Source organism: Salvelinus sp. IW2-2015, linkage group LG32 (genome assembly GCF_002910315.2).
Source record: "Salvelinus sp. IW2-2015 linkage group LG32, ASM291031v2, whole genome shotgun sequence".
NCBI lineage: Eukaryota > Metazoa > Chordata > Actinopteri > Salmoniformes > Salmonidae > Salvelinus > Salvelinus sp. IW2-2015.
The window spans coordinates 14172786-14228592 of record NC_036871.1 but is presented as its reverse complement, the minus strand read 5'-3'; the positions used below and the strand labels follow the sequence as shown (position 1 = coordinate 14228592).

General features: G+C 44.2%; 2 protein-coding genes and 1 long non-coding RNA gene across 10 annotated transcripts; 2 read left to right on the top strand and 1 right to left on the bottom strand.

The window, feature by feature from the left end:
• Positions 1–6759: 6759 nt before the first annotated feature.
• On the top strand, positions 6760–17341 carry LOC111957299 (uncharacterized). Of its 4 annotated transcripts, none has more exons than XM_023978095.2 (6): positions 6760–7083; positions 7224–7421; positions 12301–12573; positions 12782–12871; positions 14694–14720; positions 15893–17341. In XM_023978095.2, exons 1-6 carry the CDS (start codon positions 7026–7028, stop codon positions 15979–15981), a joined length of 735 nt encoding a protein of 244 aa, XP_023833863.1. In that variant the 5' UTR covers positions 6760–7025; the 3' UTR covers positions 15982–17341. The 4 variants fall into 4 exon arrangements, with proteins under 4 accessions (XP_023833863.1, XP_023833865.1, XP_023833862.1 ...); XM_023978097.2 differs by having other exon boundaries at positions 6761–7083; positions 7244–7421; positions 12779–12871; XM_023978094.2 differs by having other exon boundaries at positions 6761–7083; positions 12779–12871.
• A 2377-nt stretch (positions 17342–19718) lies between these two features.
• On the top strand, positions 19719–45983 carry xrn1 (5'-3' exoribonuclease 1). 5 transcript variants are annotated; one of them, XM_070436770.1, is made up of 41 exons: positions 19719–19890; positions 20810–21042; positions 21173–21270; positions 21424–21533; positions 21651–21761; positions 22185–22270; positions 22353–22440; positions 22631–22799; positions 22939–23006; positions 23179–23316; positions 23407–23564; positions 23774–23863; positions 23997–24153; positions 24296–24415; positions 24507–24676; positions 24766–24883; positions 25974–26066; positions 26171–26274; positions 26483–26614; positions 26881–27043; positions 27189–27302; positions 27641–27739; positions 27842–27957; positions 28065–28211; positions 28347–28436; positions 28867–29002; positions 29262–29318; positions 29468–29600; positions 36029–36098; positions 36292–36484; positions 36681–36761; positions 37367–37456; positions 37564–37671; positions 38459–38539; positions 38618–38743; positions 38920–39034; positions 44133–44299; positions 44382–44495; positions 44623–44728; positions 44896–45056; positions 45256–45983. In XM_070436770.1, the coding sequence occupies exons 1-41, from the start codon at positions 19816–19818 to the stop codon at positions 45541–45543; spliced, it is 5073 nt and encodes a 1690-aa protein (XP_070292871.1). In that variant the 5' UTR covers positions 19719–19815; the 3' UTR covers positions 45544–45983. The 5 variants fall into 5 exon arrangements, with proteins under 5 accessions (XP_070292871.1, XP_023832736.1, XP_023832737.1 ...); XM_023976968.2 differs by having other exon boundaries at positions 38615–38743; XM_023976969.2 differs by having other exon boundaries at positions 36678–36761.
• A 7537-nt stretch (positions 45984–53520) lies between these two features.
• On the bottom strand, positions 53521–55807 carry LOC111956744 (uncharacterized). Its single transcript, XR_002876311.2, has 2 exons — positions 55699–55807; positions 53521–55205 (listed from the first exon to the last, which is right to left on the bottom strand). It is a non-coding gene; the product is annotated as an uncharacterized lncRNA (long non-coding RNA).

The following is a 55807-nucleotide window of genomic DNA, read 5'->3' as shown; positions in this document are numbered from 1 at the left end:
TGTAACGGGCGGTCCTCCTCCTCTCTACCGAAAAGGAGGAGTATTGATCGAACAAGGCGCAGTGGAGTTTGAACACATATTTATTAAACGAAAAACACGAACTTAACTAAACTAACAAAACAACAAACGGTTGTAGACAGACCTATACGACGAACTTACATAAACAAGAAGAACCACACGAATAGGAACAAATGACTACACAAACCGAACAAACCGTAACAGTCCGTATGGTGCAAACAATTACACAGACACGGAAGACAATCACCCACAACGAACACTGTGACAACGCCTACCTAAATATGACTCCTAATTAGAGGAACGCCAAACACCTGCCTCTAATTAAGAGCCATACCAGGCAACCCAAAAACCAACACAGAAACAGAAAACATAGAATGCCCACCAACCTCACGTCCTGACCAATAACACACATAACAAACTAACATAAATGGTCAGGAACGTGACATAACCCCCCCCATAAGGTGCGAACTCCGGGCGCACCAGGCACAAAGTCTAGGGGAGGGTCTGGGTGGGCATCTAACCACGGTGGTGGCTCAGGCTCCGGGCGAGGTCCCCACCCCACCATAACCATCCTAGCCTCATCTCCCCCTAAGAATGTCCACCCTCCTTTTACCCCACAAAATCTTCTTAGTAACATCACTGATAGGGACAAGCACCGGGACAGAGAGATTGATCAAGACAGAGGGATAGCACCAGACAGAGGGATAGATAAGAATAAAGAGTAGATCAAATAGAGAGGGAGATCATGATAGGGGGGCAACTCCGGACTGAAAGGCAGCTCCGGACAGAGAGACAGCTCTGGACTGAGGGGCAGTTCTGGGTATATAGCCTTTTCTGGCTGAAGGGCAGCTCATGGCTGACTGACGAATCTGGACGCTCATGGCAGGCTGACGGCTCTCGACGCTCATTGGCTGGCTGACGGCTCTCGACGCTCATGGCTGGCTGACGGCTCTCGACGCTCATGTGGCTGACGGCTCTCGACGCTCATGGCTGGCTGACGGCTCTCGACGCTCATGGCTGGCTGACGGCTCTCGACGCTCATGGCTGGCTGACGGCTCTCGACGCTCATGGCTGGCTGAGGCTCTCGACGCTCATGGCTGGCTGACGGCTCTCGACGCTCATGGCTGGCTGACGGCTCTCGACGCTCATGGCTGGCTGACGGCTCTCGACGCTCATGGCTGGCTGACGGCTCTCAGACGCTCATGGCTGGCTGACGGCTCTCGACGCTCATGGCTGGCTGACGGCTCTCGACGCTCCATGGCTTGCTGACGGCTCTGGCAGATCCTGTCTGGTTGGCGGCTCTGGCAGATCCTGTCCGGTTGGCGGCTCTGGCAGATCCTGTCTGTGTTGGCGGCTCTGGCAGATCCTGTCTGGTTGGCGGCTCTGGCAGATCCTGTCTGACGGACGGCTCTAGCGGCTCCTGTCTGGCGGGCGGCTCTAGCGGCTCCTGTCTGGCGGACGGCTCTGTAGGCTCATGGCAGACGGGCGGCTTTGCAGGCTCATGGCAGACGGGCGGCTTTGCAGGCTCATTGCAGACGGATGGCTCAGACGGCGCTGGGGAGACGGTTGGCTCAGATGGCGCTGGTGAGACGGATGGCTCAGATGGCGCTGGTGAGACGGATGGCTCAGATGGCGCTGGTGAGACGGATGCTCTGGCCGGATAATGCGCACTGTAGACTGGTGCGTGGTGCCGGAACTGGAGGCACCGGGCTAAGGACACGCACCTTCATACTAGTGCGGGGAGCAGGGACAGGGCACACTGTACTCTCAAAGCCCACTCTATACCTGGTGCGTGGTACCGGCACTGGTGACACCGGGCTGAGGACAAGCACATCAGGATTAGTAGGGGGAGAAGAAACAGTGTGTACAGGGCTCTGGAGACGCACAGGAGGCTTAGTGCGTGGTGCCGGAACTGGAGGCACCGAACTGGATAACAGCACTACAGGGAGAGTGCGTAGAGGAGGAACAGGGCTCAGGAGACGCACTGGTAGCCTAGTGCGTAATGTAGGCACTGTAGGTACTAGGCTGGGGCGGGGAGGTGGCGCCGAAATACCGACCGTGCAGGCGTACTGGCTCTCTTGAGCATTGAGCCTGCCCACCCTTACCTGGTTGAATGCTCCCGGTTGCCGACCAGTGCGGGAGGTGGAATAACCCGCACCTGGCTATGTGGGCGAACCGGGGAAACCATGCGTAAGGCAGGTGCCATGTATGCGCGGCCCGAGGAGACGCACTGGAGACCAGACGCGTTGAGCGGCCTCATGACACCTGGCTCAATACCCAATCTAGCCCTACCAGTGCGGGGAGGTGGAATACCCGCACTGGGCTATGCATCGTACAGGAGACACCTGCGCTCTACTGCGTAACACGGCGCCTGCCCGTACTCCCGCTCTCCACGGTAAGCCTGGGAAGTGGGCGCAGGTCTCCTACCTGCCCTTGGCCCACTACCTCTTAGCCCCCCCCAATAAATTTTTGGGTGTTACTCACGGGCTTTTTGGGCTTCCGTGCCAGACGCGTTCCCTCATAACTCCGTTTCCTCTCTCCGGTAGCCTCTGCTCTCCTCAGTGCCTCCAGCTGTTCCCATGGGAGGCGATCCTACCAGCCAGGATTCTCCTCCCTGTGTAGCAACCTTTTCCGTCCAATATATCGTCCCAAGTCCATTCCTCCTTCTTTTCCTGTCCCTTACTCCGTTTACTCCGCTGCTTGGCTCTGGAATGGTGGGTGATTCTGTAACGGGCGGTCCTCCTCCTCTTCTAACCGAAAAGGAGGAGTATTGATCGAACCAGGCGCAGTGGAGTTTGAACACATATTTATTAAACAGAACACCACCATACTAGGACCCGAATACCGCACGGGTGCACATGACCAATCACAGCAACACGAACTTAACTAAACTAAACAACAAAACGGTGTAGACAGACCTATACGACGAACTTACATAAAACAAGAAGAACACACGATAGGACAAAATGACTACACAAACCGAACAAACCGTAACAGTCCCGTATGGTGCAAACAATTACACAGACACGGAAGACAATCACCCACAACGAACACTGTGACAAACGCCTACCTAAATATGACTCCTAATTAGAGAACGCCAAACACCTGCCTCTAATTAAGAGCATACCAGGCAACCCAAAAACCACAACAGAAACAGAAAACAATAGAATGCCCACCCAACCTCACGTCTGACAACTAACACACATAACAAACTAACATAAATAGGTCAGGAACGTGACAAATACGCTAACTTTTCCCATTATGTAGGATACATCAACGTGTGTGTCAAACAATTTGTTCCTCCACTACCTCTGTCTTCATCCTCCTCTCTTCATCCTAGTCCTCTCCTCCTCTTCCTCTTCCTCCTTTCCAGGGTGGTCATGGTATTGGTGACTCTGAAGATATTAAGGAGCGCTCCCTTCAGCCAGACTCAGGTCCGGCGACCACCATCTACGCTCTGACTCTCTTCACTACGCCAGTGTCACTTCCAGAAGAACCCGTCAGCCCCACCGAAGCCATCGCAAAAGAGGACACTTCTTTTGCTGACTACGCCACTGTGAACTTTGGTCAAAGCCCCGCTAAATCTATAGTAAAATCATCCAAACAGTGCTTCGAAGGCTGTACTTCACAGTCAACAAACCCTGAGACACTGAGTCACTGGTGACCAATCACAACGGATTGCTCTAATGTTGTTCGTATTCATAGAGTCTCTGCTCTGATGTTGTTCGTACTCATAGAGCCTCTGCTCTAGTGTGTTTCGTACTCATAGAGCCTCTGCTCTAGTGTTGTTCGTACTCATAGAGCCTCTGCTCTAATGTTGTTTCGTACTCATAGAGCCTCTGCTCTAATGTTGTTCGTACTCATGAGAGCCTCTGCTCTAGTGTTGTTCGTACTCATAGAGCCTCTGCTCTAGTGTTGTTCGTACTCATGAGCCTCTGCTCTATGTTGTTCGTACTCATAGAGCCTCTGCTCTAATGTTGTTCGTACTCATAGAGCCTCTGCTCTAGTGTTGATTGTACTCATAGATTCCGGATGTTTGAAAACATCCACCTCTGTAACAGAGAAAGATACATATATGGACATAGCATTCATAGTCCTTTGCTGTCATATGTCTAATACTTGTAACAATGACAAGAACATCCAGGAACAAACTATTCTGTACTGTTAGTAGCCTAAGAGAAGCTATGGTTATAGCTTCTCTTATAGCTATAGCCAGCAGCATACCACCCTGCATACCACTGTTGGCTTGCTTCTGAAGCTAAGCAGGGTCGGTCCTGGTCAGTCCCTGGATGGGAGACCAGATGCTGCTGGAAGTGGTGTTGGAGGCCAGTAGGAGGCACTCTTTCCTCTGGTCTAAAAAGTATCCCAATGCCCAGGGCAGTGATTGGGGACACTGCCCTGTGTAGGGTGCGTCTTTCGGATGGGACGTTAAACGGGTGTCCTGACTCTCTGAGGTCTTAAAGATCCCATGGCACTTATCGTAAGAGTAGGGGTGTTAACCCCGGTGTCCTGGCTAAATTCCCAATCTGGCCCTCAAACCATCATGGTCACCTAATAATCCCCAGTTTTATATTGGCTCATTCATCCCCTCCTCTCCCTGTAACTATTCCCCAGGTCGTTGCTGCAAATGAGAACGTGTTCTCAGTCAACTTACCTGGTAAAATAACGGTAAAAAATAAATAAATAAAAAACTGGTTAATACGCTAACTTTTCCCATTATGTAGGATACATCCAACGTGTGTGTCAAACAATTTGTTCCTCCCACTACCTCTGTCTTCATCCTCCCTCTCTTCATCCTAGTCTCTCCTCCTCTTCCTCTTCCTCCTTTCCAGGGTGGTCATGGTATTGGTGACTCTGAAGATATTAAGGAGCGCTCCCTTCAGCCAGACTCAGGTCCGGCGACCACCATCTACGCCTCTGACTCTCTTCACTACGCCAGTGTCAACTTCCAGAAGAACCCCGTCAGCCCCACCGAAGCCATCGCTAAAGAGGACACTTCTTTTGCTGACTACGCCACTGTGAACTTTGGTCAAAGCCCCGCCTAATCTATAGTAAAATCATCCAAACAGTGCTTCGAAGGCTGTACTTCACAGTCAACAAACCCTGAGACACATGAGTCACTGGTGACCAATCACAACGGATTGCTCTAATGTTGTTCGTATTCATAGAGTCTCTGCTCTGATGTTGTTCGTACTCATAGAGCCTCTGCTCTAGTGTTGTTCGTACTCATAGAGCCTCTGCTCTAGTGTTGTTCGTACTCATAGAGCCTCTGCTCTGTGCTAGTAGGAACGTTGTAGTCGTTAACTGTTTACATAGAGCTACTGTCTTATGTTGTTCGTACTCAAGTAGAGCTCTGCTCTAGTGTTGTTACTCTCATAGAGCCTCTGCTCTAATGTTGTTCGTAACTCATAGAGCCTCTGCTCTAGTGTTGTTCGTACTCATAGAGCTCTGCTCTAGTGTTGTTTCGTACTCATAGAGCCTCTGCTCTAATGTTGTTCGTACTCATAGAGCCTCTGCTCTAATGTTGTTTCGTACTCATAGAGCCTCTGCTCTAGTGTTGATGTACTCATAGATTCCGGATGTTTGAAAACATCCACCTCTTGTAACAGAAAGATACATAGTCATGCGACAGTAGCAATTGCATCGTCTGTTGCTGTCATATGTCTAATATCTTGTAACAATGACAAGAACATCCAGGAACAAACTATTCTGTACTGTTAGTAGCCTAAGAGAAGCTATGGTTACTTAATAAATATGCACATTTCTCATCATTCAAATTAGAGACATTTGTTAGAAAATGTTCCACTATTCCACTTTTAGACACCAACTGGATGTCAAAATGTACTTTCTATAACCTACAGTATCTAGATGATCTCAAAACTATTTAAAAACAAGTTACAAGAGGAAAACAATTCAGGGTTATTTATAACTGTAATTGGAATATGTATGTCTGTTTGTCTATCTGATTGTCCCTATGCCCTCACTCCTATGAGGTAGCCGTCCTTTTAATCTGATAGGATTGTGTTATGTAGCCTACACTGCCCTACCAAGCAAAAGAACAGTAACTGCTCATAAAGTGAAACTGAGAAAAATGACTTCAAAGTTTTTTTTATTGTCCAGACAAATGAATTGTAGGCAGATCATTGGAGRTATGGTTATCTGTTGTCTTACTATGAGATCATTTTTTATTCATATTGACCCTGACCTCTGACATGACCTTTGTCCCTMGACAGCAGTTACTGCCTTCTGCTTGGTACACCCACTGGAATACGTTTCCATGGCGATTGTTTTTGAAACAAACTTGTGTTAATATATTTGTTTGTATGTGGCTGTCCGTGTCATATAGTTTGACACTTGTATCAGCGAAGAACAATAAATAATACCAAGGTCAACCATAGACACTGCAGCACAAAGCTCAGTGAAACCAAGGTAAAAGGCAGTAACTCACGTGTGATGGCAGTTACTGCCATTTTCCTTGGTTTCACCTTAACTTTTTGCAGTTACTGAAAACATGACCCCAAATGTTMTCCATACCACAACACAATGGAGGCGGGATATTTGTCCACATGATGAAGCATGTATTTAATGTATGAAAAAAAGTAAATAACAATTTTTTGGACCAAATGCACAGTTACTGCTCTTTTGCTTGGTAGGGCAGGACAGGTTGTTGCAGTTGCAAGCTCCTCCCCTAACGGAGCCACCTCCCACCAGCCAATCACATCAACACTACTGAAAATCTTAGTAGGCTAGCTACGCATTTAAAAGACAACATAAGGACCGACTACATATAGCAACAAATCCAGAGGCTACGCACTTAGCTATGGACGTTTGATTGATAACCGCTCTGCCCTTCATCTATTCTTTATCATTCTACCTGTTTGATATTGGAGAGAACACGAGCGAGTCCTTTCTATTGATATATAATCTATTACAATTGGTTTACGTCTAGGAGGTTGTTTTAGACTACAGTACATCATTTCCAAAGCCAGTTCTCGCATAGTGCAAGGATGCGAATTCCACTTACATTCATTCTGTTTTTCAAGTTAAGTTGGGGTCTTCCAATTGGTAAGTTTTTCCATTGCTTACTTTTTTCATTGCCATGTACAATTTGTTCATTTTACGCACAACATTCTACACCATTGTGTTATGAATATTATGCTATTAATAACAAACAAAATTAGATTTGTTGATGTGATTTGTTACAGACACGGTCATTCTGTTCCAGCGGTCGGGAGTGGTCGGCGAGATGGAGACCGTCGAGCAGGTCTTGGTCAACGGAGCACCTCTCTCCAACTGCGGGAAATACGTCAGTGGCATTCTCCGTGCTGTATTGCTGGGCAACTACAGCGAGTCTTTTCAACAGGCGTTCGAGATAGAAGAAAATGTCACCAACACCATGACAAGTAGGCCTAATGCATGCCTGAACCTACTGCAACACACTAATAAGTACACAAACAGACAGCAAACATTTTGAGAGCACAGTTGCCACCGTAAAATGTGTTGTATATTGGATATTCGGTGGATATCTTTTTTTAATATATATATATATATATTTCTTTTAATTAACAAATATCAACAAACAAAAGAGGAATTTTCACATGCAAACAGGCATGCATACAAACAAATCATGTTCATTAATAATACAACAAGTCTTAATTGCCTTTGTGTTTCATTTTAGTTAAAGTAGTGCCATATTGTTTAAATTAATTTATAAAGTGAAAAAAGTTTTTGCATTTGTGAATATGAAATTTACCTAGTATTATTAGCAGTTATATTAAATATACTACATCTTTATCTGTCAGAATTTCTGAAATAAATCATATCAAAACCATTAATTCTTTGCAATTTTCCATGCTTTACCCCATTGTATATCACCATAGATATTTGACAAAAATAATATTGCTGAGGGAATTGTAGTATCACAAACAATATTCCTACTCTGTTTATTACTACATTTATCTTTAATGTTAATATTGCCAATGAATATGTTTTAATGTAAAGCTATGTTACTTACATCAACCACAGAGGAATTTAAAAGAGATATACACCCCCCCCCCCCCTCCCCTTGGAATCGCATCAAAAACAATTGCATATTCTTTCTGGGTTATTGGAATTTCAAACTTATCAAGAAATTCCCCATATCGAGAGTAGATATCCTTCATTCAGTAACTGACCAACCAAAATAATTTTCTTCTCAAACCAGTTAAGAAAAAAAAGAGAGACTTATTTTTAAATCATATCTTTGTTTATACGCTAACATCCAAGCTAAATTTGCCTCCTTATGAAATTTGGCCAATTTTACTGTGATTTTATCAACATCAAAATTACATTGAAGCAAAAATTCTAAACCACCAACAGAGTCAAATAAATACTTAGGGAAGACATTCCAAATACTGTTTTGGTTCTTAAAATACTTCAGAATCCAATTTATTTTCAAAGTATTATTTAGAGTATTGAAATCTAAAACCTCAAGACCTCCTTGTTCTTGGGTATTAGTGAGCATATCTTTCCGTAGATAGTGAGGCTTGTTCCTCCAAATAAAATTATAAAGATTCTTATCTAAGTCCTTTACAATTTTAGGGGATAATTCAAGTGATGACATAAACYGATCTGGATAACCYTTCAGCTTAATTCACTCCTTTGTTTTTCATCCTTGCATATAACAATTCCAAGATAAGTAGCCTTATCTTTAATTGGAATACCATATACTTCCTGTAAAACACAATCCTTGAATGGAAATAAGACTGACTTATTGATATTAATGTTCAAACCTGAAATGAAGGAAAAGTCTTCAATGCAAGAAACTGCTTTAGAAACCTCATTCCTGTCTCTTAAAAATATGGTGGTATCATCAGCCAGATGACATAGTTTAAATTCATTGCCAAGTGCTGAAACACCTTAAATTCCCTTACTTGATATGAAGAGCCATCATTTGAGTAACCAATAAAAATGGACTAATTGGGCAGCCCTGCCTAATGCCACGGCCAATATCAAATCTTTGGGATGTCCCGTGAGCTAATTTTACAGAGCTAGTACAACCACAATATAAAGTTTAGACTGCTTTWAAAAAAAAGTCGCCAAACCCAAAAAACGTATTGCTTTGAACATAAACTCATGTTCTACAGTGTCAAAAGCTTTATAAAAATCAACAAACATGAAAAAAACTCATCAGTGATGAGGTCATTATAGTCAATCATATCTAAGATCAACCTGATGTTATTACTAATGTGTCGACCATGCATAAAACCAGATTGTTCTTCATCAATTATATGATGCAAGCCTTGTTTCAACCTCTTAGCAAATACAAGGGCAAATAATTTCCCATTATTCAACAGGCTAATGGGTCTCCAGTTGTCTATATAAAGACTATCCGTATTAGGTTTGGGAATCAAAGTAATTACACCTTGCTTTAACGAAGACGGTAACTCCCCATTTTCTATTGATTCTTGGGGGACATAGCAAGAATGAAAGGAATCAATTTATCATTGAATGCTTTATAAAACTCGCTTATTAAACCATCATTTCCAGGGGACCTATTGTCCTTAAGGCTTTTAATACAGTCTTTTATCTCAATTTCAGATAACTCATCACAAAAATTCCTGAAATCATTATCTATCTATCGTAGCAATGTTTGCTATATTGTCTAAGAAAATATCTATATTGGAAGTTGACTGGGCTGATGTATACAGATTCTGATAAAACTGGGCAACATGCTGAGAGATTTMTTTTGGATTTTCATTGGGAGTATTATTAATCATTAATTTACATATGGAAGTCTTTTCGCCTGCCCTYTTTTCTAAATTAAAGAAATATTTTGTATTTCTCTCCCATCCATTTTCGTCTTTATCTTACAAACGCTCCCCGGGCCTTTTCCTCTGAGATACAGTCTAACTGCATTTGCAATGATGATAGCTCCAGTAATTCCTGATTAGTTAGTTCAGTATTTTTTAGTATAGCATTATTCCCTTTATGATGTCATATTCTTTCTCGTTGGCACAAGCAATTTCTTTCCCCATTGAAATAGCCAAAAGCCTTAAATAMATTTCATTAGCTCCCAGTAACTTCCAAACGTATTCATAACACAGGCACAATTGCAGTATTTATCAATAATTCCTGCTACTTCCTTCTTAAATAATTAATTCTCTAGTAAAGTCTTGTTCATTTTCCAGTAACCTTTACTAACTTTTTTTTGTTGACAAACCATGCATATTTATCTTTATTGAGATCCCTTTGTGGTCTGTTAGTCTCGATTGAACCATCAATTTTTATCAACCTTTACAGCCAAATCTTCAGATATCAGCCAGAAATCAATACAGGATTGTATAGATAAATCTTTGGTACTCCATGTAAACATAATCTTATCTGGGTTTCTTATGTCTCCAACTATCTAGAACACCTAACCTTAGACATATATTCCTTATCTCACAAACAGAATTGCTATCCTTAGGAGGCCATCTATCTAGATTATCATGTAATACTGTATTAAAATCTTCACCCCAATGGAAATGTAGACATAATTTTACTAAATAAAATACAGTTACTTGACTTGTTATTGGAAGCACAAGTATTTACAACAATCAGTTGAATGTGGTTGACATCTACCAATAGTATAATCCATGTATTATCTGCTTCATGACTCAATATATGACCCTTAAAGTTGCCTTTTAAAATATACGCAGGTTGTTYTTCATTCAATTGTCATTTTCCTTTGCACTTTTCCATGTCATATCCCTCGCTGTCCTGGAGATGAATCTCATGATCACTGGTCGTGGTGGCTGGTTGTTTTCCCCATCTCTCAGCCTACCCAGGCGGTGCACTCCATCCAGAGAACCTGCAACAACATTTCGCTCCTCCTCTGGGACTATTGGCTCTGAAAATGTCCTTCACTCTTGCTTTTGATGTTCTTGTCAGATTTTTCTGCTATTCCATAAATTCGAAGATTCCATCTCCGACTATACCGGTCATTCTCGTTTACCTTTGACTCCATTTCAGGGGGTTTCTTCTCCTGCTTTGCAACCTGAATTTTCAATGTTGCGTTCTGCTGCTTCAGAGTTTTTACTTCCTCAGCATTGAAATCAATCGCTTTCTTCAGGTTAACGATACTGACAGTGTTCTTTTTCACCAAATCCATGACGTCATCTGCGCTCTCTTTGATTTTTAGCCGTGAGGATGCGGACGCTGTTGTCCTGTAGCTGGCTCATTGATGGTCCACTTCTCAGCTTCTTTGGAAGTTGCTCTTTGGTTGGGGTATTCGGGTATGCATCACATTCACCCCCTTTTTTACACTGCAAGCATATGAGTGAGTTTCAACAATGCCTCTTTTCTCCTTGGAAGTTTCAACATCCATTATCTCAGGAACAGTTTGGTCGTGTCCTGATTCCATGCTACTAGCTATGAAGACATTAGCAGACTAACTAAACTACACACGCTGAAACTTTTCGATAGCTAGCTTGTTCGTTAGAAATCGTCAAATATAATTCAATGGTTTGATCAATTACAAAATATTCTGATATTCTCGCGTCAATATTGAACAAAAGCATGCCATGACTATGAACATGGTATATTCTGAATCAGGGGTGGATGGAGAACAATCCACACTTGAAGAATAAATATTTGATTTTGGATTTCTATCTTCATTTGTTCATACACAAAATGTGCCATAACTATGAAAATTATATATTCTGAATTGAGGGAGGATGGACAAATACACAGCTTTTTTGTTGTCAAAATGTAGTGTTTTTTTGGTGGAGGGGGTTTCAGTCTTAAATAGCTCTTACACAAAGCGTGCCATGACTATAAAAGTTATATAGTTTGAATCGGGGAAGGGTGGACAAAAGAGCTGCTAAGAGCTATTGAAGATTGAAAGGAAGAAATATTTCAATAAAAAATAAATCCATCAACAGTGGCTTTTTGTCCGTCCTCCCCTGACTCAGAATATATAATTGTTATAGTCATGTAAGAGCAACTTTGAAATCCTAAATCTATTTTTAAGTGTGGATTGTTCTCATCCACCCCTGATTTAAGAAAATACCATCTTCATAGTCATGGCTCGCTTGGTTCAATAGCTATTGACGAGGTTACTGAATATTCACTGAATATCCAGTATAAAACAAAATTTCCCTCTGTACAGGTGGCTTGCTCAAGGGCACAATAGCAGTTACCTGAGATAGGGCAGGACAAATCTACCTCCTTGACGGACAAGGAATACAATCAGATATATATTCTGTATAAAGGATACATTAATTCTTAACCATTCCTTTCCCTTTTTCCTTCAATGTCCAGAAAATCCTACTTACCAGTACCTGCGTGTGCGTGAATGCAAACTGAATGGATTTCGAGTGGTGCATTTGACCGACCAGCTCCTTGTAAACGGGAATGACTTCCTGACTCTGGACCAATCCACAGACACCTGGACAGCTGAGGTACCACAGGCCCTCTCACTCAAACAGCTTTGGGACTGGGACACTGAGCGCACGAGGAGGGAGAGGATGCAACTCCATGAGAGCTGTACCGAGCTGATGGAGCTCACACAATCTGAGCCCACCACCAATGGAGGTAAGGGTACAGGAGTATCTGTTTTATGTACAGCGTGTGTGTATGTCAAGCTTGTGTCGGGTTTAATAAAAGGTGTAACAACACCGTCAGCCTACACGCCACAAGAGCAACAGAATGTTCCCTTTCTTTAGTCACTTGTTTAACTAGTTATGAAGTACAGTAGGTCATGCAGGTGAATCCAGTGAATTCCTGTTGTATGTTTCAGCAGGGACGTCCCTGCTGACTGTCCTGGCTCCACTGTTTGCAGGCCTGGCCTTTGTTGCCGTGGTTATTGCAAGCTTCCTCATCTCTCAACAAGGTGAGTGACATTATAAAGCATATTTTGTATGCAGCAGTACTGTATGTCGAAGACAATTTCCCCCTCCGGGATATTAAAGTTCATCCTATTCTAAACTCAGCAAAAAAAGAAACTTCCCTTTTTCAGGACCCTGTCTTTCAAAGATAATTAGTAAAAATCCAAATAACTTCACAGATCTTCATTGTAAACGGTTTAAACACTGTTTCCCATGCTTGTTCAATGAACCATAAACAATTAATGGACATGCCCCCTGTGGAACGGTCGTTAAGACACTAACAGCTTACAGACGGTAGGCAATTAAGGTCACAGTTATGAAAACTTAGGACACTAAAGAGGCCTTTCTACTGACCCACCAAAAGAAAGATGCCCAGGATCCCTGCTCATCTGTGTGAACGTGCCTTAGGCATGCTGCAAAGAGGCATGAGGACTGCAGATGTGACCAGGGCAATAAATTGCAATGTCCGTACTGTGAGATCCCTAAGACAGCGCTACAGGGAGACAGCACGGACAGCTGATCGTCCTCGCAGTGGTAGACCATGTGTAACAACACCTGCACAGGATCGGTACATCCGAACATCACACCTGCGGGACAGGTACAGGATGGCAACAACAACTGCCCGAGTTACACCAGGAACGCACAATCCCTCCATCAGTGCTCAGACTGTCCGCAATAGGCTGAGAGAGGCTGGACTGTAGGCTTGTAGGCCTGTTGTAAGGCAGATCCTCACCAGACATCACTGGCAACGATGTTGCCTATGGGCACAAACCCACCGTAGCTGGACCAGACAGGACTAGCAAAAAGTGCTCTTCACTGACGAGTCGCTGTTTTGGCTCACCAGGGGTGATGGTCTGATTTGCGTTTATCGTCGAAGGATGAGTGTTACACCGAGGCCTGTACTCGATTTGGAGGGTCCGTCTTGGTCTGGGGCGGTGTGTCACAGCGTCATTGGACTGAGTTTGTTGTCATTGCAGGCAATCTCAACGCTGTGCGTTACAGGGAAGACATCCTCCTCCCTCATGTGGTACCCTTCCTGCAGGCTCACCCTGACAGGACCCTCCAGCATGACAATGCCATACTGCTCGTTCTGTGCGTGATTTCCTGCAAGACAGGAATGTCAGTGTTCTGCCATGGCCAGCAAAGAGCCCGGATCTCAATCACATTGAGCACATCTGGGACCTGTTGGATTGACGGGTGAGGGCTGGGGCCATTCCCCCCCAGAAATGTCTGGGAACTTGCAGGTGCCTTGGTGGAAGAGTGGGGTAACATCTCACAGCAAGAACTGGCAAATCTGGTGCAGTCCATGAGGAGGAGATGCACTGCAGTACTTTATGCAGCTGGTGGCCACACCAGATACTGACTGTTACTTTTGATTTTGACCCTCCCCTTTGTTCAGGGACACATTATTCCATTTATGTTAGTCACATGCCTGTGGAACTTGTTCAGTTTATGTCTCAGTAAATATTTGTATGAACATATGTTAAGTTTGCTGAAAATAAACGCAGTTGACAGTGAGGGGACGTTTCTTTTTTTGCTGAGTTTATATCATACTGGTTGTTCTCTTGCTGCCCAGTCTGGGATATTTACTGAATCGCTTTCATGATCTCTATTTAAATGACAGATTTAGATCAGTGTGTCAGCTATGTAGAACGTTTACTGCATGCAATGACATTTTTAGAAGCTCTATATACAATTCTATATTTTCCTTTTGCGTCTCGATTCGTAACGTTATTGTACAATTCTGAACGTTATATTCCCAATGACAATATGTAGCTAGTCTACAACAGAGCCAACAGAAAATATGTTTTGTTTCTCTTTCTTCAGATCCCAAAGTTTCCGGACACCCTGGAGGTAAAATATTTTCACTTCCATCTCATTGTCCCCCATCGGTTTCTTGGTTAACAGGAGTATAGAACATTCAATATTAACAGATGGTTTAGTATGTTGACTGGGAACGGCTGTCTCCTAAACCACACCTTGTAAACAGGACTGTGCACATTGTCCTTATCTTCTGATGCTACTGGCTTTCTGTGTGCTTCTCTCAGTGGTGTGTATGTTTGTCTTTCACAGGTAGTTCCCTTTTTGTCAAATGTGTGACTCCTAGGGCCGAGTAGTATTCATGACCACAGGGTTTGGTGTCCATGCTTATGTTGACAGTGATTTATGTAGATTCTATGCTTCCTGGACATTCCTACATTTAGAAAGCTGCTGTTCAAACATGTTGAGCAACATTGTGAACAACTGTTTTGGTAAATACTGATTGTGTCCCAGTTGTAGGTCTGTCACTTGTGCCTTTAGCACGAGTGATGTATATTTGCATGTGCTCTATGTACATTGCACAACAGACTTAGTCTGGTTGACACCAAACTCTAAGTCCTCCTGACTTGAGAGGCTGTTTGATGTTTTCGGGACAATGCGCCGATAATGAAGTGGGCTGTGCTTTTCCCTGGTTGGCTCGCCTCTCTTTCTCACTCAAATACTCACATGTACAGCCCCCGGCCGCCACAAATCCAAACACCAAGAGATCTTAATCCCCCCACTAGGGGGAAAAAAAATGTTTGAGAGAGCCAATGATCTGGGTGAAAATTGCACCAGCAAATGGAGTCCTGTCCAGACCAGTAGGTCATAGCTCTCCCTCGATTGTGTACCACATGAGTGGCGTCAGCCAGGCTACAACAGACTTGCAATTGTTGCCTAAAGCAGTGACCTCATGGGAATGGCCAAATAGTCCGCTTTAGAAGAACCGTAATGCAGAATAATCGACACTCTACCAACAGGGAGGAAATGAAGGACTCTTGAACCCCACACTGCAATAGCGCTGTGTGGTTAAAACTCATCTGCATGTCTCCTACCACATGTCTGGTGTTTGTGTTCTTGTCTTACTGTTTTCTCATCTCTCAAGTGTGTACAGTGTTTGGCGTAGTGTCTGCTGAGGTAAACATCAGGAGTTAGCTGTGTGTGTATGTCTCAGGTGTGTTTTACATCTTCCTAAATTGTGTGTTTTTTCTTTTTCCTCCCTGCAGGTGTACTTGGCTCCATTGTCCACTACCCTCAGAATGTCACAGAAACACCTCAGGCCCCTCAATCAGGAAAAGASAACCAGGTCCTCTAAAACTCAACCCACCTCCTCTCATCCACCTCTGATGACCCCTGTTCCTTTCTATTCTAGTTAGAGACAGCTAGCGCTGTTCTGTGGCGGGAGTAGTACACAGCGTTTTGTACGAGATCTTCAGTTTCTTGGCAATTTCTCGCATGCAATAGCCTTCATTTCTCAGAACAAGAATAGACTGACAAGTCAGAAGAAAGGTGTTTGTTTCTGGCCATTTTGAGCCTGTGATCGAACCCAAAAATGCTGACGCTCCAGATACTCAACTAGTCTAAAGAATGCCCGTTCTATTGCTTCTTTAATCAGAACAACAGTTTTCAGCTGTGCTAACATAATTGCAAAAGGGTTTTCTAATGATAAATTAGCCTTTTTAAAATGAAAAACTTGGATTAGCTAACACAGCGTGCCATTGGAACACAGGAGTGATGGTTGCTGATAATGGGCCTCTGTACCCCTATGTAGATATACCATTCAAAATCAKCCATTTCAAGCTCCAATGGTCATTTACAACATTAACAATGTCTACACTGCATCAATTTGATGTTATTTTAATGGACAAAAGAAAAATCTAATTTATGAAAAACAAGGATATTTCTTAAGTGACACCAAACTTTTTTGAACGGTAGTGTATGTACCCTGGTCCGTCCAACTCTCTGGTCCCCCTTTCTCCCTGGGCCTTCTTCCAACAGGCCCCATTCCTATAGACCCAGGAGGATTGTAGCCTACCAAATATTTAGAATATGACAGGAACTGTGACATTCCAATTTGTATAACTTACTCTGTTGTGTGTGTGATTTGAACTCTTGAAGTAGTTCCTAGGTAACCACAAGAAAAGAATATGAAGACAGTTTTATGCACTTTATAATTGTGTATTTCCTCACCTTTGCTCACCTTTGTATTTCCTCACGTATCTACCGGTGCCTACGCTCTTCAGCCTTTGCTTTTCAGCTTATGTCTATACAGACAGAGTAACACTGTGTTCACGCTCGATAGCTCAAAACTACTGTCACTGGAACTAGATTTGTGTAGAGCTGTCAGTTGCATTTAGTCAACAGCTATCAATACCTTTCCTTGTCCAAAAAAACAGATATGAAAAGTTTTCAATTTGGTCCATCTGTTTTGAATAAACGTTGTTTTGATCCAGTTACACATTCTGGGTGCAATATGGTAATATTGTGTACAGGGAGGAAATATGTTCACTTTGTGCCTTWTGTGTATATAAAGCTACTGTATTATAATTTGAGGGGACAGAATTTTATATTGAACCGGAGATATATGAATGATTTTTATCACTTGTTTATTTACATGTTTATCACTTTACTTTGTATAATGATGTTTGTCACTTTATTAAAGATATTTAAATGTTTGCAACTTTTGTATTGGAGTACACAGCTACAGTAACATCAAATGCAAAATTGACCTGGATGCCATATAGATGGATAGTACACTCCGATCAACTCAAAAGAACAAGAATTGCAATGAGCGCAGGAGGCTAGCTAGTAGAGTAAACCTACAAAAAATGCTGAGGTATCATTATTACTTGACTAGAGGCATTCTACATAGCATCCCATTAATACCTTTTCTGAAATACAATGGATTTTAAAACATCCTTTTTTTTAACAGTGGAAGAGATAGCCAGGGCCTTATTGTTTGCATTGTTCCTCAGTCATGTCAGCAAGCTTTGTAGGTTGGCTTGCTTTGTGAAAATGGCGTAACTTCAATGGGTGAGATAGGGAAGTGTGAGCTAGATGGTCACTTTACAAGTAAAGTTGTGGGGCTTGCTAAAGCTCTTTAAAAGTTTTTTGTTGTTGTAATGGAAGAAGTTTAAAAAGTTGCACTTCTGATTTATTCAAATTGTGAAATGATTTTAAATTCCCATCGACAGTCAGATTTGGTCAGAAGTTGTGGTCAGTAGTTATGTGGTTCAATAGTTGTGTGGATATGGTCATAAGTTTGATGTTTGGTCAGACATTGTGGTTGTGGTCCCTAGATGTCGGAAGTGTGGTTGTTGTCAGTAGTTGTGTGGTTGTGGTCCCTAGATATGGTCAGAAGTTGTGTGGTTGTGGTCAATAGTTGTGTGGTTGTCAGAAGCTGTGTGGTTGTGGTCACTAGATGTGGTAAGCAGTTGTGTGGTTGTGGTCACTAGATGTAGTAAGCAGTTGTGGTTAGAAGTTATGTGGTTGAGGTCAGGAGTTGTGTGGTTGCGGTCCCTAGATGTGGTCAGAAGTTATGTGGTTCAGTAGTTGTGCAGATATGGTCAATAGTTAAATGTGTGATCAGAAGTTGTGTGGTTGTGGAATGTAATTGTATGGTTGTGGATACTAGATGTGGTCAGAAGTTGTGTGGTTGTGGTCACTTCTCTCTCATCATTTTGGCCCTCTGTGTCGGTGTGTCCTAGCAACGGTTCCATTTTGGAATCTCAATAACAACACAGAGAGCTGTTAGAAAAGAGCAGGCGATGAGTTACTAAAATTGCTCTACAAAGAGATTAGTACACACGATTTCTACACCGTTTTTAGGATTTGACAAGCAGAGAAGTAGAGGATTTCATTCCAAAATATTTTTGTCTGATTGTTGGGTTAGTGGTCAAAACGGTAGTTGTCTGGGAAATAATAAATCTGCTAGCTTCTGACATGATTAACAGCAGTTAGAGACAGGCGATGGGTTACTAAAACGGCTCTAGTTACACATTGGCACGCACGACTCCGATTGCGGATTTGACAAGCGGAGAAGTAGAGGAAGATTTCATACCTTAGAAAATGTTAGTTGGAACTGATGATGATGCAATGGGGAGCCTTAGAATCGTGAGAAATAACACGTTAGCGTATTTGGCCAAACAAAATTACGAAAAGTTTAATAACGTAAAAAGTATAACATATCAAAAAGTTGTATACTCGAACGAGACCATTCTGCACGTTTTGACCTTTGAACGGCGTTTCTAGCTTAAACGGTGTAAAATGAGTAGAGTGCGGAAGAAGAAATATGTCGAATATCTAAACTGGGGCTCTTGCTGCTCAAGCCCCACAATAATATTCAGAGAGAGCACTATCCAATAATGTATATAAACCCTGGATTGCTAATGTTATGTATTGGTCAATGAGAGGCTTTGAAGCAACCGCTCAGCCATATTCGCACTCCCTAGAAGAAGTGTTCCATAGGAATGAATGGAATTCTACAGTTTTCAATTAAATGTTTATGGGACAAAATTATATGCATTTAAGTATGTTTTTGATGTAGTGGGGAAAGTAACATGAGTACTTTCAAAAGTGTATGAAATAGAATAAACGTAGACATTAACAAATGTAGATCAAAATAAATGCATTTCTATAACTCCCACAACATTACATTGGTGGGCGAGTGCCATGATGGAGGCGCGAAGACTTCAAAACAGCACCCCCTTATAGTCATCTAGTGTATATTTAAATAGTTGGCGATGGGTTCTTTCCTTGTGCTGACGTGGAACCGATAAATACTAACTGCCAGTCTCGTCGGAATTTTTAAATGATTGCACAGGAATGAAAGCGCCAAACGACAAGAAAAACAAAGGCCATATTTGTTAGACTTTTTTTTATACAGGGTGTTTTATTAATAGTTGTTAAAATACTAGCTAATCAGTCACAGAGTAGGTCTACATGGGATAATGTTACTATTTTCTGTTTGAGAGCTGGCATTTAGGTTATTACGTCATTGATTCCACCCGGACTGCTTTACTGGCTGTACAGTTACATTCTACCGAACGGAACCCCCAGTAGCAAAAGCAACTTCTCATGTTACTTTACGCATCTCTTATACCCTTGCATTTGTATTAATTTAACCCAAAATAAACAGTTTGTGGTCAAGATGGGAGTGCCGAAATTCTACCGATGGATTTCTGAAAGATACCCATGCCTGAGTGAAGTTGTCAAGGAACATCAGGTATGATATCCATAGCCTACTTTTTTGCTACCTAGCAAGCGAATATTACTGTTGCAGGTAACTAGTCAAGCTATCAAGCTAAATATAGCAGGCCCATAACAGTTTCACCTTCACGTATCGATGTTTCCACTCTGCCTGTACGCGCTACTCATAGCTATGATTATTATGGTCATAGCTAAATAAAACAACGTGTTATTGTAGTTACAAATACACATACAGTTAGCTAACTGACGGTACAGTAATATTTACCAACTAATTTAGTGTTTGAGTCAATTTACCTTCTAGGTAGCTAACTAGTTAGCTAGTTTGCGTGCTACTACTACTTGCTATCAGCTTCAGTTAGATATCATAACAAATAGCCTAGTGAATAAGGCAGGCCTATATTAGTTTAGCTGAGGAACGCTCAATTATGTTCTCTTTATCGAGGCGGAGTTGAGTTTATGCTTTGTTTGGTTTGTCAAGTAAATAGAACGTTATTCTGAAAAACAAATATTGTAGTCGTTGACCAGATGTAACAGTTTTACTACCGAGATCACTATTGCCAGATTAGCTCACATTTATTGGCAGGTGTACAATATGCATTAGTGGAATATTGACCACAGAGTCCAAAGTCGAACTCTGTCGGGAGTCTGTATCGGTTGGACTCCCTGAGTTGTGCACGTTCTGATGGGTGGATGTGGGTTAGCTACACGACTACGTGTTGCTTTCCAAAATAACCCTGAATTTTAACTCTGCAACTTTCTGAAACGAGTCCATATCTGTTTCCAATCAATCCCACTAGATCATTTTGTTTAAATCCTCAACTCATGAACACACTCCCTCCATTATTAAAGTATTGATGCTATTGCCTTCTTATATGGATAGTAGACAGACAGATGGGCYGACTGCTCTGACACCCCCTTTTACCTCTCTCCTAAAGATCCCAGAGTTTGACAACCTCTACCTGGATATGAATGGCATCATCCACCAGTGCTCCCACCCCAACGACGAGGACGTCCACTTCCGTATCTCGGAGGAGAAGATCTTTGCGGACATCTTCCACTACCTGGAGGTGCTGTTCAGGATCATCAAGCCCAGGAAGGTGTTCTTCATGGCCGTGGACGGAGTGGCTCCTCGGGCCAAGATGAACCAGCAGAGAGGCAGGAGATTCAGGTAAAGATCATGATGATAACAACTGCCTTTGTACTTTATGTGCTGTGTCTGTGACCGAGTGGCATAGCGATGGATCACGCAATGTCGTAACTCAATCAACCAATCAATCACGTATATGTTTCTCGTGAAGGTCGGCCAAAGAAGCAGAGGACAAGATAAAGAAAGCCCTTGAGAAAGGAGAGGTCTTACCTTCTGAGGCCCGCTTTGACTCCAACTGCATCACACCTGGTATGTAGCCTCCTACACAATCCATCACTTCTCCACCAATCTGTCCACTCATACCTCTCATCCAATTCCTAGGGGTTCAGGTAGTCCCTCCTGTTTTAGTCTGTTCTTCAGTTTGGTGCCTACTGAATACGACCCATCATGTCTCTCCTGTAGGGACGGACTTCATGGCCAGGCTACAGGAGCAGCTCAAGTACTTTGTCAACAGCAAACTATCCACAGATAATGCCTGGAAAGGAGTCAACGTCTACCTTTCCGGACACGAGGTGAGGGCTGGGGACACGGCGTGTGTGTCAGTGTGCACATTTTGTTTGATTAGATTTGATATGTGAATGAGTGACGTTGTAACTGTCTGTGACTGTGACCCTCTGTTTCCCTCCCAGACTCCAGGAGAAGGAGAACACAAGATCATGGAGTTTATCCGCAGGGAAAACTCTGAGCCAGGCCATGACCCAAACACACGCCACTGTCTCTATGGCCTGGATGCTGACCTGGTGTGTGTGTGTGTGTGTGTGTGTGTGTGTGTGTGTGACATCAAGGAGATGTGTATATGGTGGCAGATGTGAATGTCTATGTATGTCTCTAATCCAGGGGTGTCCAACATACGGCTAGCAAATCAGATCTGGCCCGCAAGGGGGTCCAATCCGGCCTGCAGATGTTTTGAGTTCAAAAATACTAATATATTTTTATTATATTTTGGGGAGGGAGATAAACTTAATATACTTTAAGTGACTAAAACCAAATCGAAATTGTATAGAAATGAAGACCAAATTGAAGTCAGAATGCGGCCACCGGGGCAAAATGAGTTTGACACCCCTTGCTGTAATCAGTCAATTACCGTGACAGAATTCTACTGTTGTTTCATTAGTATTAATGAAGGTGTGTTGTGTTAACTACAGTCTCTTTTTCTACTACAGATGATGTTAGGTCTGACCAGCCACGAGCCACACTTCTCCCTACTCAGAGAAGAGGTCCGCTTTGGAGGGAAGAAAAACCAGAAGAGGTGTGTCTAGTGTGCAAGAGAGAGCGGAGTGTGTGTGTGTGTGTGAGAGACCGAGTTATATGTATGTATTCCCCTCCTGCAGAATAACAGCTCCAGAGGAGACAACCTTCCATCTACTGCACCTGTCACTATTTAGGGAGTACATAGACTACGAGTTCTCTGAAGTTAAGGTAAGACAAACCCATACTCCCACAGAATACATTTCTGCTTCAGTGTGACCAGTACAGTAGATGCATATCTACTTGCTTACCGATAAGTGACTAACACACAGTAGCAATTCTCTATGAATGGTTTGAATAACAATGTCAAATGTTTGGTTGGTCCTCACAGTAAGATGTCTGACGATTGGTTGTTTAACAGAACAAGATCTCGTTTGAGTACGACCTGGAGCGAATCATCGATGACTGGATCCTAATGGGCTTCCTGGTTGGAAATGACTTCATCCCTCACCTTCCTCATCTTCACATCAACCAAGACGCCCTGCCTCTCCTCTACCGCACCTACATCAGTGTGCTGCCAACGCTGGGAGGTGAGAACACTCACACRCCGTACTCAGACAACACACAATCCACACATACAACGTCTTCCAGCCTTTCTTCCACACAAAACATTTTATTTGCGTACCGGCTGGAGAAATTGATTCGCTTCTTTATATTTGACTCATGAAGGGTACTTGAATGAGAATGGCCACCTGAACCTGGGCAACTTTGAGAAGTACCTGGAGAAACTGTCCGAGGTGGGAGAGACCAGTAAACATCCACAATCAGTGGAATTATTTCATTACCATGCATTTCTGATTGTGACGCATGTCTCGCTCTCTTTCTCTCTCTGATACCTGTTTTGCAATCTCTCTCTCTCTTCATCCCTTCCTCTTTATCCCCTTTTCCCGCTCTCTACCTCTGCCCCAGTTTGACAGGGAGCACTTCAACGAGGTGTTTGTGGATCTCAAGTGGTTTGAGAGTAAGGTGGGCAACAAGTACCTGAACGAGGCCGCGGGACGGGCAGCAGAGGAGGCTCACAGCAAGGACGCCAGGAAGAAAGACCTGGTGAGACATGCGCCTGCAATGCACACGCAGAGATCCTACAAATACAGATGCGTGTCTAGAAATCCATATTCAATGTCTGTGTGTTTGCAGGACTCTCTGCATCTAACTACGCTGGATGGCGGGAAGGACAGAGCCCCTGGTAGGGGTTTTGAGGAGGATGGTGAAGAAGAGGACATGTTTGAGGCGGAGTTCAGACAGTACAAACGCACCTACTACATGACCAAGATGGGAGTGGAGGTGGTCTCAGAGTTAGTATATCTCACCTTCTCCCAATGTCTCCCCCAAAATTCTCAAAATATTTTCCTTCTACCTCGAAGGATCCTGAAATGCTCTTAGAAAAGTTTGTTTCCCCAAAAACGGAGCTGAACTTGTATGATTTTTCTAGTTTAAAACTAAAGACAATGGCATTGCAGAGCACGACACTCATTTCAACTTTTGTTGTTTGTATTGTTTTCAGTGAGTTTCTAGCAAATCAGGCGTTGTGCTATGTGGAGGGAATCCAGTGGATCCTGCATTACTATTACCATGGAGTCCAGTCCTGGAGCTGGTGAGTGTCTCTGTCTGTCTGTCTGTCTGTCTGTCTGTCTGTCTCTGTCTTTCTCTCTCTGTCCTTATGTATGTCCCTCTCTGTCTCCATGTCTTTCTGTGCACGCGTGTACTAAAACCTCCCTCTGTCCTAGGTATTACCCTCACCACTATGCCCCGTTCCTGTCAGATGTGAGGAACATAGCCCATCTGAAGTTGACCTTTGACATGGGCAAGCCTTTCATGCCCTTCCAGCAACTACTGGGAGTCCTGCCCGCTGCTAGCAAAGACCTGCTTCCCCAGAGCTACAGGGTAACACACACATACAGACCTGCCTCCCCAGAGCTACAGGGTAACACACACACACAGACCTGCTTAGTAGCATTGTGTCGACCTATGACATGCACACTTTCTCATAACACACCCGCTTCCGATACCTCCGTTCTGTCCACAGCACCTGATGACATCWGAGAATTCTAGCATCATTGAGTATTACCCTCTGGACTTCAAGACGGACCTCAACGGGAAACAGCAGGAGTGGGAGGCAGTGGTGCTCATCCCCTTCATCGACGAGGTGCTCACAGACATCRTTCAGTGACCTACTTCATCCCCATGTGTCTGTTTATTCTGACGTTACTTATTTATCTGCGTGTTTTCCTTTCCAGAGATGTTTGCTCGCTGCGATGGAGCCTTATAACGATCACATGACCAAGGCTGAGAAGGCCCGAAACTGCCACACAGAGTGTGCTGTGTACAGCTACCACGCTGAGCTAGACTACCCTTACACCTCCACCCTGTCTGAACTGTTCCCCAACATCATGCACTGCCATGTCAGGTGAGACACACGCTGAACGCACACACACACACACTGAACACACTACTTCCACGAGGCTAAGATACTGTAACGTGATTGGTGGTTTCCAGGGTGACATCGGTTCCCATGGACGCGTGGCACGTGTCGTTGAGCCACGTGGGGCGCAGCGACAACAGCAGCCAGCTCTACTTCCTCGGCTTCCCCACCCTGCAGCACATCAGACACAAGGTACAATAGACGGGCCGGCAGGCAATGAGACAACAACGGAGTGTGAATCGGAAACACGTGATCCGAGAGCAACACAAAACGTATAATAAAATGGAACATGATAATATCATGTGCTGTGTCTCTGTTCACGAAACATGCTGACAGCGTTCTGCCACTAATCACACCCCACAGTCAGTCATCACACAAGGCACAGGTGGCCAACAGTCCCAAGATGATTTGTCAATAAAGATGCTGCAAGCTCACGATCTAGTCACGTAAACGGTCACTCATTAATCCAAGCCCTCGGAAGTGTGGCCGGAGAGGTATACAAGCTAGATCTGTTTTGGGTATTTTCTAAAGCTAGCCAGCTTCAGTTAGCTTCACGTTCCATTATGTCGCACGCGACTAGTCGAACAATGAACTCTTTATTGAGACGAGGCTAGAACGTCAATCCGTGGGCGAGTCGGTGTCACATTTCAATTTTGCCTGAAAATCACAATGAAAGAGAAGTTACCCTGCAAATTCAGCAGGCTATGTTGGGAAATGGGCTATTGGAAGTGCTGTCTTTTTTACAAGTATTGTTTATGGTCTTCGGTGTGTTTATCAATGTACGGGCCTTTTTTCCCCCTCTAAAATACTTATCGCGTGGTTTCAAATGCATCCGTTCGTTACTAAATGTGTAGAACGATATGGTCCGGAGAAGGACGGAACGATGACGTACTCTTTGCAAGAGGGAGCCAAATTGGATTGGTCCTCGCCTCGCGGCCCAWACACTTCATTCAGAATAAATAGCCTGCCACAGAGCAGGTTAGCTCTGAAGGGTTCGTTGCCATAGAAATGTACCTGGCTAAAAAGGTGAGCCCAGGTCATGTCAACGGCTATCTCGATTTGAACTCGAGAGTCGACCAACGTTTAGCTCGCTCTTCAATCTCACGCCGTAGTACAAACCCCTCTGAACTGAGGTCCCCTTTGAAACCAGGAGATTTTTTTTTTACGTGGCTGCATTTACACCCCCGGTATTGACTGAGATTATGTGTATTGGCCGTCTTAGCATCGGAATACTTCTGTGTACGTTTCATATGTAGATGTGCTTTTTTTTCTGTCTTTATAGTTCTATAAGAAGAAGCACGGAGTGGTGGTGTTCCAGCAGAGCAGCCGAGGAGAGAACATGATGCTGGAGATCACACGTAGCAAAGAGGAACCCGTGAGTGTAGATGCACGCACACGGTCTTGTTTCTATGACGAGCCGATGACTGTGTTGGGTCTGTGTCTGGAGCAGAAACGGTAGATGCTGTTTCTCTCTCTCAGGTGTGTGGCGATGTGGCGGCCCTGGTCCTGGGTCGCTCTGTGTTTGTCAACTGGCCCCACCTAGAGGAGGCCAGGGTAGTAGCAGTGTCTGACGGGGAGAGCAAGTAAGAGCCACGCTCAGTTCTACTCGTGCTTAAAATAGATGCCACTATTACACCCGAACCGTCACTCAAAACCCTTTACGCCTCTGGCTCTGCCGTTYATTCACTTCTCTTTCCACCGTTACTTTGAAGTACACCGTAGTTGTCGACATTCATCGGTCTACCTCAAACACTCCTTTCCCTTCTTCTCCATCACAACCCTCCCTCTCAGGTTCTTCCTGGAGGAGCCGGCGGGAGTGCAGAAGCTGTATGACCGGGACTCTCCTCCCCCCACCAAGGTMACCTACCTCAGTGACAAGGAGCAGAAGGACTGGGTGAAGGACGTCCAGGGCATCACTGAGCAGTAAGGATCCGTTTGTTAAAAACCTACGTTTTGTTATCAAAGGGTAAGAGTTTTTCAGTGAAGGTCGTGTGTATGTGTTTGATTTCGGCATCCTCTTTGGTAGAAGTGCCTTCCTTTGTGTCTATCTTAGTATTTTTTYCCCTTAACATTTATTTAACCAAGAAGTCCCATTGTGGTCAGAGCTGATAAGACCACTTGGCCTAGGGTGACTTTGGCAGACCTCTCTCCTTCTTACCTAAATACATTGCAATCTCTTCTCCTCTCAGTTTCAGTAAGCGTAAGGGCATCGTGGTGAATGAGACGGCGGTGGTGTTGTATGGCCAGCTGCTGACAGGCAGGAAGTATGTACCTGGGCAGAGCGGACAGGTGCACCTGGAGAAACAGTGGTCCAAGCAGATAATGCCCTCCGCCTACCAGACCATCGTCAAGGTAGGGGCACACGTACAGAGACGCGTACAGACACAGGAATGTACATAGGAAGACACATACTATACACGCATATACACATTCTTTTCTCTCTCCTTCCTCTTTCGCTCGCTCTCCTCTCTTCTCCTTTGTGCTCTTTCTCTCTCAGGATATCAAGGCCTTTGACTCGTCGTCGACTCGCTTCCAGACCCTGGAGGAGCTGTTTCCCCCGACGACCACAGTGTTCATGGTGGGGAACCCCTACTACGGAGCCRTGGGAGAGGTCTGTACCGCTTCCAGTGTCTACTTCCTGTCTGAGCCTTACACACTTCCTTATTGACTTGGAATCATCAGTATTGGGGACTCTTGAAGAGTACTGGTACACGTTAGGGCTTTAGGCTTGCTGCTTTTTGTGACCTTGAATTTGAATTGCTGAATTTGAATATCTAGTCTTGCAAATAAATATTTGTGAAAACAAAACGTAAATCTATGCACTTTTAGATGTGATATAGAGAAATAATATTTTAATGTGATGTATTAGACATTTTTGGGCGGTTTAATCTGTTGCATTGCATATCATCTTTGCCTTTTCAATAACACAATTTGCTCTTGGACATACAGGTGCAGGAGTCTAGTGACGTCATCAAAGAGGGACGAGTGTGGGTGGTGTTCACGGTGCCCTGTGAACCACCGATGGAAGCCTTAATACAGAACCAGCATGTAAGTCATTCTCAAAACGACACATCTCTCACACTCCTCGCCTGCCCCACATGACCAAACATGTGCGCCGTTGCTAAGCTTACTCCCTCCCTTCCCTGGTAGAAATACTGTGTGAAGTACAGTCCCGGCTACGTTCTGGCCTCTCGCCTCGGCATCACCAGCTACCTCGTCTCCAGATTCTCCGGCAGCATCTTCGTCGGCAGAGGATCCAAGAAGAAGTGAGTGAACACATTTCAAATGGAAGTCTATTTCCCATTTAGTGTACTGCTTTTGACCAGAGCCGTGTAGGTTTAATTAACCATGTGACGCGCTCTCCCTCCCTCAGTCCCCACGGGGAGCAGAAGGCTAACGTGGGTCTGAACYTGAAGTTCAATAAGAAGAATGAGGAGGTGCCAGGTTACACCAAGAGAACTGAGAAGGAGTGGCTCTACTCTGACGCTGTGGAGGAGCTGATGTCTGAGTACCTGGATAGGTGTGTGTGTGTATCCTTATTTGTGTGTTTTTCTCTGCATTTATGAAACTGTGTTTTCTGTATGTGTGAAACTGCGAACGTGTGCATGTGTTCTTATTTGTGTGCATTTGTAACCTGCATTGTCTCCTCCTGTAGGTTCTCTGAGGTGTTTGACCTGGTGTCCAGGAACAGTCACGATGATGTCTTCTACGAGGACGACATCTGGCCTGCGGAGTACGAGAACGGGTAACATTCATGCACTCAACAATCATAATTTACACTGTAATACACTCATAACAGTTAAACCTGTATGCTTGTAACACTTACTCAAGACTTGCGTTCAGTTTTCTTGAAGGCCCAGCGCAGTCAAAATTACTTTTAMATTTTTTCCCTGTCTGACCACTCCGACTGTCCTGCCAAAATACTTGCTTGAGAAATGTTTGTCTCTTTTTGACAATTTATTTTAATGGAAATCTATTACGGTAAGGTACTGAAATGTTACCTAGAAATGGTTTGATATTGAGATGAAAACAGCTGCATTGGGCCTTTAAACGCTCATATAAAACACTTGGATGACATTTAATATATGTAACAAGGCAGAGGTAGATCATAACAGTTGTAGGAATTCTGAAGATGGTGGTGATGGTAGTTGTGATGCGGATGGTTTTACGGGCAGCGCGGAGAAGGTGAAGGAGATCACTTCCTGGTTGAAGACCCACCCAGTCGCCGACATCGCCCGCACGTCATGTGACCTGCAGATCCTGGACAAGGCCATCGTGGAGCGGATCGAGGAGGAGGTGCTGAAGGCTAAGGTAACTCGGTTGGGGGGGCGTCAATCATTTAGCTGTTCTGTCCGTCAATCATCTCTCTGTCGATCATTTATCTCTACTCCTACTCGCTTTCTTTCCTATCAGTAAATCATCTCTCTACCCTCGTTTTTATGTCAATTAATAATATAGATGGATGCATATGTGGACTACTACTCAACAAGCCCTTCCTTTACTGTCAGTGACTAATCTACTTTCTTTTTTAGTGTTCATGTAGTGACTCTTACCTCCGTCTGTTTCTCAGGTGAAGAAGAGCAGCGAGAAAGTACGTGTTACTGTGAGGCCACGTTTGCTCTTCAGGGTGAGTTCGTCACTTTCCGGTTTTTGTTGTTGTGTGTGTTTTTCTGGAGAGTGAGTGAAAATGACATTGAACCCTTGCGCTGTGTTTGGAGCCAGAGTTCCAAAAATTCTAACTCCACACCTCTCTAACGTGTGTGTCCCTCCCTCCAGCCCTTAGAGCAGCAGCACGGTGTGGTCCCTGACCCAGATGCAGAATACCACCTGTTTGACCGGGTGGTCAACGTCAGAGAGAGCTTCTCTGTCCCCCTTGGCCTCAGGGGAACCGTCATCGGCATCAAGGCAGGTGAGTGGTCGCACGCGCACACACACACACACCCTCACTCACTCTTTCTCTCATATACAGTGCGTTCGGGAAAGTATTCAGACCCCTTGACTTTTTCCACATTTTGTTACGTTACAGCTTTATTCTAAAATTGATTAAATAATTTTTTCCACCCCTGATTATTCTACACGCAATACCCCATAATGACGAAGCGAAAAACCGTTTTTTAGAAATGTTTGCTAATTTATAATAAAAAAATAAAAAAATCTACCTTATTTACGTACACTGCTGTTCAAAAAGTTTGGGGTCACGTAGAAATGTCCTTGTTTTTGAAAGAAAAGCATTAAGCAAGAGGACAAGTACATTGGAGTGTCTAAATTGAGAAACAGACGCCTCACAAGTCCTCAACTGGCAGCTTCATTAAAATAGTACCCGCAAAACACCAGTTTCAAAGTCAACAGTGAAGAAGCGACTCCGGGATGCTGGCCTTCTAGGCAGAGTTGCAAAGAAAAAGCCATATCTCAGACTGGCCAATAAAAAGAAARGATTAAGATGGGCAAAAGAACACAGACACTGGACAGAGGAACACTGTCTAGAAGGCCAGCATCCCGGAGTCGCCTCTTCGCTGTTGACGTTGAGACTGGGGTTTTGCGGGTACTATTAAATTAAGCTGCCAGTTGAGGACTTGTGAGGCATCTGTTTCTCAAACTAGACACTCCAATGTACTTGTCCTCTTGCTCAGTTGTGCGCCGGGGCCTCCCACTCCTCTTTCTATTCTGATTGGAGCCAGTTTGCACTGTTCTGTGAAGGGAGTARTACACAGCGTTGTACGAGATCTTCCGTTTCTTGGCAATTTCTCGCATGGAATAGCCTTGATTTCTCAGAACAAGAATAGACTGATTGGTTTCAGAAGAAAGTTCTTTGTTTCTAGCCATTTCGAACCTGTAATCAAATCCACAAATGCTGATGCTCCAGATACTCAACTAGTCTAAAGAAGGCCAGTTTTATTGCTTCTTTAATCAGAACAACAGTTTTCAGCTGTGCTAACATAATTGCAAAAGGGTTTTCTAATGATCAATTAGCCTTTTAAAATGATAAACTTGGATTAGCTAACACAACGTGACATTGAAGCACAGGAGTGATGGTTGCTGATAATGGGCCTCTGTACACCATGTAGATATTTCATTAAAAATCATCCATTTCCAGCTACAATAGTCATTTACAACATTAACAATGTCTACACTGTATTTCTGATCAATTTGATGTTATTTTAATAGACAAAAAATGTGATTTCCTTTCAAAAACAAGGACATTTCTAAGTGACCCCAAACTTTTGAACGGTGGTGTAAGTATTCAGACCCTTTGCTATGAGACTCCAAATTGAGCTCAGGTGCATCCTGTTAATATTGATCATCCTTGAGATGTTTCTACAACTTGATTGGAGACCACCTCTGGTAAATTCAATTGATTGGACTTGATTTGGGAAGGTAAACACCTGTCTATCTAAGGTCCCACAATTGACAGTTCATGTTAGAGCAAAAACCAAGCCATGAGGTTGATGGAATTGTCCATAGAGCTCAGAGACAGGATTGTGTCGAGGCACAGATCTGGGAAGGGTACCAACACTTTTCTGCAGCATTGAAGGTCCCCATGAACACAGTGGCCTCCATCATTCTTAAATGGAAGAAGTTTGGAACCACCAAGACTCTTCCTAGAGCTGGCCGCCCGGCCAAACTGAGCAATCTGGGGAGAAAGGCCTTGGTCAGGGAGGTGATCAAGAACCTGATGGTCACTCTGACAGAGTTCCTCTGTGGAGATGGGACAACCAACTCTGCAGCACTCCACCAATCAGCCTTTATGGTAGAGTGGTCAGACTGAAGCCACTCCTCAGTAAATGGCACGACAGCCCTGTTGGTCAATTTCTTCAACAAATGATCAGGTCTGTATAATTATCAAACATACTTTAGTAATGGAAAGGAAACAGGCTCTTTGTTTAAGTATTAAAATACTCCTTTAGTAATACAATTGTAGGCAGAAGTTGGTACAGAGTACAGTATATGGTAGTTCTCCCCAAGATCTGCAAAGTGTCTAAGACATCCTGTAACTCATAGAGCCTCTCCCAGTCCTCCTTGCATGAGTTTCCCTGGCAACAACATWTTAATAAATCTAGCCTCCCMTGACAGCAGTAACCATCTTATCAGCAATTAAAAGCTCAGAAGTGGGTTTGACCGGAACTTGACCTTTCGTCACAAGTATAGGGTCATAACAATGTGAACGAGTGTAAGCATCTTCTGACAGGTGGCTGGTTTMATCTGTGGCAGCCTTGTGTTCTCAGAAAACCAGATAACCACGGTGGGATCCAGACAGGAGGAGTCTGAAMGTAGACGCCTTCTGATAGTGTCTGAAGGTCACAACACTCAAAAACAGGTTTTAACACACCGAGGTCTCCTGAAGAGGAGACCTTACAGTTTATCATAACATCATTTATTAACCCTTTAAAAGGTATAAGGCCTTGGTTTAACCCTCTTCATTCCACCCCTTTGAGGYCACAAGGCCTCAACAAAAGCAAAGCAACTCAAGCATAGTAATTATAATAATCATCCATAAAAGGTGCATTAGATTGCAAGCAAATCCTCAGGAGATTGAGGATAGAATTAAGGTTCTGAGGGATGAGGAACATAAAGCATAAACATGCCTGGCATAGCCTTATGAAGTACCCATTTGCCAGCTGCACAGAATGCACAAATGCAAATCAGCAGAACAAGCACGGGGGCCAATAATGGGACTAAAATGGAAAACAACTTAAATCCAAACTGGCCTAGTTTATCTTTCAACCACCCAAATGGGAACCAGGATTCTTCTCCTGTGGGGGTGTAGGTGTCAGCCAACTGTGTTAATTATTTCTAAATCTCTGTCATATCAGAGTCCGGGAGAAGCCTAACACATTCCGTGKGGGGTAATAGAATTTAGGGCCCTTCAATATCCCCCTCCTTATTTAGGATGTAGTCTAATGCCAGGCTATGCCTGGCTGTAACAGCTTTAAGATTCTGAACATCAGTTGAAAGAAGGGCAAAACCAGCAATAGTCAAATTCATATGGTCCTACATGGAGTAGATGATGTTGTTAATTCAATCACCTACGACCATTGATCCAAACACAATTGCTCCAAACAACTCACTCTGACACTGAGGGTTTTTCAAAACGACTAAATACGAACCACTAGGCGTGGCTCATCTACTCAGGTTCTGGACCACGTTTACCCATTGATTACTGGTTTTCAATTGGTTCCCCTGCATCTCTATTCCTCTGAGCAGAGACTGCTGGTGCAGAATAAGAACAACCAAAAACATGTACCTTAAAGGTTTACCCCAAGTTTTCTTTTTAACAATGTGACCATAGTGGTCATGTGTAACAACGTCTGGGTCTGGGTGTGCACTCTTATCTGGTATGATGGTTGGAACGTCTTCTGGCAGTGTGATAGGTGGTGCCACCCCTGACGCTCCTGGACCTTCACTGCTGTGGGTGTTGCTGAGATGACCTGTTATGGGCCCATCCATCTGGGGTGGTTCCATGTTCTCTTGTGCACATTCAGCTTGATCCATTCTCCAATGTCAATGCCCTGTTCTTGAACTTCCTGGGCCTTCCTGTATTGGGAATACAAAGACCTAACAGCATGGGTTAGTTCCTTCATATATTTACTCAAATCATCATCCAGTGTAGTCAGGTCAGTCAGTTTTGGAGTCATTGGTCTGTGTAAAGGAACGTTCATTGGACGGCCAGTTAAGAGCTCATGTGGGCTAAGCCCTGTTCYGTGGTTTATACTATTGCACATTTTCATCAGGACTAAGGGGAGACATTCTACCCATAACTTCCCTGTGGAGTGGCATGCTTTGGCAAGMCCCCCTTTTTATGGTTTGATTAGCACTCTCAGTAATCCCATTACTTTGTGGGTGGTASATACAAACTTCTGATCTATCGCCAATTGGGCAGCTACCTGTGCATCCACATCTCCTTTGAAATGGGTGTCATTGTCTGCGGCGAGAACTTCCGGAATACCAAATCTAGGCATAATTTCCCTTACCAGAAGTTTTACTACTGTTTTGGCATCACAGTGCACRGTTGGAAATGCTTCGACCCACCTGGTAAAGCGGTCAATTATTACCAGGCAGTATCTCTTTCTTTCCTCTCGCTCAGCCATGTCTATGAAATCCATAGCTAAATGGGTCTACGAGCCAGCCGGCGCTGGGAATTTCCCTGGTTTCAGGGGGGTACCCTTACCAATGTTGTATTGCATGCATGTAGTAYATTTTATACACGTGTGTTTTGCAAATTTCAATCAGATTTGGACAAAACAAGGTGTCAGATATTAGTCTAACCATCTCCCCCCTTGGCTGGGCCAGGCGACACACAGAGGAGACGAGCGGTAGAGGCAGAACTGGTTTGCTAGAGAGCGATTGCCTCCACAGGCCATCAGGGCCTCTGGAGCAGCCTCTAGACTCCCACAAAGGGTGATTAAGTSCGTCCACAGCCTGGTGTTGGTCCAGATCAGTGATTTCAGATGTTCACRGGGAGGAAAGCATAACAGCATGAGTATGGCAGTGAGAAGCAGCAGAATCAGCAGCTGCATTACCTAAACTGATGCTGTCAGTGTTGCCTGTGTGGGCTCGGACCTTAAGAATAGTCAACTGGGCTGGAAGCAACATGGCTTCAAGCAGGGCCTCAGTCTAAGGTTTTTAATAGGGGTCCCAGACACGTTAAAGTCCCTACCTTTCCAAACCCCTATCCAAGACAGGAAAACGCCAATGGCGTATGCAGAGTCAGAATAAATGTTAACCTTCAAACCACTACCCAATTGACATGCTTCAGTGCTAGAAGCTCAGCTTGTTGTGCTGAGCAATGTTCAGGCAAGGGCTGTTCAATCAACAATGTCTTATCTAGTGAGACTATACCAAACCCTGCATGTTTCCTACCAGTCTCCCTATCAATAAAGGCAGAGCAGTCAACAAAGAGAGTAACGTCAGGGAGATCAAGAGGTTCATCATAAAGGTCTGGCCTGGCCTTAGAATCATGTTGGACTTCATCAGGAAAATGTCTACCCAGTAGGCTAACGGGAGTGGCCGGAKAGTTCAGAAAGGGAGCCTTAATAGTATTACCTTCCCCCAGGTCAATTGTTGTATCTTCAGTCCARAACAGCTTTTGAGATATCCCAGCGACTCCCATCGTCTTAACTGACTTAGATGTGAGTCCCAGGCCGAGGTGTTGGCCTGTAGATCCAATGCTGGAGGTGTGAGCTCCAGTGTCTATTAAAAATGGTACCTCTTGATCGTTGACCTTCCGAGTAATGATTGGTTCTTTGGTACCATCCGGAAAGGGGGTCAGGGCATCCCTATTGTTGATTATTCTGCGGTGGGAACCACGTTTGTCACAGGAGACTGTTGGGGCCATCCATGTTAAAACAGGTTTTAACACACACACAGACGTCTCCTGAAGAGGAGACCTTACAGTTTATCGTAACATAATTTATTAACCCTTTAAAAGGTATAAGGCCTTGGTTTAACCCTCTTCAGCCCGCTTGGCGTTTCCCAAACGGCACCTAARGAACTCCCAGACCATGAGAAACAAGATTCACTGGTCTGATGAAACCAAGATTGATCTCTTTGGCCTGAAAGCCAAGCGTTACTTCTGGAGGAAACCTGGCACCATCCCTACGGTGAAGCATGGTGGTGGCAGCATCATGCTGTGGGGAAGTTTTTCAGGGGCTGGGAGACTAGTCAGGATCGAGGGAAAGATTTAATGAAGCAAAGTACAGAGAGATACATGATGAAAACCTGCTCCAGAGCACTCGGGACCTCAGACTGGGTTGAAGTTTCACCTTCCAACAGGACAACGACCCTAACAGCCAAGACGGCACAAGAGCTTCGGGACAAGTYTCTAAATGTCYTTGAGTGGCCCACCCAGAGCCCGGACTTGAACCCGATTGAACATCTCTGTAGAGACCTGAAAATAGCTGTGCAGCGACACTCCCCATCCAACCTGACAGAGCTTGAGAGGATCTGCAGAGAAGAATGGGGAGRAACTCCCCAAATACAGGTGTGCCAAGCTTGTAGCAACATACCCAAAAGATTCAAGGATGTAATCGCTGCCAAAGGCGCTTCAACGAAGTACTGAGTAAAGGGTCTGAATACTTATGTAAATGTTATATTTCAGTTTTATTTCATTTRCAAACAATTCTAAAAACCAGTTTTTGCTTTGTCGTTATGGGGAATTGTGTGTAGATTGACGAGGGGGGGGAAAAACTATGTAATCCATATTAGAATAAGGCTGTAACAAAATGTGGAAAAAGTCAAGGGGTCTGAATACTTTCCAAATGCACTGTACAACACACATGTGGTCAGCCTCTAGTCTTTGAACAGTCTCTAAACTGATGTTTAACCTCTCTCCCGTGGCAGCTGATCGGGAGGCTGAGGTGTTGTATGAGGTTGTTTTCGATGAAGAGTTTGCTGGTGGACTTACTATCAGGTACAGCCTCATGTCTGTTTCATATAGGCCTATGTCAAGTGTTTCAAGCCTCGATCAATCGCATGTTTCCTATTACATCGTTTATTTTTTTTTAACGTTAAGTACCTGTGTTTTTGTGACTGGCTATTGTGTGGTTGTGACCCTGGATCTGGGGACTGTAGCACGCCTGACTCTGGTGTGTTTCCTACTCTAGGAGTGCGGCGGGCCGTGGCTACAGGCTGCCTCCCTGTGCCTTAATCAACCTGAGCCACGGGGGCCGTGTAGAGCAGGGCTTCCACAAACTGACCGCCGTTGTCAAGCCCCAGCCTTCCTCCTCCCACCAACACAACAAAGGACAGCTGGGCGGGCTGAACCACTCACCGCGATCACCCTTCATCTCCACACAGGTTGGGACTGGAGTAGAGCATGTCCTCATAAAACAACTGGCCTAACCACTCCCAGAGTAACCAGCATAGATCAAGATGAATAGCCTCCAACTGTTTATCTCTGTTCCTCGCATTTGCCTATCTTTTTCTCTGTCCCTCCTGTATGTCTTGATGTCAACCTTTCCGTCTCCCTCTTTCCCTCTGTGTCGCTCAGCAGCAGAATGGCAGACAGAACATTCTCAGGGCAGACACTCAGGGCAACAAAAACTCTGCACACAAAGCCAGCCCGAAACCTAAGGTAATTTCTTTCTGTCGCTCTCTTTCTGTCGCTCTCTTTCTGTCGCTCTCTTTCTCTGTCGCTCTCTTTCTCTGTCGCTCTCTTTCTCTGTCTCGCTTGCTCTCTCTGTCTCGCTTGCTCTCTCTGTCTCTGTCGCTCTCTGTGTGTTTGTGTGGGATTTACTGTATACAATACCTTATTTGTGTGTGGTGGTGTGTAGCCTCTCTCTCGCGCTCTCTCAATTCAATTTGCTTTATTGGCATGACTTAACAATGTACGTATTGCCAAAACTGACTTTGGAGATTTACAATATTAACATATTTGAACTAATAATAATCAATATTGACAACAGCAACAAAAGTAATCAAGGGTCAAAATAACATTGAACAATAACAGTAAGCATAGAGGACATTGGTTGGTCTGTCAGATACTCATCTTATGGTAGGCAGCAATGTAGTGCGCTGCCAACCCACAGCTCTCTGCATCCTCCAACAGGACGGGTAGCCTATTCTCATCAGAGAAGTCTTTGAGACCTTGAATAAGGATTTCAAATTTGGGGAAATTACACKAATTGTTTTATATTTTTTACATTTTGTCTCTCTCTCTCGGTCTGTGTGTGACTGCAGGGTAAAGATGAGGAGTTCAGTAATGTGTGGCAGTCTCTGCAGAGCTCTGGAATGCCCCAGAAACCACCAGCTCACTGGCAACAAGACAATGTGAGTCCATTCATAAGGTTGTACCAGTGTCACCATACTCGCGTTGTGATCAACCTCGTTCGTGGCTGTGTCACCTGACCACCATCTCTGTGTGTGTCTGTCCACAGTCGGGTAAGTCTGCCTGGGGTACAGGGTCTCCCGGACAGGAAGTGCAGTTCCAAGGGCAACAAGGCAGGAACCAACCCCAGAGTCAACAACCGCAACCTCCCAAACCTGTGAGTCACTACTTTATCTAACCCTAACCTTTGAACTTGAAAAACCCCTCTGTCCCTTCATCCCTAACCATTGAACGTTACACCCCTAAACATTGAGTCGCAGCTCTTTGATGCTGACTTTAGGGTCTGACCTCAGATCAGTGTTTGTCTGGACAGCAGGTTAGAAACACTACATTATTTTAGCTCTAACCTGCCATGCAAAGGTACCCTTATCTCTTTAACTCTGCCACTCAGTATCTGCATCCAGTCCTTCTTGAGAAGAATGCAGTTTTTCAGACTGTATTAACAAAGTACTTGCAGGATAGTTGCTTGTGTAAACCTCGTGATCCAAGTCAAAAGTCTTCAGTAAAAGTTATTTAGCGCAACAATCATTACATAAACTACCTTACACGTCTGTTCTTTCATGCATGTGACACCTCTGAGGCCGTTACCCTGTCAGGCCACCATCAGGAGACTACAGATCCCAGCAGCTCAGGTAGTGGAGAACTACAACTCCAATCGTCACCAATAGCAGACCAGAGGCCTCATCCTCAGCYGACAGCATAGCCAGGAATCAGGACTACAAATGAATTGAAACTAGTCAATAAAATGCATTTTGCAAAAGCAGATTTCAGTGTAGGTTTGGTTATTACAAGTGGAAGGCTGTGAGTGTAGTCCAACTAATACAACTCAATGAAGATGCGTATTGACTATAATTGTATTATTTTTGTTGTAAGATCTCAATGTGCAAGTATGACTTCTGTGAGGGAGAATGAGGTGTGTGTGTGTTAAACTTCATGTTTTATAGGGTCCTGTAGGAAGTATCAGACTCCTCAAGAGAAACGAAGATGTCAATTCTCTGTTTCCCGCTCAGAACGCTACAAAGAAGGTACAGACGCGCACACCACACACACACACACACACACACACACACACACACACAATCTTACCCACTTGTCTCCAGCAGACAGAGTTCGAGGAGTTGATCGCTAACCTGAAGATCTCCAAGGGCAACGAGTCAGCTCCACCCCCTCCAGCCAAAGAGCCCACGAGCCAAACAGAGGAGCCGCTTTCTCCGCAGTCATTTGCTATGGTGGGTACTAGTACTCACTGGTTGGTGTTACGCTATAGTGGCCCACTTCAAACTCTTTTAAATTAGAATGATCTGCTCCTTCCCTTGTGGTTGGTTGTAGTTGTAGTAGTCCTGTTGTGATTTGGTTAGGTATGGTCAGTTGGCTAATTGTGGTTGGTTGGTTCTCCTGTGTGTAGAAGGGAACTCTGGCCCTGAAGGAGATGCTGAACATTGGCGCCGGCCCGGACTCCACTAGTCCCGCCTCATTCAACCCACAGCAGCAGAACAAGAGACGACCCACCAAGAAACTGGGTGAGTTCAACTATGTGTAACGCTACATGTTTAGTAGAGCCTGCCTGATATGTTTTTTGGGGGGGAGACACTTATGGATACCGATATACACTACATGACCAAATGTATGTGGACACCTGCTCGTCAAACATCTCATTCCAAAATCATGGGCGTTAATATGGAGTTGGTCCCCTCTTTGCTTCTATAACAGCCTCCACTCTTCTGGTAAGGCTTTCCACTAGATGTTAGAACATTGCTGCGGGAACTGGTTTCCATTCAGCCACGAGCATTAGTGAGGTCTGGCACTGATGTTGGACGATTAGGCCTGGCTCACAGTCGTCGTTCCAATTCATCTCAAAGGTGTTCGATGGGGTTTATGGTCAGGGCTCTGTRCAGGCYAGTCAAGTTTCTCCACACCAATCTCGACAAACCATTTCTGTATGGACTTGGCTTTGTGCACGGGGGCATTGTCATGCTGAAACAGGAAAGGGCCTTCCACAATCTGTTGCCACAAAGCTGGAAGCACAGAATCGTCTAGAATGTCGTATTCTGTCGCGTTAAGATTTCCCTTCACTGGAACTAAGGGGCCTAGCTCGAACCATGAAAAACAGCCCCAGACCATTATTCCTCCTCCATCAAACTTTACCGTTGGCACTATGCATTGGGACAGGTTGTGTTCAACTGGCATCCGCCAAACCCAGATACGTCCATTGGACTGCCAGATGGTGAAGCGTGATTCATCACTCCAGAGAACGCATTTCCACTGCTCCAGAGTCCAATGGCGGCAAGCTTTACACTACATTGACATGACATTTTAGTCATTTAGCAGAGGCTCTTATCCACAGTTAGCTTAAGATGGCTAGGTGGGACAACCACATCACAGGCATAGGAAGTACACTTCCCCTTAATAAACGTAGTTGTCAGAGCTAGAAAGGGGGGTGGGGGTCAAGTGCAAGTGCTGGTTACGTGTTATTTTTATTGTTTTTTGGGGAGGGGGTCAAGGTGAGGAGGATTATTGTAGATACTGTTTCAAGAAGTAGTGTTTCAGATGTTTTCGGAAGATGGGTAGGGACTCTGCTGGCCTAGCTTCAGGGGGAAGCTGGTTCTACCGTTGCGGTGCCAGGACAGAGAAGGGCTTGGGCTGAGCGGGAGCTGCCCTCCCATAGGGGTGGGAGGGTCAAGAGACCTGAGGTGGCAGAACGGAGTGCTCGGGTTGGGGTGTAGGGTTTGAGTACAACCTGACGGTAGGGAGGGGCAGTTCCTGTTCCGTAGGTAAGCACCATGGTCTTGTAGTGGATGCGAGCTTCAACTGGAAGCCATTGGAGTGTGCGGAGGAGTGGGGTGACATGAGAGAACTTTGGAAGGTTGAATACCAGGCGGGCTGCTGCGTTCTGGATAAGTTGCAGGGGTTTGATGGCACATGCGAGGAGCCCAGCCAACAGAGAGTTGCAGTAGTCCAGACGGGAGAGGAAGGGCGCCTGGATTAGAATCTGCGCCGCTTCCTGTGTGAGGTAGGGTTGTACTCTACGGATGTTGTAGAGCATGAACCTATAAGAGCGGGTCACTGCTTTGATGTTTGTCGAGAATGACAGGGTGTTGTCCAGGGTTACGCCAATGTTCTTTGCACTCTGAGAGAGTGACACTGGAGTTGTCAACTGTGATGGAGAGGTATTTTAGCAGGCAGGCCTTACCCGGGAGAAAGAACAGTTCCGTCTTGTCAAGGTTGAGCTTGAGGTGGTGGACCGACATTCATGTTGAGTTATCTGTCAGGCACGCAGAGATCCGTGTCGCCACCTGGGTTTCAGACGGGGGGGGAAGAAGAAAAGTAGTTGAGTGTCATCCGCATAGCAATGATAGGAGAGACCATGTGAGGATATGACGGATATGACGGAGTCGAGTGACTTTGTTTTTAGAGAGAAGAGGAGAGGGCATAGAACTGAGACCTGGGGGACACCAGTAGTGAGAGTATGTGGTGCAGACACAGATCCTCTCCACGTCACCTGGTAGGAGCGGCCTGTCAGGTAGGATGAAATCCAAGAGTGTGTATCGCCAGAGACGCMCAGCCCTGAGAGGGTGGAGAGGAGGATCTGAAGGTTCACAGTGTCAAAGGCAGCTGATAGATCTATGAGGATGAGAACAGAGGAGAGAGAGTCAGCTTTGAAGTGCGGAGAGCCTCCGTGACACAGAGAAGAGCAGTCTCGGTTGAGTGATCCGTCTTGAAGCCTGACTGGTTAGGGTCAAGAAGGGATACAGGACTATAGTTTTTGACGTCAGAGGAGTCGAGTTTTGGTTTCTGTAGGAGGGGAGCAGCTCGGGCCATTTTGAAGTCCGAGTGGATGCAGCCAGTGGTCAGGGATGAGTTGATGAGGGAAGTGAGAAATGGAAGAAGGTCTGGAGGAGGGGATGGGGTCGAGCAGGCAGGTTGTTGATCAGCCAGACCTCACTAGTTGCAGGATTTCATCTGGAGAGAAAGAGGTCAAGGAGTAGGGTAGTTCTGTGTGAGTGAGACCGGTGGACTCAATAGGCTGASTGAATGAGTAGCGGATGTCGTCAACCTTTTTTWAAAAGTGGTTGACAAAGTCAGCCGCAGAGAGGGATGGTGGAGGGGGTCGAGGATTAAGGAGGGAGGAGAAGGTGGAAAAKAGTTTCCTAGGGTTAAAGGCAGAAGCTTGTGCCTCCCGAGTGGCGCGGCAGGCATTGCAGTGCTAGAGGCGTCACTACAGACCCGGGTTCGATCCCGGGCTGTGTCGACCCATGAGGCGGCGCACAATTGGCCCAGCGTCGTCTGGGTTAGGGGAGGGTTTGGTTGGCCGGGATGTCCTTGCCCCATCGCCTAAGCAACTCCTGTGGTGGGCCGGGCGCATGCACGCTGACACGGTCGCAAGTTGGACAGTGTTTCCTCCGACACATTGGTGTGGCTGGCTTCCTGGTTAAGCGAGTAGTGTATTAGGAAGCAGTGCGGCTTGGCAGGGTCGTGTTTTGGAGGGCGCATGGCTTTCGACTTTCACCTCTCCCGAGTTCGTACGGGAGTTGCAGCGATGGGACAAGACTGTAATTACCAATTGGATATCACGAAATTTGGGAGAAAAAGGGGTAAAAAGGCAGAGGCTTGAAATTTAGAGTGGTAGAATGTGGCTTTAGCAGCGGGTAGAGAGGAGGGAATGAAAGGATGATAGGTCCTCTGAAAGTTTAGCTTTCCTCCATGTCCGCAGCCCTGTTCTGTAAGCTCACAATGAGTCACTGAGCAGGAGGGGAGAGCCGAGCGGGCCGGGAGGAAAGGGGACAGTGCAAGTCATAGGATGCGGAAATGGAGGAGAGTAGGGTTGAAGAGGCAGAATCAGGAGATGGAAGGGAGAAGGATTTAGGGAGAGAGAGTGTAGTGGGAGAGAGAGCGATGATTGCGACAGCGCATGACCATCTGCGTAGGGGCTGAGTGGTTAGTGTTGAAGTAAAGGGAGACAGAAAAGGAAACTAAGTTGTGATCACAGACCTGGAGGAAGGTTGCAGTGAGATTAGTAGGCAAGCAGCATCTAGTAAAGATGAAGTCAAGCGTATTGTGACAAGCCTTGGGAGTTGGAGGGAATTGGGAAAGGGTGAGGACAAAGAGGCAAGGAGGGGAAAGCGAGAGTCGAAGGCAGAAAATTCCTGATTGATGTGTCAACAACTATCTGTAAATTATGAGCAGTCAGCAGTTCACGCAGCACTTAAAGTAGATGGCCTTAGATAGCAAAAAGACAGTAYTCGACCACAGCAGATAAAGACAAAACAAATGATTCTTATCACACTTGGAGATAACAGGAGTCCTCTAGCTATAGAATGACGCTCCAGCCGACGCTTGGTGTTGTGATCTTAGGCTTGTGTGCGGCTGCTCGGCCATGGAAACCCATTTCATGAAGACCCAGACGAACAGTTCTTGTTCTGATGTTGCTTCCGGAGGCAGTTTGAAACTCGGTGGTGAGTGTGGCAACTGAGGACAGACTTCTTTTTTTTTTTTTCTTCTTTTTTACATGCTACACACTTCAGCACTTGGCGGTCCCGTTCTGTGAGCTTGTGTGGCCTACCACCACTGTTTCTTCTTCACAATAACAGCACTTACAGTTGACCGGGGCAGCTCAAGCAGGGCTTGTTGGAAAGGTGGCATCCTATGATGAGGCCACGTTGAAAGTCGCTGAGCTCATCAGTAAGGCCATTCTATTGCCAATGTTTATCTATGGAGATTGCATGGAAGTGTGCTTTATTTTATACACCTGTCGTAAACTGGTGTGGCTGAAATAGCCAAATCCACTCATTTGAAGGGGTGTCCACATGCTTTTGTATATACAGTGCTCTCGGAAAGTATTCAGACCCCTTTACTTTTCCCACATTTTGTTACGTTACAGCCTTATTCTAAAATGGATTAAATTGTTTCCCCCCCTCATCAATCTACACACAAGACCCCATAATGACAAAGMAAAACACGCTTTTAGAATTTTTTGCTAATGTATTCAAATTAAAAAACTTAATCACATTTACTTAAGTATTCAAACCCTTTACTCAGTACTTTGTTGAAGCACCTTTGGCAGCGATTACAGCCTCGAGCCGTCTTGGGTATGGCGCTACAAGCTTGGCACACCTGTATTTGGGAGTTTCTTCCGTTCTTCTCTGCAGATTGTCTCAAGCTCTGTTAATTTGGATGGGGAGCGTCGCTGCACAGCTATTTTCAGGTCTCCAGAGATGTTTGATCGGGTTCAAGTCCGGGCTCTGGCTGGGCCACTCAAGAACATTGAGGCCTGTCCCGAAGCCATTCCGTTGTTGTCTTGGCTGTGTGCTTAGGGTCGTTGTCCTGTTGGAAGGTGAACCTTCGCCCCAGTCTGTGGTCCTGAGCGCTCTGGAGCAGGATTTCATACGTTGTGACATTAATGAAATCATGAGAATGTTTAAGTGTTGAGATCAGCATGACATTTCCTTTTTTTCACCTATTCATTGAATATTGGTTATCCAATATCGGCTGATAGTGTTGGTGAACCGATATGGGATTTAGTGGAGATACTGTACAACAGATATTAAACCAGTTGTTCTTCATTCCCTTTCTCCTCCTTACACCCTTAAACCTCCCTTTTTCTCCCTTCTTCCCCATCAGCGGCGAGGATGGGCGACTCTGTGTTACCCGCGGCCCCAGCAGCAGCAGTCTCTCCCCTGCAGTCCCCTCAGCCCTCCATGGTTCCCAGTGTGGCCTCAGAGCTGACCAGGATCTGTATGGGCCTGGGTATGGCCCCGCCTGACTTCACCTTCATGCGCAGCAGACAGGTGAGGCAAATACACACACACACAATCTTGCGTACAAGACACACACACGCACGTATTCAAGCACAATCCCGCTCTCTCCCAGGGTCTGCTGGTGTACCAGGTGAAGCTCTCCAGTGGTCTGGTGGTCCAAGGTCCCCAGTGTCAGTCTGAAAACGAAGCCAAAGAGAAAGCAGCTCTTTTCGCCCTGCAGCGCCTTGTGAGTGTGGTGTGTCCTTCCTGTATATCTGTGTGTTTCYTCCTTTTCTTTCTTTTGTTATGTGTGTATTTGACAAGTGTCTCCATATTTGTAGGTTTTCTAACCCCTCTCTCTCTGTCTCCTTCAGAATTCAGTGGGTTCTGGGTTCCCCCTGCCACCGCCTCTGTTCTCTGGRGTCGGACAGATAAGGGGAGCGCCCATGGGACCCATCCCTAACATATTTGGTCAATCGGGTGAGCCCTGTCGTCATGTGGGTTGTCTATATTGATACTATACTGTACGACCTCTCTGGGTGCAGTAATGCCCTTTCACCTTGWTAGGTTTTAGACACGAATTAATTCTGGATGTGAACCAAACCCTTTCACCGTTTCACTCTCTTTCTCTCTCTCCCTCCCTCCAGGTGGTCTGTTGATGCCTCCTCAGGGGTATGGTCCCCTACACTGGGGCATGCCCCTCCCGCCTCACCAGGGCCAGCCCTTCTACGGAGGCACCTTCCCTGGCGCCCGGCCCCAGGCACCCTCCGTCCCCATCGGCTCACACAACCAGTTTGTCCCCCTGCAGGTAGGAGCTCCAGGACCTGTTTCTATAGTTCACAACAAAAGAGTGCATTTATACGGCCAAAAGATACATATTAATAGTATTTTGGGATTTCACCACAGATTAACCCAGAGAAATGACCATGATTAGCTCTTATGTTTGTTTGTGTGCTCCCATGGTAACACACCATCTTAGCCTCTGACTAACCTACGTTTACTGTCAGGTCACTAAGAAGCGCGTGTCCTCAGTCAAGAAGCCCCAGGAGTTCTGCAATGCGGCTCACACGGCCAGGAACCAAGCCCCGGGCAGTGAATTCCCGTCTCACTCCCAACCTTCCCTATCCCCGGCCCCCTCCACACCCCCAAAGACCACCCAGGTAGCGGGGACCCCATCCACGCCCCAAACACCACGCCAGAACCCCTCGGGCCAAGGTCACACCCCCGGCTCTGCCTCCAAGAGGAAACACAGGAAACTGGCGGTGAACTTCGAGGCAGCCAAAGTCCAAGAATAATCCCCTCCCGTTCCTCTTAGGTGTTGGTTTTTAGGATGGTGTTATAATCTGTTGGGTCTCAATGGCACCCTATTCCCTGTGGTGCACTACTTTTAACCAGAGCCCTATGTAGTTGTCCTATGTGGCTGTAATCAAAAGTAGTGCACTAGATGAGGAATAGGGTGTCATAAGTGTGCCATTTGAGATGCAGACTCTGTTCTGGATAATGTGAGGCAATAAGGTCTGATAAATCAGAATGCCGTCGTTTTTATGTTGTGTTTGCATCATGTTTGTGAGATGGATTTCTATTCTCCCTAAACTCGCAAGACCTTGTGATACATGGTGTCCTTCTAGTTGGTCGGTCTATGATTGGAGCCARTAATCAAGGGCTTAATCTCTTTTAATCTTTCCCTTCGTTTGTTTCAAGTCTCTATTTTACCAAATTTATTTTTTATTCTGATCAAAGTATTTTGTCACAATTCTGTGTTTTTAATGTCAATCGTTTGTAATTGCTAATACTAAATCAACCTACAAAATAGTAATGTGAAATGAACTTCACACGTGTTAACCAACAATTAGGCCTCAAATACAGTATACTGACTGACAGCATGCAAACACATCACTATGACAAAATTCTGGATTTTCTTCTCCACAGTATAACATAACACATTTCTTCCAGTAGAAAATCATTTTGTAATGGAATTCAAATCATCTCCTGTGGGACATCACCAGCACCTCTGTTAGCTGGTTGATCCAAGCCTTAATGGAGAGATGTTTCTGTTTTTAAAAATATTTTCATCCACCATATTTCAATCTGGATTTTATGCCTTGGTACCCTTTTAAATATGACACATATTGTTTTTTGTTGCCGACAGTACCAAGGCTGAATCATTATTCATTAACTTGTAACCCACATGTACAGTCTCGAGTCTTACAAGCATATTTTTGGGTCTCGCTTTGTTTTTGGATTTGTACCTTTTGCCTCTTTCAACACGTGGTCTGAACTACTGGGTTCTGGCTCTGTGGGTATTTTAAACGTCTGAACCAAAGCACACCTGTTGTATGTCCTATTGTTTTCTTTCTAAATTAATTTGAGAGTTTTTATAAGAAAAACCTCAAATACCCCCCCCCCCCCCCCCAAAAAAAAAAAAACTTTCAAAAACCATAAAACTAAGGAAATGTAGCTTGCTCTTTTGATGCAGGAAAGGTGCTGTACGTATCCAATGAATAAAGAATTTTTTTGTTACCATGACATCGATACATTTATGTATTTGTCAGCTTATTTGGTTATTTTGTCATGGGATTTTGAATTTGTGAGTGGTAGAGATGTATAACTCATAATGCTTTATATTAGGCCTAGATGTCTGAGTATAAAGTGAACATGACAAAATGGCCACAAATCAAATTGTATTGGTCACATACACGTGTTTAGCAGATGTTATTGCGGGTGTAGCGAAATGCTTGTTTCTAGCTCCGACTGCAGTAATATCTAACAATTTCACAACATACCTAATACACACATCTAAGTAAAGGAATGGAATTAATATATACGAGCAATATCAGAGTGGCTGAGGACTAAGATACAGTAAAATGGAAACAGAATAGAATAGAGCTTTAGAAAATGTTTGGCATCCTTGATAAAGATGAAGAAAGACATAATTCTAAACACAGCTATATTGTTAAAAAAAAAGGGGGGGGGGAATTATATTATCGTTAAACAATTACTCAGAAAACCTTATTTTCTTTAACAAGTAATATTTGGTTTCTCAAAGATGTCAAAATTATTTCCGCCCTCCCACCTAAAGATTCTTCTAAATAAAACCTGCCTAAATATTTTCCTTTTTTATGTTATCTCAACTGTATTGTGGCCATAGAGCTCATTACTTGGAAATAAAAGTTTTTGCATGGATGTTGCCATTGAGGGCTTCCACCATTTTAAAGAAGTAATCTCAGTGGGTATTCCTATGGATTGGGAGCAATCAGTCAGTGATCAGCGCATTGTCTATTTCAAATTGGCCATTTACTGGCCACAATAAATGAATGACACACACAACATTTGGTTCAAGACTCCAGCAATGCATGTGGTGGTAAGTCACCAATATTAGCTTGACACTTTTTTCAAACATCAAAAGAAGGAAATGGACTACTTTAAAATGGAGGCTCAATGGCACACACAGCCCATGCTGTCACCGACACCATAATGGTACAGATAAAAAATTGTGATCTCCAAAAATCTCTGTTAGTGTGGTGTATCTTGGCTTCCTGTTTCCCGGAGTTATACAAATGAGGTAATACCAGAGAGGAAGAGGCGAAGCGAGAGGGTCAACTCCCATCAAAATCTGTCCAAGCAGGAGTACAGCAATAAACTCCCGCCTTTTGGGACAACGTCTCCCATTGTTAGGGCGTCCCATTGTAAAACCAGCTCGTCATTATACAGTATCTCTGGTAACACACATTCAAACCCTGATTCATCCATCGCCACGTGGAAAGGCAAAGAACTCACTAACAAAAATATACAAATGGCTGTTGACCTTTATAAATCAGGCAATATGTACAAAAAATAGCAACAACATGGAATATACCACATACCACTATTAGGGCATTAATAAGGACGTTTAAAACCAATGGAACAGTGTAAACCTTCCCTAGTATATGGCGCAAGTGTTGCCTCAACACACAGTGAGGAAGTTGGTTAAGGGGGCAAAGAAAAATCCCAGGGTCCCAGATGGAGAATTACAGAATTTGGTCGCATTTTGGGGTGACCAAGGCCCTGATTCCGACCAGAGTTTAACACCGTATATGGAACGTTATTCCCTTTTTATTCCCTTTTCTCTGTATGCGTATTGTGACCTTGACGTTAAGCATGACAATAGCATGCTATTCACACGCGATTCGTTCGGGCGGAGTACTATGAAATGAAGGTGTGGCGGTGTGTCTGCAGATTAACCGTATTCTGACCTTGATTTAATTTCTTCATAATTCCACAATTATGAATAAGGTCGAGCAAACCTGCCTGTTCAAAGTGGAAAAATTATCTACTTCTTTTTTTTTTTTTTTTCGATAGAAACCACATTCGCCATGCACTGTATTTTATAAATGATAAGAGCTATTGATAAGAGCTAGGTAAATGTGCAGCCATCTTGGAGAAGGGGATTGTAAATACACAGAAATTGTTTAATATGATCTTTCCTTATGATCACTGGAGACGAATGTGAAACCAGCCATATGGAAGAAAACTGAAAATCATATCAACATGACATGTATTGCCGCCCCTTTTCCACAGTGAAACAGTCTATAAATAGCTGTGCCGCTATTCAGAATTTTAATTGTGAGTCGTCATAATTTGCTTGGATGAAGTTTGGACACCCGAGCTATAGGCTTCTGTAGGGCTGAACCTGCCGAGTTGATCTATGCGGTTTCTCATGTTTTAATTATAGACTATGTCCGGGCTTTTCTCGGTTTTATCTTACAGTTTGTATCATGTTAAATATTAGCCACTATTGAGAGCCACTTTCAGTAATACCACATACATTTTTAACTCTCACATTAGTGTTAGTTTTCTTCAATTTGTAGCTTACATTTTGCATCATTCCATTTACAATTCTTTCCTCTGTCACGTCCGTGTAAATTGTACAATATGGTTGAATTTATTGTTCCATCCTATTGTACACTTTTTTCCCAGGATGAACATTCAGGATGTGTAAAGGCTCTCCAAAGTCTCTTCAAACCTGTTTTTTTTATGATACATACTTCCCTAACCCTAAAATCTTCCTGAATATTCTACAAGATCAGAGTATTTTTTAAATCTAACAGTTTGTGCTGAAACGGAGATAATGATGCATAGATGCATAAATGTTTTATTATGTACAAATTACCTTGACTAACCTGTACCCCATACCCCCTGTATATTATGTATATATATCGTCTCCAGTGATCATAAGGAAAATCATATTAAACCAGTTCTGTGTATTTACAATCCCCTTCTCCAAGATGACTGCACATTTACCTAGCTCTTATCAATAGCTCTTATCATTTATAAAATACAGTGCATGGCGAATGTGGTTTCTATCGGAAAAAAATTAAGTAGATAATTTTTCCACTTTGAACAGGCAAATTGTCTGGGTCACAATTGTATTAAATGTTCAGCAGTCTTATGGCTTGGGGGTAGAAGCTGTTAAGGAGCCTTTTGGACCTGAACTTGGCGCTCCGGTACCGCTTGCCGTGCGGTAACAGAGAGAACAGTCTGGGGCCTCCCGAGTGACGCAGTGGTCTAAGGCACTGTATCGCAGTGCTAGCTGTGCCATTCGAGTGTCTGGGTTTGAGTCCAGGCTCTGTCGCAGACCTAGAGACCCATGGGGCGGCGCACAATTGGCCCACTGTTGTTCGGGTTAGTGGAGGGTTTGGCTGGCAGGGATGTCCTTGTCCCATCGTGCCCTAGCGACTCCTGTGGCGGGCCGGGCGCATGCACGCTGACATGGTTGCCAGGTGCACGGTGTTTCCGCAGACACATTGGTGTGGCTTGCTTCCGTGTCAAGAAGCAGTGCGGATTGGTTGGGTTGTGTTTCGGAGGACGCACGGCTCTCGACCTTCACCTCTCCCGAGTCTGTACGGGAGTTGCAGCGATGAGACAAGACTGTAACTACCAATTGTATACCATGAAATTGGGGAGAAAAAGCGGTAAAAGCAAAAAAAAAGAGAGAACAGTCTATGACTTGGGTGACTGGAGTCTTTGACAATTTTTTGTTACCTTCTGTAGCATATAGTATATAGGTCCTGGATGGCAGGAAGCTTGGCCCCAGTGATGTACTGGGCCGTACACACTACCCTCCATAGCGCCTTAATGGTCGGATACCGAGCAGTTGCCATACAAGACGATGAAACAACTGGTCAGGATGCTCTCGATGGTGCAGCTGTAGAACTTTTTGAGGATATGGGGATCCATGCCAAATCTTTTCTTTCTCCTGAGGGGGAAAAGTCGTTGTTCTGCCCTCTTCACAACTTTCTTGGTGTGTTTGGACCATGCTAGTTTGCTGGTGATGTGGACACCTAGGAACTTGAAACTCTCGACCCGCTCCACTACAGCCTCGCCGATGTTCGGCCCTCCTTTTCCTGTAGTCCACGATCATCTCCTTTGCCTTGCTCACGTTGAGGGAGAGGTTGTTGTCCTGGCACCACACTGGCAGGTCCATCGACAAAATTCGAATTAAAGGTATACTCTATTTAAAGGCATAGCTTATGATAAATGTACTGAAAACCTTATTGAATGAAAAATCCATGAGAAAATTGGTTGGCCAGCAAGTGGAAGGGTTTTCAGCAGTTTAATTACATTTATTCAGCACACGCAAAGGAACCATGCCTGCAAAGACCGTTACGCAACTTCATAAGGTAAGTCAATACCAACTACTGAGAAGTGCGCAGGAAAGGCGTGAGCAAGAAAGGCGTAATTTCCTATTCAGAATCAGGCCCCAGGTCTCCCAATCTACAATTAGACACCACTTTAATGCCAATAAACTCTTTGCAAGGGTTGCCAGATTTTTTTTTATTGAGAGCAACCAACAACTGAAACGCCCGGAGTTTTCTAAATGGCATTGACACTGGGTTCTATGGTCAGATGAGATGAAAATAGAGCTCTTTGGCCACACACCACCGGTGGGTTTGACGCTGAAAGAAGGATGCATATGCAGAAAATGAACCTCATACCTGCTGTAAGATACGGTGGTGGATCTTTGTGTATTATAGGGTTGTTTTGCTTCCACTGGTCCTGGGACCCTTGTTAAAGTCAACGGCATCATGGACTCTACCGAGTACCAGGACATTTTAGCCAAAGACCTGGTTGCCTCTGCCAGGAGGCTGAAACTTGGCCATAAGTGGATCTTCCATCAAGACAATGACCCCAAGCATACATCGAAATCAACAAGAAATTGTTAATTGACCATCACATCTACATTTTGGAATGGCCATCTCAGTCTCCGGACTTGAACCCCCTTGAAAGCCTGTGGTTTGAATTGAAGAGGACAGTCCATAAGAGCAGACAAAGGATATCAAGGATCTGGAAGGATTCTGTATGGAGAAATTATAAGATCCCTCCCAATGTTCTCCAATAGGAGATTGTTCTCCTATCTGATTAAACATTATAGAAAAGGCTCAGTGACATTATCCTCGCAAGGGGTGGGTATTAAAAACAGGGGTACCAAAAATGATATAGTTTTTGCACATTTTTGTTCAGAATTTTTTATTTCATTATTTTTGGTTGATTCCATTGAGTAATTAATCAAGTAAAATATATTTCCCATGTTGGAAAATTACAATATAGCTCAGTACTGGTATTATTTATTCTATACATTATTTTTTGTTCATTTTTTATCAAGGGTGCCACTCCTTTTGAAGGTGACTGTACCACACACCTCTCTCTTCCTCCAGAGTTACAACGATGCTCCCCAGGTGAGGTCAAAGAGTCCCAGGGCCTCCATGGTGGGGCCCCAGTCTCACCCCCACCAGTACCACGACCCCCAGAAATGGATATGTAATGTACTATATCCCTTAAACTCAACTCTGGACCTCGAAGCCAGTTACACTGCCTTTTTTAATTGTTCCCTTCTAATCAGGGACAGATTTAGACCTGGGACAACAGATGTGTGCAATTAATTATCAGGTAGAACAGAAAACTAGCAGGCCCCGGACCTTGTAGGGTAAGAGTTGAGTACCCCTGTACTATATCATTAGCTCTAGCGCCCCCTTCTGGTCATGTATTCACTGCTAATGCAATTGTTTTACATGTTGTTCTATCTTTTGGCCGCCAGATGGCAGTGCATAGCTACTGATGTCTTTCTCATGTGGAGTTCAGGCCAGTCTATGGTAGGGGAGGCCAACCCTCCTCCTGGAGAACTACTGGGTTTGCAGAACTTCGCTCCTGCCCTGCTGAATACACACAGGATTCTACTAATCAGCTGCTCATCAGCTTAATCAGGTATGTTAAAGTAGGGTTTGAACAAAAGCCTGCATGCCCAGTAGCTCTCCATGAGGAGGGTTGGCAACTCCTAGTCTATGGGGTACATGACTTGTGCATAATATATTCATTCATAGGCACTGGACAGATGGAAAGAGGAAATTGTTGTTCAGAGTAACTTGTTAAAGATAGATAGATTAAATGGAATCACGATGAACACACGCCAACCCTCACCCACAACACACGCTATTGTTCTCAGCTTAAACGAACACGATACTGATAGATATGAGCATACATATTGTACTTTGAAACTTTAACACTATCGTAAATACTTTTTCCTTTTTTTTCTAAATAGCAAATCACAATCTCTAGGCCCATTTTGATAATGATCCAAAAACGTACTACCGGTATTCGTAATATTAGCTGATAATACATTCATGAATTGGTCAAACTGACCAACCAGGACACCATGTACAAAATGGTCTGGCGAGGATGATATTAACAGCTGCCTACTTGGTGTTCATCAATCTCTTGATCTATATTGATCAATTATTACTGTGCTGGCTGTGACAGTCTACATCTGTATGTACAGTACATAGTCTTGAAATTGTACAAAACATAACACAGTAGAAGACTGAATTTAAACAAGTATTTTTCTTCCCTGAAATACAGCGATTGTGATACTTATGTGTTGTATGTTGTTTTTTGTTGTGTGGTTTTCATGTAAGCCTTTGGGCTTCCAACCACACCTGCACACCGTTTCTTTTTCGTAAAAAAAAAAAAATCTGTATTGTTGACTATCAGTTGTCTTCTTTGGTGCAAATAAATCCAACTCAAACTAAATCACCATAACTACTGGTTTACAGTAACAAAACAAAACATCTTCATGGAAGTATTTTAATCTTCACGATAAAGCTGAAATTGCTACTTTTAGTCGACACCTACTCTCAAACTCTGAGACAAGGATATACACAATTAGGACTCTGGTTGTCTATGTTCTCCCAATCCCTCAGGCACTTTAGGTTGAAATAAAAACACAGGGAATCCAAAAGTGAGTGATTACTGCACAAAAAAATGCAGGTTTGACTTTATTTCTTTCAAACACATTAGAAACTAAAAATAAGAACACAATTCTTCACATTGTTGTTGCCTGGAGACGTTTTTCTGCCAAAAGAAAGGAACCCAAATGGAACAGAGAAGACAGCCATCATCAACACTATTAAACATAAGGGCTTAAAAAACACCTAGTTATTGTTTCATAAATAGGCGCAGCATGATGAACAGACTTGATGGAGAGAAAGAGAGAGAGCGATGGAGCGATCAGAAGAGCGATGACAAGCCAGATGTCAGGGTTATATATTGCCACTCTGCCAATCTGTCTCTACCAATCTCCTTCTCTCATTATCAGACACTTTCTGCTGATAAAGAAAAGCAACTTCAGATACAGGAGGTTGATGACAATCCATATCATCAATATGCCCAGAAGTTGTACAAAAAAAGGATTTTGTCCTTGTACAAAACAAAACTTGTTTTTATTTGTCTACTTTCACAAAACTCATATTTTGTGATGTTTTCCAGGTAAAGGGCAGCCAACGTTTACGACGTTATTTCAGAGGATGAAAACAACTGATTTACCAAGTTTTATCTTACAAATATCATTATATTGACAATTCTTACGCCCAAAAGCATCCAAACAGCTATAAAAGCTGTTCAATCAATTTCCCTTATTCTTTGATAGTTAAATTAAAACCGGTGTGATCCAATTCACAATCACACCGCACTTGGGGGAAAAAAAGCTTTTGTTTTTATACTCTAGGAGTAAGAGTAAAACAGAAATCTATGTACAGCTTGAGGTGATGGCTACACTAACCAGCCGAGGCATAGTCCACAGAGGATCCTATGAACATCATCATCATCAGTTTAGAAAGAGCAACACAACACTGCTCAAAGACACACAACAGTCTCTAAGGCAGTCCAGTAGCAGAGAGAGAGAGCCAGAGATTAAGAGAAAGAGGAAAGAGGTATAGAAATATAATAGGTGTTCTTTATTTATTTTTTCAAATGATAAAGATCTTGTTTTTCCTTTCAAAATAAAAGTAATTTTGGGGTTTTGGTTGACATCTTGCTATGTGTGGGAAAAAAAGACCCAAGAGCCCCTAAGTGCTAAATTAACTTCTGGGATTTGAACAATGGTCTTAACATAACGCTTTTACGTCACCAGCTTGTCTTCCTCAAAACACAACCCAGTGACATATCAGTAACGATCCAATGACACGTCAGTAGAGAGGACAGTACTGCCTATTCTTTCACATCTCTGAACACATTTATTTGTGCCTTTATGGGCATACATTGCAAAGTCCAAAAACATTAACTTGACATTTGTATCTAATATCAGGTGAGGGTAGAGTGTGGGTCACAAAGAATCCAAAACCCACTCATGACATCAGTATGATTATTTTCAAAGTAGATCACAAAGAACCAAAACATATCAAAATATGGATGTTTTGGAAAATGTGCTTCTGCCTTTCTTGTTTGAGTGACGGTCAGATGGTTTGGCCAGAGTGGGGGGTGGTGGTCAAGGAGTTTCTGCTGGGGTTGAGGGCAATGCCTTGGTCCAGTGAACGCAGAGTGGGACCGAATGTGGACCAGGTCAGGTTGCAGTCTGTTCCGGGGGTGGTTTTGTGGAGGTTAGAGGTCAGATCAGGTCAGGAACAGAGGCTTGTCTCTCTGAAGAGCTCTGAAAGAAGAGGAGATGGAGGAACCATGAGGAATAATAATAAAATAATAATCAATCAATCAATAATAATCAATGTCTCTTAACATGTGTTGAGACCCTTGCATTTGTGTTGTGAAATACAATTAAAATAAGAGTTTGATTGATTGATTGCAACTTGGGTTCAGACTGGAAGAGTGAAACAAAATCACCTACTCCTGGAATACAGAGCTTGCTCAATGGAGATTCTCCATTCAAAGTACTTCTTAGTTCATAATTGGACCTCATCTATTTCTGGGAAACCTGCCCTAAAGGTCACACAGAGTATAAACTCCGTTCATACTCTCATATCTGCTGTGTTTCTCTATTGTCATACTATATAATAATGATGAGTATTCTGAGTGTGTGTGTGTGAATAGAATAATGGGTGTGTGTAGAGCTGTGGTGGTCATGAAATCTTGCCAGCCAGTAACTGTCATGCAAATAACTGTCAGAGTGAGTGAGAGTGAATTCCTACCCGTTGCCGCAGTATTCGCTGGTCCAGTCGAGGTGCTGGCTGGGCCCATTCCGACACACCTGTCTGTAGTCCATGGATGGGGACAGTCCCTGCCCACCGGACGAGTTGA